General features: G+C 40.2%; 19 protein-coding genes across 19 annotated transcripts; 6 read left to right on the forward strand and 13 right to left on the reverse strand.

Annotated features, from left to right (window-relative positions):
- Positions 1-12,867: 12,867 nt before the first annotated feature.
- Triagg1_8374 (transcriptional regulator family: Fungal Specific TF) lies at positions 12,868-14,743 on the reverse strand (the record flags this gene model as incomplete). The annotated part of the gene is made up of 3 exons (XM_062903213.1): positions 12,868-12,872; positions 12,931-14,428; positions 14,486-14,743. 3 exons carry the CDS (start codon positions 14,741-14,743, stop codon positions 12,868-12,870), a joined length of 1,761 nt encoding a protein of 586 aa, XP_062752567.1.
- A 505-nt stretch (positions 14,744-15,248) lies between these two features.
- Positions 15,249-16,528, forward strand: Triagg1_8375 (uncharacterized protein; the record flags this gene model as incomplete). Its single annotated transcript, XM_062903214.1, has 6 exons — positions 15,249-15,282; positions 15,356-15,426; positions 15,492-15,703; positions 15,770-15,851; positions 15,914-16,205; positions 16,266-16,528. The coding sequence occupies 6 exons, from the start codon at positions 15,249-15,251 to the stop codon at positions 16,526-16,528; spliced, it is 954 nt and encodes a 317-aa protein (XP_062752568.1).
- Positions 16,529-20,200: 3,672 nt separating this feature from the next.
- Positions 20,201-21,423, forward strand: Triagg1_8376 (uncharacterized protein; the record flags this gene model as incomplete). The annotated part of the gene is made up of 2 exons (XM_062903215.1): positions 20,201-20,480; positions 20,543-21,423. 2 exons carry the CDS (start codon positions 20,201-20,203, stop codon positions 21,421-21,423), a joined length of 1,161 nt encoding a protein of 386 aa, XP_062752569.1.
- A 719-nt stretch (positions 21,424-22,142) lies between these two features.
- Triagg1_8377 (uncharacterized protein) lies at positions 22,143-24,989 on the reverse strand (the record flags this gene model as incomplete). Its single annotated transcript, XM_062903216.1, has 5 exons — positions 22,143-22,541; positions 22,616-23,837; positions 23,890-23,954; positions 24,259-24,690; positions 24,747-24,989. The coding sequence occupies 5 exons, from the start codon at positions 24,987-24,989 to the stop codon at positions 22,143-22,145; spliced, it is 2,361 nt and encodes a 786-aa protein (XP_062752570.1).
- A 1,907-nt stretch (positions 24,990-26,896) lies between these two features.
- Triagg1_8378 (uncharacterized protein) lies at positions 26,897-28,565 on the reverse strand (the record flags this gene model as incomplete). Its single annotated transcript, XM_062903218.1, has 4 exons — positions 26,897-27,390; positions 27,463-27,574; positions 27,629-28,112; positions 28,183-28,565. 4 exons carry the CDS (start codon positions 28,563-28,565, stop codon positions 26,897-26,899), a joined length of 1,473 nt encoding a protein of 490 aa, XP_062752571.1.
- A 719-nt stretch (positions 28,566-29,284) lies between these two features.
- On the forward strand, positions 29,285-29,956 carry Triagg1_8379 (uncharacterized protein; the record flags this gene model as incomplete). Its single annotated transcript, XM_062903219.1, has 1 exon — positions 29,285-29,956. The coding sequence occupies one exon, from the start codon at positions 29,285-29,287 to the stop codon at positions 29,954-29,956; it is 672 nt and encodes a 223-aa protein (XP_062752572.1).
- Positions 29,957-30,321: 365 nt separating this feature from the next.
- Triagg1_8380 (uncharacterized protein) lies at positions 30,322-31,889 on the reverse strand (the record flags this gene model as incomplete). Its single annotated transcript, XM_062903220.1, has 2 exons — positions 30,322-30,542; positions 30,611-31,889. 2 exons carry the CDS (start codon positions 31,887-31,889, stop codon positions 30,322-30,324), a joined length of 1,500 nt encoding a protein of 499 aa, XP_062752573.1.
- Positions 31,890-35,587: 3,698 nt separating this feature from the next.
- Triagg1_8381 (uncharacterized protein) lies at positions 35,588-37,227 on the reverse strand (the record flags this gene model as incomplete). The annotated part of the gene is made up of 3 exons (XM_062903221.1): positions 35,588-36,963; positions 37,036-37,123; positions 37,192-37,227. 3 exons carry the CDS (start codon positions 37,225-37,227, stop codon positions 35,588-35,590), a joined length of 1,500 nt encoding a protein of 499 aa, XP_062752574.1.
- Positions 37,228-37,705: 478 nt separating this feature from the next.
- On the forward strand, positions 37,706-39,202 carry Triagg1_8382 (uncharacterized protein; the record flags this gene model as incomplete). Its single annotated transcript, XM_062903222.1, has 6 exons — positions 37,706-37,833; positions 38,129-38,225; positions 38,302-38,485; positions 38,554-38,834; positions 38,891-39,012; positions 39,070-39,202. 6 exons carry the CDS (start codon positions 37,706-37,708, stop codon positions 39,200-39,202), a joined length of 945 nt encoding a protein of 314 aa, XP_062752575.1.
- A 396-nt stretch (positions 39,203-39,598) lies between these two features.
- Triagg1_8383 (transcriptional regulator family: Fungal Specific TF) lies at positions 39,599-41,452 on the reverse strand (the record flags this gene model as incomplete). Its single annotated transcript, XM_062903223.1, has 2 exons — positions 39,599-40,690; positions 40,760-41,452. The coding sequence occupies 2 exons, from the start codon at positions 41,450-41,452 to the stop codon at positions 39,599-39,601; spliced, it is 1,785 nt and encodes a 594-aa protein (XP_062752576.1).
- An 894-nt stretch (positions 41,453-42,346) lies between these two features.
- On the reverse strand, positions 42,347-42,952 carry Triagg1_8384 (uncharacterized protein; the record flags this gene model as incomplete). Its single annotated transcript, XM_062903224.1, has 1 exon — positions 42,347-42,952. One exon carries the CDS (start codon positions 42,950-42,952, stop codon positions 42,347-42,349), a length of 606 nt encoding a protein of 201 aa, XP_062752577.1.
- Positions 42,953-44,589: 1,637 nt separating this feature from the next.
- Triagg1_8385 (uncharacterized protein) lies at positions 44,590-45,657 on the forward strand (the record flags this gene model as incomplete). The annotated part of the gene is made up of 5 exons (XM_062903225.1): positions 44,590-44,835; positions 44,902-44,996; positions 45,051-45,172; positions 45,233-45,378; positions 45,433-45,657. 5 exons carry the CDS (start codon positions 44,590-44,592, stop codon positions 45,655-45,657), a joined length of 834 nt encoding a protein of 277 aa, XP_062752578.1.
- A 610-nt stretch (positions 45,658-46,267) lies between these two features.
- Positions 46,268-48,357, reverse strand: Triagg1_8386 (uncharacterized protein; the record flags this gene model as incomplete). The annotated part of the gene is made up of 6 exons (XM_062903226.1): positions 46,268-46,424; positions 46,485-46,761; positions 46,812-46,893; positions 46,945-47,583; positions 47,644-47,749; positions 47,816-48,357. 6 exons carry the CDS (start codon positions 48,355-48,357, stop codon positions 46,268-46,270), a joined length of 1,803 nt encoding a protein of 600 aa, XP_062752579.1.
- A 1,065-nt stretch (positions 48,358-49,422) lies between these two features.
- Positions 49,423-53,122, reverse strand: Triagg1_8387 (uncharacterized protein; the record flags this gene model as incomplete). Its single annotated transcript, XM_062903227.1, has 11 exons — positions 49,423-49,733; positions 49,788-50,028; positions 50,079-50,169; positions 50,223-50,483; positions 50,559-50,671; positions 50,797-50,863; positions 50,926-51,112; positions 51,181-51,357; positions 51,961-52,162; positions 52,226-52,963; positions 53,072-53,122. 11 exons carry the CDS (start codon positions 53,120-53,122, stop codon positions 49,423-49,425), a joined length of 2,439 nt encoding a protein of 812 aa, XP_062752580.1.
- A 394-nt stretch (positions 53,123-53,516) lies between these two features.
- On the forward strand, positions 53,517-54,824 carry Triagg1_8388 (uncharacterized protein; the record flags this gene model as incomplete). The annotated part of the gene is made up of 1 exon (XM_062903229.1): positions 53,517-54,824. One exon carries the CDS (start codon positions 53,517-53,519, stop codon positions 54,822-54,824), a length of 1,308 nt encoding a protein of 435 aa, XP_062752581.1.
- Positions 54,825-54,973: 149 nt separating this feature from the next.
- On the reverse strand, positions 54,974-55,874 carry Triagg1_8389 (uncharacterized protein; the record flags this gene model as incomplete). The annotated part of the gene is made up of 4 exons (XM_062903230.1): positions 54,974-55,438; positions 55,492-55,551; positions 55,609-55,796; positions 55,841-55,874. 4 exons carry the CDS (start codon positions 55,872-55,874, stop codon positions 54,974-54,976), a joined length of 747 nt encoding a protein of 248 aa, XP_062752582.1.
- A 3,297-nt stretch (positions 55,875-59,171) lies between these two features.
- On the reverse strand, positions 59,172-60,689 carry Triagg1_8390 (uncharacterized protein; the record flags this gene model as incomplete). Its single annotated transcript, XM_062903231.1, has 1 exon — positions 59,172-60,689. One exon carries the CDS (start codon positions 60,687-60,689, stop codon positions 59,172-59,174), a length of 1,518 nt encoding a protein of 505 aa, XP_062752583.1.
- Positions 60,690-63,240: 2,551 nt separating this feature from the next.
- On the reverse strand, positions 63,241-64,785 carry Triagg1_8391 (uncharacterized protein; the record flags this gene model as incomplete). The annotated part of the gene is made up of 1 exon (XM_062903232.1): positions 63,241-64,785. The coding sequence occupies one exon, from the start codon at positions 64,783-64,785 to the stop codon at positions 63,241-63,243; it is 1,545 nt and encodes a 514-aa protein (XP_062752584.1).
- A 783-nt stretch (positions 64,786-65,568) lies between these two features.
- Triagg1_8392 (uncharacterized protein) lies at positions 65,569-66,174 on the reverse strand (the record flags this gene model as incomplete). The annotated part of the gene is made up of 1 exon (XM_062903233.1): positions 65,569-66,174. The coding sequence occupies one exon, from the start codon at positions 66,172-66,174 to the stop codon at positions 65,569-65,571; it is 606 nt and encodes a 201-aa protein (XP_062752585.1).
- Positions 66,175-69,328: the final 3,154 nt, after the last annotated feature.

Here is a 69,328-nt window from a genome sequence, read left to right on the forward strand (position 1 = left end):
TAATTATTTTATTATTATTTTTAAAAAATAAAATAAAAATAAAAAAAAAATAAAAAAATTAATTATATTTATATATATTATTTATAAAAAATTAAGGAAAAAATTTTAAGCTAATTATTTAAAAAGTAAAATTTAAGTAAAATTAAAAATTAATAATTAGCTTTTATAAAATAATTAATAAGTTATTTTCCTTAGGGAAAAAAGTTAAGCTAGCTTTTTTAAAATAGTTAATAAGCTACTTTCCCTAAAGAAAAAAGTTAAGCTAGCTTTTTTAAAATAATTAATAAGCTATTTTCCCTAAGGGAAAAAATTAAGCTAGCTTTTTTAAAATAACTAAGTAATTACTTTTCTTAAAAAAAAAGCTTTATTAACTTTTTAAAAATAATTAATAAACTACTTCCCTTAAGGAAAAAGCTTTATTAATTTTTTAAAAATAATTAATTAATTACTTTCTCTAGGGGAAAAGCTTTATTAACTTTTTAAAAATAATTAATTAATTACTTTCCTTAAGGAAAAAAATTAAGCTAGCTTTTTTAAAATAATTAAGTAATTACTTTCCTTAAAGAAAAAAGTTAAATTAACTTTTTTAAAATAACTAAGTAATTACTTCCCTTAGGAAAAAAACTTTATTAACTTTTTAAAAATAATTAAATAACCTTTTCCCTTAGGGAAAAAGTTTTATTAGTTTTTTAAAAATAATTAATTAATTACTTTCCCTAAGGAAAAAGTTTTATTAACTTTTTAAAAATAATTAATTAATTACTTTCCCTAAGGAAAAAAGTTAAGTTAGTTTTTAAAAATAGCTAATAAGTTATTTTCCCTAAGAGAAAAGCTTTATTAATTTTTTAAAAATAGCTAATAAATTACTTTTTTTAGGGAAAAAGCTTTATTAGCTTTTTAAAAATAATTAATAAATTACTTTCTCTAGGGGAAAAAGTTAAGCTAGCTTTTTTAAAATAATTAAGTAATTATTTTCCTTAGGGGAAAAGCTTTATTAACTTTTTAAAAATAATTAATAAACTATTTTCCTTAAGGAAAAAACTTTATTAATTTTTTAAAAATAACTAATTAATTACTTTTCTTAAGGGAAAAGCTTTATTAACTTTTTAAAAATAATTAATTAATTACTTTCTTTAAGGGAAAAAGTTAAGCTAGCTTTTAAAAATAATTAATAAGCTATTTCCCCTAGGGAAAAAGCTTTATTAACTTTTTAAAAATAATTAATAAGTTATTTTCCTTAGGGAAAAAGCTTTATTAATTTTTTAAAAATAGCTAATAAACTATTTTCCTTAAGAAAAAAAGTTAAGTTAATTTTTTTAAAATAATTAAGTAACTACTTTCCCTAAGGGAAAAGCTTTATTAACTTTTTAAAAATAATTAATAAGTTATTTTCCTTAGGAAAAAAACTTTATTAACTTTTTAAAAATAACTAATTAATTACTTTCCCTAAGGGAAAAGCTTTATTAACTTTTTAAAAATAATTAATTAACTACTTTCCCTAGGGGAAAAAGTTAAGTTAGCTTTTAAAAATAGCTAATAGGCTACTTTCCCTAGGGGAAAAGGTTTAGTAACTAATTTCCCCTAGGGGAAAAGTTTTAATTAATAATTTAGTTAGTTTTTTTTTTTTATATAACCTAAACCTTAATATTAAAGATAAGTTTATAGCCTATAATTACTAGCTTATATTATTTTTAATTAATTAGTTTTTTATATTTATTAAGCCTTAATTTTAATATTATATTTACTATAGTAAAAAAGCAGGAGTATATATTTTTCTCCCTTATATTTATTTTATTTTAAAAATAAATAATTATAATACTTATTATATACTTATTTATTTTTATAATTATTTACTTTAATACCTTAATATTAAGGTAAGTGCCTTTAATAACTAAGGCTTTTATAAAATTAATCTTACCTAGTATCTATAGCTTAATTAAGTTTTTTTTTAAAGTTAGCCTTTTTTTAATAAACTAAGTTTATATTACTTTAAGTAATTTACTAATTAAATAATTTACTAATTAAATAGCTACTTTTAGTATTACTTTTAAAATTATTTTAATATTAAAATTAATTTTATTTTTAATTATTATCTTTAGGATTAATTTTCTAACCACTAGGTATTTTATATTTTTATTCCTTTTAAAATAAAGTATATTAATAATTTTATATTAGGCCTTACTTTTTTTTAAAGTATTTATATTAATAACTAGCTTATTTATTAACTTTATTTATAATATAGTAATAGTAAATTTATTATTTTTACTTAGTTTATTAATTCTTTATTACTTATAGCTACTAATCTTAATAGTATTAACTATAGGTATTTAATTAAAGTCTTAGCTAGTAATTAATTCTTCTTCCTACTTATTAATAACTAAGTTTTTAACTTTTTTATAAGTATTATTAACTTTTTATAAGTAATTAAGGAGTTTAGTATTAAGAATAAGGTTATAATTTAATTTATTATATTAAACTATTAATTAATTTTTAGGGTAGAAATATATTATATTAGTAATAATATTTTTTATAAAAGAATAATATATAACTAAGAGTAGTAGAGGGAGATTAATTAATTTTAGTAATATATACTTTTTTATTTATATACCTTTTTTTACCCTTATAATTATATTAAATTCCTTTATAATAGCTACTTAACTAAACCTTTCTAAAGCTTTTACTTTTGCTTTTTTAATAACTATTTATATATTACTATTAAGTTTAAAGCTTTTAGCTTATAAAATAGCTATTTTCCTTATATTAGTATTTTTCTTAATAAGGTTTTTAAATAATCTTAAAGGGATAATTACTTACCTTAGACTAATTTTTATAAATCTAGCTTCTTAATTATAATATAGGAATTTAATCCCTTTATTATATTTCTTAAATAAGTAATTTTTTAAGTAGTAATCCTTAATATTATAATAAAAGTAAATAAGCTTTTCTTTTTTTATTATATTTACTCTAAAGTACTTATACTCTAAATTATAATTAAATAATTTTTCTTTATCTTTAAGAAAGTATAATATTATATTTATATTAAAATAAGCTTTTATAAATTTATAAAGTAATTTATCCTCTTAATAACTATTTAAATAAGTTTTTAGTAAAGTATTTTCTTCCTTAACTTAATAAACTTTAATCTTTAGCTTATTTATTTAATTAATTAATTACTTAATAGCAGAATTATCTTAGTAAAAGTTATTTATTTATTTTATAATTTTTAAAATATACTTATTTTTTAGTATTTTATATATAGTTTTCCTAAAGTAATTATTATTTTTATTTACTTAAAATTATTTAGTTATATTTAAAAATTTATTACTTTACTTTAAATTAATTAATTATATTACTTTTACTTTATATATTTTTTAAATATTTAAGTATTAATAATTTTTAAAATTACTAAACTTATAAAGGTTTTTTTTTTTTATAATTTCCTTAGTTTAAGTATATAATATTACTTTAGTTATATCTTAAATATATACTATAGATTTTTTTTAATAAGTTAAATTAATTTTTTAATAAGTACTCCTATAGTTTAAAAACTAATTAAGAATTTTTTTATTTAATAAGGGTTTTTAAAATATAAAATATACCCTTTAATTATATAGTAAAATATTTTTATTACTATTATAGCTTTTAAAATATAACTTTAATTCTATTTTAATTTCTACTTATAAAGTACTTTTAATTAATTATTTAACTTTTAGCTAGACTTTATTATTTATATAATAACTAAGGTAATTAATCTTCTTTTCTTTTATATTATTATATTTAGTTATAAATAAATTATATTTTTTTAAAAAGCCTAATATATTATTACTAATAAAATATTTTATTTTTTATTATTTATTTATTTAGTAAAAAAAAAGGGTCCCTTATTTTATAATAAAATTAAGTATACTTTAAAAGCTAATATTAATTATAACTAAAGTAGTTATTAAATTACATAGGCGTTAATTAATTAAATTAACTATTATTAAGCTTATTAGTTATTAAAGTTTAGTTTTATAATTTATTTATAATAAACTTATAGTACTATTACTTAAAATTAATTAATTTAAAAGTTTATTAAAACTATAGATTTTAATTTATTATAATATAAGTTAATTAAAATTATTAAGCTTCTCTTAATTAAATAATATTTTTTATTAATAAAAAAGTAAAAGGTTATTATATTTTTTTAATTATTTTCTTAAGAGACTAAGTAGGTATTATTAATATTTTATTATTTTAAAACTTAATATACCTAAGTTAAGTTAATTAAATTACTATTAAGGAGATTTAATAAAAAACCTTCCTTAGTTTTTAATATTTAATAATTAATTAATTAATAGCCTTAGTATTAAATATTATTAAATATTAGTAAAAGTAATACTATTTAACCTAATATTTAAGAATATTTATAATCTATTAGTAAAATAGTACTTAAGTAAACTTTAAGTTTCTTTTAGTAATTAATCTCTTATTATTTTATTAATTAAATAATATTATTAACTTTTTAATTAATTATAATCTTTTTATACTTTTACTTATTTTATTTAATACTAAGTTTAATTTTTAAGTTTAATTATTATATTTAATAAGGGTAATATAAATACTTATTATAATAATAAAAATATACTCTACCTATATTAAGGAATTAATTAATCTTTTATAGTAATTTTTTAAAATTATAAAGTATTAAGGTAGTAAAAAAGGTTATCTCTACTTTAGGCTTTTCTTAAAAAAAAAGTTTCCTTAGTATTAATAAAATTCTTTTAGTAATATTATTCTTTTTTTTTATTATATTATTATATTATTAATATATTTTCTTTATAAAGGAAATTTAAAAAAATAATTATTTTTTTATTAATATTAAGTAACTTTTTTATACTTTTTAAGTATTTTATTATCCTTTTTACTATTTTACTTAGTTTAATTTCTAAAGTTTTTAAATATTCTAAGTCTTTTAGGTACCTTAATTAAATAATTAAAATAAAAATTTAAACTATTTCCTTTTATTATCTCTTTTTTTTTTTTTTAAAAAAAAAGGTAAAAATTTAGTTTATAATTTAAATAATAACTTAATAAAAGGTATAGGTTTTAATAGTAGCTAAGGAATACTTTTTATTACGTACTTACTTAATCTTCTTACTTTTAAATAATTAATTAATACCTCTGCTTTATTTTAGTGTTAACTTCCTATATTTACTTCTATAGTGTTTAACTATAAGCTCCTTTATCTTAGTTTTTATAAACACTAGTATTTATATAAAATAGTCTTAGGTTTTTATTTATAATTAAAGTAATAAAGCTTTTATAATATATATAGTAAAGCCTAAGTTTTAATAATTAGCTTTTTTTATAAATTAAATAATAAAGTAATAAAAAAATCCCCTTATTTTAGTTATTATTTTATTAATAGCTAAGGAATATATTTTTAAATTAAGCTATTAATACCTAAATACTTTTATAAGCTATTTAACTTATTTAGCTACTATAAAAACTATAGTATAAAAATAAAATTATAGTATTATTTAATTTAGCTACTGCGGCCTTATTTTAATTAAAATAAAGCCGCTGTCTTAGCTAAGGTTATTTTTATTATAATAATATATTTTAATTTTTTTATTTAGCTAAAGAAAATATTCCTTATTTTATATTACTAAGCTAGCTAAAGCCCAGCTTAGTTATTTATCCTAGTTAGCACTAACTACTAGTTATAAACCTAATTAAAAATCCTTATTAAAATATATATATATACTTTATATTTTTTTTTATAATTTACTACCTTTTAATACTTTAAATTATTTAATTTTATAATTAACTTTTATTTTACTTTTATAATTTTCTTTAAAAAGCTTTAATACTAAAATTACTTTATAATACTTAATTATAATAAATTTTTTTAAGTTTTAAAAAAGTTATAATATAATTTATTACTTTATATAACTTATACCCCCCTTAAACTAAATTTACTTTAAAAATTCTATAATAATATTAAACAAAAGTTTATTAATAAAAACTTAGTAAAATTATATAAAAAGTAACTTCCTTAGTTTTACTTTTATTAAGTTTAGCTACTTATTTAAATAAGTAATTACTTTTTAAATAATTTAAATAATTATTAAATATATACTTACTATATATATATTTTATATTTTTTTAATATTTTATAAAATAACTAAGGCTTTTATATTAAATATATATATTAGTTTTTAATTAATTATAAAAAAAAAAAGTAAATTATAAATAATAATTTTTAAGTAATATTATAAATTATTATTAAAAAAATTAATTATATAATTATTATAAAGTATTATAATATAATTACTTTAGTAAAGTATATAAAGTAATTTAGTAAAATATTTAATAATAAACTTTATTATAAAATATACTTAAGTCCTTAAGTTTTTAAAAAAGTAACTAAAAATAAATATTTTTTTATAAATTTTATTTTTTTTAAAATATATTAAGTTATAATTATTTAAGATTAATAATTTAGCTAATTATATTACTTTAATTTAGTAGTAAAATAATAATTTAATTAAGCTTAGTAAATAATTTAATTTTAAAAAAATTTACTTTTAAAAACTAATTATAAAGAATTATTTAATTTTTTAGTTATATTTTATATAATATAACTTAGAAATAATAAATATAGTTATTTTACTTTATTTTAGTTAATAATAACTTTATAAGGTTTAATAAGTTAATAAATTAGGGCTTATATAAATAATTAATTATATAAAATAGGAATTTTATAAATATATTTAAAATAATAATAGTTAATATAAAAAATATTTAATCTTAGGATTAAAAACTAATACTTATATTAACTTAATTATACTTTAGTAAAAGCTAAAGTATTATTTATATTTTTTATATTTAAAACTATAGCTTTAAATAAACTTAATATTATAAAATATAAAAAGTTTTAGTAATTTTAAAAATATTAATACTTATAAAACTTAAATAACCTTTATAAATTACTTAAGGATTTATAATAAAATAATAAAGTAAAAGAATATAAAGTTTATATTTAGCTAAGTAATTAAATTTTTATAAAAAACTTTTTAAAATAAGTAAGCTTATATCTTTTTAAAGTATATACTTTTTTATTTTAACTAAGTAAAAATTAATTAATTTATTAATTATTAAACTTTTACCTAGGGCCTTTTATTTAAAATAAAATTATTATTAAAGTTTTTAATTAATAAAATACTTTTTTTTACTTTTAGTAATTATTTTTAACTACTTTATTTTAATTATTATTTATAATTATAATTACTTTAGGAATATAAATAGTTTTAAGCTACTTACTTAACTAAATTATATTACCTTTAGGTAATATAGCTTAAAAATATAAAAATAAAGTTTTAATACTTATAAACTTACTTTTAAGAAGTTTATTATTAATAAGCTTATTTATAAAAAGTTTTTTTTTATTTAAATTATTTATAAAATAAGAATTTAAATTTATACTAGCCTTATTTAATTAAAAGCTTAGTTATTTTTTTATAATACTTATAGTTAATAATAATTAATAAGTTTATTAAGTAGGAAATTAAAAATATAATTAATATTTTTATATATTAAATACTTATATTAAATATAAAAAAGTTTTTATAATATAACTAACTAATAGTAATACTAAAGAAATACTTTAAATACTAAGAATTAATTAATTAAAATATATAATTAAATCTTTAAAGTTTCTTAAACTATAAAATAAAGAAAATAATAATATTAATAAAGCTTATAAATAATTAGTAAATTAAAATAATAATTATTTAGTAAAATAGCTTAATATAATTAATAATAAAAAAAGTATTTATAAAACTTAAGTAATTATAAATAAATATATTAAATTAAAAAATTACTTTTAGTTAAAATATTTTAAAAAGGCTAAATATAAAATAACTATTAGCTTTATAAAAAAAGTAAAAATATTATATTTTTACTAAGTTTTTTAAACTTTTATATTAAATAACTTTTACTTTTTTATTTTTATAAAGCTAATAAATAAAAATACTTAAGATTATATTTATAAAGCTATTATAAGTTTATAAAAACCCTTAGTAACCTAAAATACTTATAGTAAATAAGTAATTACTTAAGAAGTATTAAAGTAGTAGGAAAAAAATAAATAATTTTACTAAGAATAAAAAAAATTAAAAATTAACTAAAAGTATTAAAAATATAAAAAATTATAATTAAAATATAAAAATAATAATAAACTAAGGCTAAAAAATTTCCTTTATAATTAATTAACTAAGCCTAAGTAAAATATAATATTTTCTTTATAGTTTTTTTTTAAAATTAATTTTTTTTTAAAAGCTAAAAAAAATATAAGAAAATTAAATAATCCTTAAGATAATAGGTTATTATTTTAAAATTTCTAAGCAAATACTTTAGGAGTTTATTCCTAAATCTTAAGGGAAGGCTTTTAATAAGGATTTTTAATTAGGTTTATAATTAGTAATTAATATTAGCTAAAATAAATAACTAAGCTAGGCTTTAATTAGCTTAGTAATATAAAATAAGGAATATTTTCTTTAGCTAAATAAAAAAATTAAAATATATTATTATAATAAAAATAACTTTAGCTAAAATAGCAGCTTTATTTTAGTTAAAATAAAGCCGCAGTAGTTAAATTAAATAATACTATAATTTTATTTTTGCACTATAGTTTTTATAGTAGCTAAATAAACTAAGTAGCTTATAAAAATATTTAGGTATTAATAGCTTAGTTTAAAGGTATATTCCCTAGTTATTAATAAAGTATTAGTAAGTTTTTATAATATAACTAAATATTTATAAAAATTATATTATATTTAAAAAGCAGTTTTTTATTTATCTTTTACCTTAATATAAATAAATTTATAAACTTTAGTAAAGTTAAGTATTATAAAATAATTTATTTTAGTAAAGTATTTTTTAATTTTATTAATTAATAATAATAGGGTTTTATTTTTAATAATAATATTATTAAGTTAATAATAGTTAATAATTAATTAAAGTTTTTTATTTTTTTTTAATATAAAAATAATAAAGTATTTAATAAGTAAATTAAAAATATAAATATATTTTTTCTAAAGTTATTTTTTAATTTATTCCTTAAGTATTTTAAGTTTAAATTTACTAAGGTTATAAATTTTATAAAACTTTAAGGTAATTTTTTTTTTAATATAATTTTATAATTTTATTTTATATAAAGCAATAGTTTTATTTTTAAGGTTTTTTAATATAATTTTTTATATTTATAATATTATTATAAAACTTTAGTTATTTACTATTTCTTAGGATTAAAGTTAACTTTCTTTTTAGCTTTTAAAAAAACTTAATTAAAATTTTAAAATTTTATTTATATTAAAGTAATTATTTTATAAATTTTTTATTATTTTATTTTATTTTATTTATTTTAGTATTATTATAATATTTTTTAAAAAGCCTTAAATTTAATTTTTTTTATTTTAGATTTTTTATTTTTTAATTTAAAAAGCTTTAAATTTTTTAATAATATATTACTTTTTTATTACTTTTTCTAAAATAATTATAATTTAAGTTTTAGTATTTTTAATAAACTAAAGTTATTTACTTAATTTATTTAGCTTATTTCTTAATTAACCTAAGGGTTACTTTTTTTTAATTATATATATTTTAATAAAGTTTTAAATCTTAGAATATTTAATATATTAAAATTAATTTTTTTTATTTTACCTTAAATTTTAATATTTAAGAAAAATATTTTAGTATTAATAATTTTTTTATTATATTTAAATTTTTAATTATTTATAATAAATATATTATAATTTTTATTATTTTTATTTTTATATAATAATTATAACTTAAATATAAGTATAAGTAAAATATAATTACTTTAAACTTTATTATTAAAAAATATTATAAATTTATATTTTTTAATAATTACTTTTATTAAAAATTTTAATAATTATATTAATTATATAATAATATTAATAAATTCCTTAGGGAGGTTATTTTTTTTCTTAAAATTATTATTTTTTAAGGTTTTTTTATTTTTTTTAAATTAAATTTTATAATAAATATTTTTAAAATTAATAATTATAAATTATTTTAGCTATTTTTTTTTAAAATTAATATTATTAATATATAATAATATTTATAATACTTAAGGATTTTTATTATATATTTTATATTAGTAATAATTATAAATAAATATATTTATAAAGTTATATTTATAATAAGCCTTAATATTATTTATATTTTTTTATTTTTTATAAATTTAAAAATTATAATTATAATTATATAACTTTTTTTTAATTTATATATTATAATAGTAATTTTAGTAATAATATTAATATTATTTTATTAAATTATATTTTTTAAAATTTAGGGATTTATATTATTAAGTATATTATTCTTAAACTTTAAAAATTATATAAGTTTTATAATAAAACTTAATATATAATTTTAGGTTTTTATAATTATATTCCTTAGTAAAGTAAATATTATATTATACTTTTTCTTAATTTATAAATTACTATTATATTTTAAAATTATTTTTCCTAAAAATTTTAATTATAAGTTTAAATACCTTAAGAGTATTAATTTAATTAAAATTTATAAATAATATTATATAAATTTATATATATTATTATACTTTAAGTATATTTTATAATAAAAATATAATATTAATTATAATAATATTAGTAATTTTTAATAAAAATATAATATTATATATAAGTATTATATTTTTAAAGTTATTAATTTTTTTTAAAGTAAGTTTTTTTATTAAGGTTTATATTAATTTATTAAGTTTAAGTTTCTTTATAACTTAAGCTATATTTAAGTTAAAGATTTTATTATTATTATATTTTTAATTTAATAATTACTTAAACTTATAAATAATATTAATAATTTATTTAAATTATTTTTATAATTTATTAATTTTTTTAAATTAATAATTTTAAGTTATATAGCTTTTTTTACTATAGTTATAATAAAAGAATTTTTTTTTTTTAGTAATAGTATTAAAGTTTATTTATTTTAAGTTTATTTTATAAGTATAAGTAATTTTTTTATATTATTTTTTACTTTAGTTAGCTTTATAATAATATAATAAAAAAAATTATAATTTTTTTTTATACTTTTTCTAATACTTATATTATTTATTATTAATTTTAATAACTTTATTTATATATTTTTAAAAAGTATTAAAATAATTAAGTTTATATAATTTATTTTTTACTTTTTTTTTTAATTTTTTATAAAAGTATTTTATTAAGGGTTTATATTTTTATTTAAGCTTTAAGGAGATTTATATAAACTAAGAAATATACTTAAATATAGCCTTTTTTTAATAAAAATCCCTAAGTTTTTATTTAATAATTTATTTTTTATTAATTATTTTAAAAACTAACTAAAGTATAATTTTAAAGTTTATATAATTTAAGAAAATATAAGTAATTTTACTATTATAAAATATATTTATAATTTTAATATAGTTTTTTATAATAAGTTTAAATTAGTAAAGTATAACTTTTTTTATATAGTTAAAAATATAAAAAATTTTATTTTTAATAATTAAAAACTATTTACTATTAATAATATAATAAACCTTAAGTTAATTAAAAAAGGTTTATAAAATATTAGTTTTTTTAATAAAAAATTTTAATTACTTAAGTTTAATTATTTTAGTAATTTTAATATTTTAAGCTAGCTTTAAGTTATTTTTTAATTAATTATTTTATACTTAAAATTTTTTTAAAGCTATAGTAAAATTTTTAAAAGTAATAGTAAGTTTAAGAGTTAATTAAGGAGCTATAATACTTTTTATTACTTAAAGGTATATAATACTATTTTAAATAAAAGTTATTAATATATAATAAATTAGTTTATATTAAATAATATAAGGTAATTCTTAAGGTAATAAATTAATTATAGTTTATATTAATAAAGGTAGTAGGATATAATAAATAATCTTATTATATAATTAATAAATTAAATACTAAAATTAATTTTATTATTATATTAATAACTAATTATTTAAGCTATTTAATAAATATAAATATTTTATTTTTATATAGTAAGTTATTTTATAAGAAATAATATAATATATTATTCTTATATATATATAAAATACTTACTAAGTATTATTTTTATATTAGAATAATATAGCTTAGTTATTTCTTTTATATTAAAATAATATAGCTTAATTATTTTATTAATAATTAGCTAAGGCGGCCTAATAGTTAATCCAGTGCTTGTCTCAGAGTACTATAAGAGGTTGGGTTGTGATAAGGAGGCAATAGGCCCTTAACTACTTATAAGTCCCTTGTAGCTTTAACTATAGCCATTATAATACTACCTACTAATTCTAGCACCACATCCATAGGAGGCTATACTAACACCCCTACAAATCCCCCTGCAGTTGTAACTGTAGCTGCAGCTATTAGGACTATTACTAATAGAGGCTTAATGGGATTTATTACTATGGCTGCTGCTGGCGCTATTAGTATAGGGCTTTGAGTATTAGTTTAGCCTATGCCTTTATGTTTATATAATCTTTCAAACATATTGGATTAATTCCATACATATTATTAAAGGTATATTATTATATAAACGGTACAATTTAAGTATTGCGAGTTATTTAAAGTGTCTCTAAGAAACCTAAATCTATGCTACCAAATGCCCAATCTCCAAACTCTTCCCCAAAACTCGGCATTAATCTACTATCCTCCTTTGTATTTTGGCTATTAGATACAGAAAGCTCACCGATGGGCTCTATAATAATAGCCCTTTCCGTTGGTGATTGAAATATTTCCAAGGGTATCTGTGGTACAGTGTTTACCAAAAAATAGTTGTCGTCAAGAAACTTATACAAAGAGTTTTCGCGCTCTATTCTGATAGTACCATAGTAGGGGATATAGATATGCAGAACACCATTATTCAGATGCATACTAACACCACCTTCAAGTCCGTTACCGCCGATTTGACAAGAAATCTTCGCAACAACAGAACTCTGATTGGCAATAGAAGCTTCAATGCCAACAAGTTGTTTCAGGGTGTTAATAATTGTTTGGTTTATGGGGTTGTTGTCTGTTGTTATCTTATGCTCCATACTATCCAGTACACGCTCAATAAAGCCAATATCTTGAGGGCGTTGGTGTGTGAGAAATTGAAAGATGCTGGTATTCACATTAGTAAGGGTGTTATTTTGGCGATGACAATGTCCTTTTATATGAGCAAGACATAGCGTCATACTAGCGATAAAGGTTATATAGTTGACACCGAGGCAGTAGGGAGAATAGTTAGAAGCATTGCCAAAGTAAAGCACAAAACGTGATAGTATCTCACGGCTCGCGTTAATGGCTGTCATTTTGCCATAGTCGTATTTCCGGTCATTGTAAGTCAGAAGTATATAGGGGAGATGTAATTGTGTAAGTAAATGATAATGGGTAAGCTGATACATAAGTCGAAGAGTCTCCTTGAAGGCGTCCATGGTGTTGCCAGCGATAGACAAAGGCTCGGGAGGGAGCCACCACTGGGCAGGCGTTGAAGCTGCTGCCTCTTGAAAAAGTTTATCCACCTTGAGTGTCGCTTCAAGGTCGTGGATGTTGGTACTATTTCGTTGCAGAATGAGACCCGCGGCAACTATTTCACGCCGCTCAAGGCGATCTATTATTGCATCCTCTTTGGGCTCCTTTGACTCTGAGAAGACGACATGAGGGTCTTGTTGAGACCCCTGGGGCAACCCCAGTATTAGGGATAGATATCTATCTGTAGAGACGAGTCGGAACCACATCGAGTCGGGCTCGATACGATTTGGTGTCTCAGCATCAATAGTTTTCGGCAGAGGTCTAGCACCCCAGTCTTTATTGCTACTAGCAGGAACAGCGGTTCTGTATCGATGAAGACCCATTAGTTGCGCCATCGTCATAGCTCGGCGATTTGAGACCCAAGCACCGCGGAGATTGCCCGTATTGTTACGAAACATAGCTTCCATCATAATGCACTCAATGCCTTCGAGCGAGATAACCATATCATCATTGCTAGTAACAAGTCTGTTTGCTATCTCAACAACCTGGCACATGATACTCTGCAGTTCAGATGATAAAGGTGACCCGCTTTGTAAGAAGACACCCAGCATTAGAAGCCTGCGGGCAATCAGTACTGGGTGGGATCCTGGTAGAGGCGATTGCAGCACGTCCTGAAGTGATGGTAGGTCGTTATTCATAAAGGTCGAGTATGGCATACATGTGACGCCATGAAATAAATTGAAAGTATTGTTGATTTTCATACTTGATATGGTCTCAAGCTCACGTGAGCTCGGCCACGCTGCCAGGAGTTGCTGGGAGATTCTATCATAATCGATTGATGAATTGATAAATGCTTCTCTTCCCATATAGTTGTATGTGGAAGGTGGTCTAGTGCCAAATGAACTGTCAACTTGGCAGCGCTTTTCGATGTTAGTCTAAGAGATAGTTATTGAAGGATTAGAAAAGAAGAAACATACTGTCTTGTCGAGACCCTTTCCTCGTTTATCTGGCGTTGATGTCAATGGTGCATCGTCATGATATTCTTGGCTAATGCACTTGACACGCCGACTTCTGCACCCGTCACATATAGTCTCAGTTGGAGCGGCGAAAGTACATCGGATCTTTCTTCGCTTGCATTCCCAGCAACTTTGCGTGCCCTTCCGGATCTTTCTGCGCTTAGGTGTGGAAGATTGGCCATTGCCTCCGTCGCCATTGGCGGATATCACCGTGGTCATCGTTATGTCAAATGTGGGCAGAGGTGAAAATCAGTGATGATGAGTCAAGGTGAACACGCAATACGTGTGGCGTATTAATTCTAAACCGCCGCGGCGGAGAGACAAGTCGCTGTAACACGTGTTCAAACTGGTTCGACCGCGGTGGAATGGACGCTCCTCCCTGATTGGATTAGGCACCTAGCGAAATAAACCGCAATGGCGTATTACAACAGCGCTTCGACCGCGGCGGAAGGATTGCCCCTCTCTGATTAGCTCTTGAACCCAGTCAACGCCAAGAGACATTAGCAATCTATCAATATCGCTCAGTGTATAAGCCATGGGGACGTTGGTCGCCTACGGTGGTTATTGCTATATAGCCACGAATCTTGTATTGCATATTGTGGCCAAATTTCTTTCAAAATTAAAAAGTATAAAATCTCGCTATATTCCTCTCTCAAAAGCTTACAACAAAAGCGCACACTGCATATACTTTGAATCAGCAACACTATTTCTCCAATTACTTACAATGGTCAATGTTACTATTGCAGGTGGCTCTGGTCGTATGTTATTCTAATATTTATACAACCTCAACCAAGATAAGCCAAACTAACTAGAGTTTTCTCTTTTCAAAAGCGGTTGCCAGGGAGATAATAGATGCCCTTCTTGTTACGGGGAAACACAGCGTTACCATTTTGAGTCGAAGAGTCAGTAGCCTCGTAGAAGTGCGCCAAGTGTCATTTTGATTTCAAAGAGTCTAATATTTGTACAGGAAGCTTCGGACGAAGATGTGATTCCCGGAACTACCTGGCGTGCAGTGGATTATAGCAACCATGGTGCCTTGGTGGAAGCTCTCAAGGGTACACACACTCTGTTATCTTTTGTTCAGATCATGCAGCAATCTGGGCAGGATACACAGAAACAGTTGATTGATGCATCTGTTGCTGCTGGAGTCAAGCGTTTTGCACCCAGCGAATATGGAAGGTAAGACAAGTCATGAGATTTTATATCTTAGTTTTGGCCGCAAATACTTAAACCTTTTTTATAAAGCTCGGGAACTGCTCATATGTCTTGGTATTCTGGGAAAGAGGTGGCAAGGGAGTACTTGAGAAAACTCAATGCGAGTGGGAAAGTACGTTTTGGCTTTTCTCCCACGTTCAAACGAACGTTCCATGGTTATCTAACATGTTTTAGGTCCTTGAATATACCTTGTTTCAACCCGGCCTTTTCTTAGACTACCTCGCATCCCCATACAAAACATCAAAGCACATAGAGCCTATAGACTTTATTTTCGATTTTGAAAAGTGCCGGGCTGTCATCATTGAAGGGCATGGGGACACTACGATTACATTGACCTCGGCGGCTGATACTGCCGCAATGATTGCCAAAGCTGTCGACTACGATAAAGAGTGGCCAGAGGTCAGTGGAATTCAAGGCAACCGAGCCACCTTTTCCCAAATTATCAAGATTGGAGAAAAGCTTAGAGGTAATTTATATCTGCGGTCTAGTCCAAATATTCATGCATCTCTGTTCTAATATTCTATAGACCGCCCCTTTACTGTTGAAAAAGTTCAACTAGAAGATGTCAAGGCTGGGAATCTTACTCTGCCATGGCGCTTCGAGAGGCATCATTCAGCTATTAGTGATGAAGAAGCAGAGGTTATGTCGAAAATAGTAGTTACTGGTGTTTTTCTTAGTAGTCTTGAGGGAGGCTGGGATGTGTCTAACGAACTGAACCAAATATTCCCTGACTATGAGTTTGCGAAGATAGAAGATTTTCTCTCAAAGGTCTGGAATAGGAAGGTCTAAGATATATCCAGTGGAGATCCTATTTAGTAGCAGTTTATATTCTTAAGCTACAAAGCTAAACGTATTTTTCCTGAAACAAGTGGCTATACTTCCATTATTAAACTATTAGAATATAGTAACAAGTAAGTAAATACCCCTATAAATCTCTCAATCTGAAGCAGCAGTTCGGATTGATGTGCCACTTGCTGTCCTTGAAGCAAATAAATTGGAACCATGAGTGCGAAACGCTATGGATAGGCCTCTCGTTGCTGTGTTTATAACGCACTTTATCCGAGTTACTACCAAAGCGAAGGTGCATTCCTTAACTATTTTTCCACGGCAAAGTATTACGCCAACAGCAGGGCCATTGAATATATCAAGAGTGAGGCTCCTGCGCAGGTATGATGGCACGGTTTCCCTCTTCTCCTCTCATTCCAACTTCAATAGATTGCAAGATAGCAAAAGGCGTTTGGTGCTGACAACATTGTGTCTAATACCTCCATCCCAACCCCCTATGACTATACCTTTTTTACCCTACCTGGCGACGAAAGCGCACCTATTGAGCTCGTGCGTCTTGTGAGCGGAGACACAGTTGATGAAACGCTCTTTTGGATCCCTTCCACCCGAACCTTGATTGCGGGCGACACCATCTACAGCCACGAGCTGCACATTTGGCTTGCAGATTTGCAAACGACTGCTCGTATTTCATCCTGAATCGCGAGGTTAGAGCTGATTGAGTCCATGGAGCCCGAAAGCATTGTCGCTGGACATACACTTTCCGTCTGGGGTTCTAGAGCACAGCAGAATCTTGCCCACGGCCAGTCGTATCTTACGTTTTGGCAAAAGGACATTGAAGCTAAGGGTCTTGATTTCTACACCCTGGAGCAAGTTGTTGTAGACAAATTCAACAACACGTTCCCTGGACTGACGGGTAGTATTGTATCAGAGGCGTTACTTAATATTACCGCCGGACAGTTTGGAAGGGGCGGTACATGTTAATACAGTGGTATAGATTTACCTACATATAATAACGCAATGTATTTATAGGCGTGAAAGATATGGGGTATAGTTTACCGGAATACTGTCTTCGTGACTATGAAGTATATTACGTGTAAAATAGGGTAACCAGTGTGAAAGATATTATGAATCTTAATACCTAGTCAATTACGGCCCATAACAAGTCGTAGAGTATTATAAAAGACATGGAGTATACTGTTATTAGAGAGTTTGAGATAATATAGAGATATTAGGAGAAGCAATTGCGAGTATATTACGTTTGTTGGGAATTATATATCTGGAAACTCCAATATAGCGCAGTAATATATAATACCAGTGGCAATTCCCACGACGGAAACAAATCTAGTAAGAACAGCTAAGCTCCGCCTTGCTAATTTTAGTAATAATAGCTGTATTATTGCTCATACGTTATAGATATATAAACCTATGCTGGCTATATTATTAGTTCTGCATTAAACTCTAAATCAGGAGATAAGATTCATGGCCCAATAACTAATAAACAAGGAATAAAACGCAAGAGCTAAAAGTGTAGTATAATATGCCTATGGGATTTCTATTATCTGCTATGGCTTTAATAAAATTAATATTTTATATTAATTACCTTCATGCACTCAAGTATCTTAATCCCGAAACGTAGGTCAAGCTTAGGTCCGACCAGGTAAGACTAATCCAAGCTTGCCTAAGATTGTCGGTAAGGTGCAACCAAAATACCAACAACTACATTGTTATTTCCTATCACAATCTTTACATATGCAATCACAGTGACTTTATTCAAGGATGTAAGAGATACACCATGGAAAATATCTGCATAAACAGATTTTGAAGGTGTTAAAAGGCAGATTATCTAGAAGCCTACTGACTGGGCAAAAAATGGGACATCTTCTGAACCATAATATTACCTCTGTTAAGTCCCAAGCCTAACCACTTTATGAACCGAATGTTATAGGAAGGTAAAAATGAAGTAATGCTATAAAGCAAACGAAGCCATGCATTATCTGTTGCGAGGTGGGCGGGAGGGTTGGGGTATTGTGGTAGCTGTTAAACTAACAATAGAATGTGGGGCTTATCCCAACTCCATTAGGCAGAGATATTCGTGTTATATCAACCCCAACCAGAACATCCAACAGCGGTGCTACTAAGGAACTTATTATTTATTCCTCTCCCTCCAAAAATTGATAGCAGGTAGCAGAATAATTTTTTCCCAGCTCATATAGGAAATTCTCTACTTTATTTCCACTTTTTAAATTCTGTTGCCTTTATACTGTATACTGCAATCTTATTGCCTTCCCTAGTGGGTTAATCACAGTTCAAATCCCTATGACGTCGTAGCATAATAATAAAGGTTAACAGCAATGGAAGTGCCTGAATTCACATAATTATTGGTAATGCTGTTGCACATTATTCGGGGCATTCTGTCCGCCACTGTTATCTATCTGTCCATTCTTTTGAGTTGCGAAGATCCAATGGACATAGAGAGCAAGAGAATGTTCACTTGCGTTACTGTTTCCCCCTTTATTACGGCTGAAAAATTTAAACATTGTTGTATTTAGTTGAGCACAAATGCCATGTTAGCGCTTGAGAGTATATTGATGGCGCCATGGTCAGCGGCGTCTTATTACGGTCTGGCCCTTTGCCACAGACCAATCCCTTGTAAATAGCTAGCTCCACCATATTCCTAATTCTTTGTTTAAACTTTAACCGTGTTAGCGCTATGTATAACGGGTCGTATCATGTTAATGATCGCGGGACCGACTCTGCCTCGTTAATAACGTTGTGCCAGCGTCAGATCACAACATTTCAGACTATGCCTTAGCAGGGAGTAGCAAAGCGGTTACGATAATGATAGCTAATAATACAGCGTGCCATTTCCGCAATAAACGCATGGTACGGGCCTTTTGTTGTTGCCCCGCCTGGTTTCTTTGTAAGCTAGGCATACGGGCCGGCACTTTTGGATATCGGCAGCGGGAGGGTCGTTTTCGGAGGATATCGAGTCTGGGCATTACTATTTCGGCTAAGCAAGGAAAATAAATCTCTTGGCCGGAGCAGAATCTAGATTAGGTAGTCTACCAATCAATTAAGAGGATTATAGTTGTATTGCGCCTACTCGTGCATCTTGATTCCGCCTCCGCTTCGAATAATTATTGCACCTGCTACATAGGGAAGCTCTTATCTCTTCCACAAATAAACCTTGACTGCAAACCATTGTTAGCGGCACTTGCGCGAGATGCGCCACAGTATATGACTTGCCTTATATAGCAGGTATTAGTAACAGCTAGGAACAGAAACGGGATCGACACGTGAATATCGTCACCTCGCGTATAGCTTAGCTCCCTAAGCCTCTCGAGAAGCGACGAGAATCTTTAATCATGGCTCCGTCTAAGAAGTTTCTGGCAGTTACAACAACTGCATATGGGCCGCTTTACCCGTGTACACAGGATTTGAATGCACATTGTTCGGTTAGGACGGAAGAGCATCAAGTTGCATAATCAAAAGTTCGATTGACGTGATCAGTCATGCTGTAAACCTCATCAAGATGCAGAGAGAGCATCTTGCAGTAAAGCAGAATTTGGTCTATAAAAGCATGGTATCACGCCCTAATTATCGAGAATTTGACTCAACAGCATTCACACTACAAATCTCTTTGTCCTGAGTTAAACATCTCCGTCTACTGACACCATGCTCTTCTCCTCTATTGCCATTGTTGCGGCAGCAACTGCTGCCTTGGCATCACCGGTAAAGCCCAGTGCCAAGATTGCAGCTTTACCAGTGAAGCGTGTCTCCAACGTCAAGTCGTTGAAGAACATTGTCCAAAAGGGCCAAGCACGCATCAACAAGATCAACGGCGTCAAGGACATCGAGGCCAGGGCTAGCGGCCCAGTCACCAACGAAGACGTTAGCTATGTTGCCTCGGTCACTATTGGCGGTCAATCCTGGGACCTCATCGTCGACACTGGATGTACGTCTTCACTACATTGACGCTGATGAGCAACGCATGTGCTAACCTGATATCCTGGCTAGCTTCAAATACGTGGTGTGGTGCCCAACGCTCATGCGAGCCATCTTCCACTGGCAAGTCCACGGGCGGTTCCGTCCAGGTTAGCTATGGTTCCGGCTCTTTCTCCGGCACCGAGTACAAGGACACAGTTACCTTCGGTGGTTTGACCGTCACATCACAGTCGATTGGATCTGCCCGCTCATCCTCCGGCTTTCAAGGTGTCGATGGAATTATTGGCTTTGGTCCCGTAGATCTCACTGAAGACACCGTCTCCAATGCCAACACAGTCCCAACCTTCCTGGATAACCTCTATAGCCAAGGATCCATCTCGACTGAGGTGCTGGGTGTTTCCTTCAAGCCAGAGTCTGGCAGTGACAGTGATGACACCAATGGCGAGTTGAGTCTCGGCGGTACTGACAGCTCCAAGTACACGGGCTCCCTCACCTACTTCTCAACTCTCAAGAGTGGCTCTGCTGCTCCCTACTGGGGCATCTCTATTGCTAGCTTCACCTACGGCTCGACGACCCTCGCATCGTCTGCGACCGGCATTGTCGATACTGGTACTACGCTCATCTACATCCCCACCAAGGCTTATAATGCGTTCCTGTCTGCTGCTGGTGGCAAGACTGATAGCTCAACTGGCCTCGCTGTCTTCTCAAAAGCGCCAACATCTAACTTTGCCATCAAGTTTGGCTCGACGACTTACACTCTTACACCGTCGCAGTACTTGGTTCCCACCTCTCAGTACAGCTTATTCGGACTCAGCTCTGGAAAGTACTACGCATGGATTAACGACGGTGGCAGCTCGGGCGTCAACACCATTATTGGCCAGAAGTTCCTGGAAAACTACTACTCAGTCTATGATACTACCAACGGCCGCATCGGCTTCGCTACCGCCGCTTAAATGAATGCATGTTCATTTTTCTCCTTCTCATGAACACAATCATAGCATACTCTTGGCGGACAATTTATCACCATTGCCCTGCATAATGAATATGTTGATTCATTGGAGGGCTGCGAGGCAACTGGGGACAAACATCTGTTTCAGTACTCACAAGTAGTGCTAGTTTCAGTTAGCTTCTAGCTCAAAGTGTAGTTGGAATAAATGCGTTTAACTATATATTCTTAAATTGAGAGTGATGTATAAGTAGTATAACAGATAGAGGCTAATTTAGTTTCCACTGGTGATGTTTATTGACTTCACACAACGTACAAACGCATGCTATGAGTGATCTAGACCAAACCAGCAACCTCACTGAGTGGTCTCCGTAGGCATCTTCTGGGTTGTCTCCGACGCAGCGATGGCACCACAAATGGTTACCCGGGTCGTGCGCTTTCTTGATGGCCAGTAGTTGTTGGTACAATGCCTGGCCCCAATAGCAGAACGTCAAGTTATGCATGACGTAGGAGCTCTCAGAGAAATAGCTGTTCGGGCCAATGCGATACAAAGTGTCCATTGACTGTTGGGTGGTCAGCGTACGCGCATTCAACAGCATTACAGCTGAGCGAAAGCCAGGTGAGATGGCCGTATCACATGGCTGTGAGCTCCCCAGATTGCCAGTCAACGAAGTGTAGAGGTAGTGAAAGCCACAGCGGTGCCCCGTTGCATCTGGCGAGGTTGAGTCAGGATGCATCAAGGATGTCACACAAATATCCAGCACCTCCATCATTGTGGGGGCGAACTTTGTTTCCATGCCTTGTCGGTCGTGAGACAAAAACCGAGTTTTGGGAGCCAGTAGCATTGTCAGAAGGCGGGTGCGGAGTAGGGAGGGGGTTACCGACGGAGAGTAGGAATTTGTCGGCCGGCATGCTGAGCACGTAGTCAAAGGCTGACTTGAAGTTACGCTCCTCTATGGCCGTCACCTCCAGCACTGACTTGAGTCGGTCGCGGAAAAGACGGTAATTCGGCTCTTTCTCTCCTCCTGCGTAGAAATATTCAACATTGAATTTCCATGTGACTGCGCATAGACCGCCGGTCGTATAATTGGAAGTGTCGATGAAGAATGCTGCCTGCGTGCTGACCTTGGGGTTCAACATCAGCGCCCAAGCCGAGAATCGACTCCACGTGGCCCTCAGCCGCTCATAGCCAAACGGACTTGAATGAGGATTCCACCGGTCGGGCAGGAGTTGCGACTGTTGTACTCGTGGCCCGAACCGGAAGTGGAGATGCATATCCGGTGGCGGACGGCGAAGCTCAAGGCTCTGGCAACATGTCGCTCGTTGAGAGGGAACACCACAATGAATGGATTCCAATCTCGGTACTCATTCTGGTGGAGAGCCGCCTTGCACATGTCTGACACGTTGTTCCATTCTGTGGAGTTGCTGGATGGCTTGAAGCATGAGCGTCTCATCTCATCCACATCCACATAATAATACAAGGCCTTGAACCCCATAGCCGTATTCCCCAGACCATAACAGGATTGGTTGTTGAAGGAGCCGGTCGGCACCGGTGCGGGCTGCGGCTGCGGGTAGCCAGTCCACTGGAGACCGAGCCTTGGTTCATTGGGGTCTAACTCTTGCTCCAGCTCTTGGATGGTTGTCTTGGTGGGCCAGCAGCTGGAGTCATCAGGCGTGCACCAATCGTGGCGTACCTTGAGCAGATCTGTAACCTCGCGTGGCCGTGGGGGGTGGGTGGATGGCACCGTCTTGGCAGGGTCGCATGAACCCGCTCCGCAGTAGTCGTTCTCAGGGCCACAGGAGTAGGAACAGTGTAAGCTGCATGGGTTGCAACGACCTATAGCCCATTGCGTGTGCGGCGGGAGGAAGCTTTCTGCCAAATCATCTGGCGCCAGTCGATTCAGCGCTCCGCAACGAATGGTAGCGTAGGAATATACAGGATGATATTGGAACTGGAAGTGGCAGGTGGAGATGCTGCCACTGGTACTGGCGAGGAATATTGTATTGCGACCATCGTCTGAATGGGTGACTACGTAGCGCTGCACTCCGCGACTTGGGTAATTCGGCCATTCCAACGATGCCTGGCCATTGGCAGTGAAGTTCCATCGAGCCAGTCTCTCTTGGTAGTGGTTGGATACTTGGAGTGAGCGCCATATGCCCAGCAGCGCCAAAGGTACTCCGGCAATGCCCGGCTGATATGGGCTCAGAGAGCTGAGCTTAGACGCCTTGCTGACCGCTGAGTGCTGCAGTGGAGCGGCGGCAGGGTTGATGTTGGGAGAGAAGACACAACACGGGGCCGAAGATGACTTACAGCGAAACATGAGGAAGTTACCACAGTTAGGAGTGTCCATTGCGGCGTAAAAGTCGACGGGTGCCGGGGCGCCGGTGTGATTACACGCGAAGAAAGCCACCTCGAGGCCACTGATGTTTGGCAGTCGCTTAATCAGACAGTCTTCCAAGTGATGATTCGTACCACAGTTTTTCAATACAATTTGTCAGTCGGATCGAGGCTCGTAAGCGCATGTTTAGGGATAAGGGCTGTCAGTGGTGATAGTCAGAGTGTCCTCCGTAAAAGTCTGAGCGAATTCGAACTTGCCAGACCCGTGCTGCTCAGTTCCAAACGAACGCCATGTGCCCTGCCAGGGGGAGATTGTATCGCTTGACAACTCTGGCATCCCAAACCCAACAGTAGGAATACTATAATTCTGGATTGGCATGGGTGGTTGGCGGGATCAAGCAAGACAGTGCTGTCGAGATTGGCGGGAGGGCAGTTGGCCCAGGAGTCACCGCATGCAAAGCATTGATCAATACATTCGCGGGACATCCTGGGAACGCTATTCACCGTGCTTTCCGTCCATCCGATTGTGGCGAGATACGCACATTGCACGCAGCTGGCACTGATGATCGGTTCTATATCCTGCAGCCGTCTTCGCAGAGCCGGGTTGGCGTTGTACTCATTGGTCAGCACAAAAGCCGTGCGGTAGTATGCTTCTTGTGGCAGGCGAAAAGCGCTCCCGTCAGCACCAGGTATGACGGCACACATGCCGTGCTTCATCCACTCGGACAGGATGAAACACTGCATGGTGTTGTTGTACTTGGAGTCGGTCGGCCAATAGTAACGCAACAGGGCTCCAAAGATTTCGAGGTACGATTCGTCGAATTCTGAACCATGCTTACAGCTATAGGGCTGATTCTTATCTCCGCTCCCACCTATAGAGCTTGGCCATAGTCCGTGCAGCGTGACTTTAGGTGAGCCTGGAGCGAAGTTATTCTGCTGCAACGCCAGCGTGTAGCCGTCGGTAGGTAGCAGCCCTTCAGGTCTGTGCTTACCATACCAGAGAGAGAAGGGCGGTGGTTTCTGCTCCATGCTTTTTTACCCAAGACGGCGCATCCTCGCGTCCACTTAAGGTTGCACGTATCAACGTGATAGTTGACGGCAGTAAACCGATTGTGCGGAATCGGGTTGGAGGCACAACTGTCCGAATATCCAGTGCATGAGGCGGCAGCACCAGCGACTAGACACGCCAATGCCACCAAGACCAAGGTCAGGCGTGTGTGATACGGCCATAGCATTGGCACTGCGCTTGGATGTGGCTGACCCATCTCTGCTCGATGCACACCACTGTTTGTGGCGTGCGTTGTCGATGATGTGTGAAGGCAGTGGGTCTTCCACCACGCCAACTATACATTATTTATAACTCTGTTTGCCTGTTCAGATAAATAGAGGAGAGAACCCTTCAGGAAAGAGTTGGTGATAAGAGAGTGCCCAGATCACAACGTATATAATAAGCAGCCTATATATACACTTTATATGTTCAGTTCGGTGACTTGGATGGTGATTAGCAGCCAGTGCCACCATTTGCTGCCTTGGCCCAATCGCAGGCTTTTGAGACTACCCAACCGCAGTGATGTGTCCAAACTGAGCGATCCTCTCTTTCCTAGAGGTGAAACAAGAGAGCTGATGAACCGATAGTGTAACTTCAGCTGCTGCAGCCATCACTGCAAACTATTAAATGCGGGAGAACCGGGCGACGTGATGTTGCTGGTAGGAGAGAAGACAGAGTGGTGGTATGGCTCAGCGTGGGAGCTGAGACAAGGGTCAGACAGGAAGCGATTGGAAGTGAGCTCAGCTAGGTGGAGGCACTAGTGGCGGCTGGCGCTTCGCTCAGATGCATAGGCCTAAAGGGAAGAATTCTAGGCTTTGGCCCAGTATGATTGTTCCTGGCAGGTTTCCGAAGCTTTATGCGGAGCCCTCTTGGCACAGTTGCTGTTGAGATGAACATTAACCGATTTCCAAGCGCCTCTCTAGGTCAGTTGTAGGCTCCGCCTCCACAAGGAACCCAGAAGGGGTTGTGAACTATCGGTAACACTATCAGGGGTTTCATTCACTTAGCAACTGTTTTTGTGTATGAATTAGTATACTAAACTCTACGACCACTATCCCAAGAAGAAAGATAATTCTGTGTTTCAGCGTCTAGAATGATTAGGCATCAAAGCTATTAAGAACGGGAAGATCCTGTCCAGCTGGCAAGACGCCATCAGCAAAGGCCACACCTGCATCGACGTGAACCTGGAAAGCTTCAGACTGACTAACATGCTTTTTTTCCTTTCGAAATTAGGAGTCGGCGTTGGGGTTAGGTTGGTCTTAAAGATTTAAATGATGGATTAGGCATTTTGGAATGATTTAATTAATTAATTAATAGATTTGACAAATATATTTGATTTGGCAGCAGCGCTAGTAGGGCTCTCTCTTTCAAGATTTAGGATTTCGATGCAAGTCTTTCGCTAACACCATCTCCGATCAAAGGTACACTCTGTTCAATCTGGGCAAGGTGTAAATCTAGCCATTGAAGATGCAGGTGCCTTGGAAAAGCTTTTTGGGAACATCAAATCAAAAGACGAAATTCTAGACCGAATTGCAAAATTTCAAAACCTTAGTTGTAAAAGGGCAGGAGCTGTTCAAGTTCTGTCGCGGATCAAACGTGGAACAGAATATCAAGAGAAAAATGTCTTGGATAAATGGCTACCAAGCCACGTACAAGTGCTCGATGGCACGTCTCGACATTTGTTTATTTATGGGTCAGTCGATTTCTGCTAATCCTAAATTATTTGCTGCAAAAGTTTGTGGTTTCTAATATTATGTAGGCATGATGTTATTTCTGAGTGTATGTCAGCCCTGGCTGGAGGGAATGGAAATACAGAAGATAATACTTCGTTAGACTAAGTAGCATAGGGAAGTAACCAGTTTCTAAAAGTACGATTGACTTAAAAAGAATAATGTGTAAATTGCGAATTGAAGCTAGCAAAGGCTACAAAGGAAAGCTGTTGCATTGGTTTTGACTACAATAATTGAAACAACTAATAAAGCAGCCAATTCAAGGCAATAGAACGATTCTTTCAATACTGGTTCTTCTAAGTAGTTCGTCTTTGTTACACAGGAGCAATATTAATATTAATACATAATGTATTATTAATACCCATTAAGTATTTGAGAACTCAATATGTTCTCCATGCTGTTTATCCAATTCAGTGTTATTCCCTGCACCGTTGAATTCTTGCAAGTTCCCTTGAATAGCCTCTGTGATGTTTGCATTATGTTGCAGAGAAAGATCAATGCCCAATTTCTCTGGCCCGATAAATACGATAATAAAGAGAAATGCATATGCACATGCAGCAAATGTGCAAATCACTTTACCATAATTATACTGATGTCTCATATTGCTGTTGAACCTCGTAGGCTCACCCAGAGGAAACCTTTGTCCAATAGTCGCCTCAATAGTTGATGAAGCAGACGAAGCAAGATTGCCCAACTGATACGAGGTACTCACAACAAAGGTTCGGAGAGCTGCGGGAGAGAGCTCCATTAAGTGAATTGGTACGACGCCACAGGCGCCTTGAATGGCGAATTGCTGGAAAAATGCTGCTGCAATGATAGCCTTCGTGTGGATAAATGTGTAAGGATATAGCAACGCAGCTCCCAACACAAACATACAGAGCATACTGAGTCTTCGTCCAAATATTTAGGAGCAGTAACCAATGATCGTACCTCCGATAATGGCTCCGACGTTGGAAATGACTTGCACAATAGTTACCGTGGTAGTTGAGAAATTGTATTGATTCTTCAACAATGTCGGATATAGATCTTGTGTCCCATGTGCCTGGTTATAATAAGTTAGTCAAGCTACTATTCTGTTATCTGCAATCCCACTTACTAAAAAGTTGAGCCCTGCCATAAGCAATACAAGGTAGATCAAGAGTATCCAGTGTTGCTTCACAGCTATTTCTCCTTCCTTGATGAACGTTTGTGCAGCAGAAGGCTGTTGCTCTCGAATTCTTTTACGTTCCACAAAGGTCTCCGTCTCAGGGAGACATAACCTCAGAATAATGATGAGGACAGGAGGGCCCGCCCCAAACCAGTATAGCGACCTCCAGCCATGAGGAGTCGTATCGACTAAAGCTCTCGAAAAGGCAGTCGCGAGGAGATATCCAAACGCATAACCTTGCTGGAGTATAACGGAAAAGAGACCGCGTGCGGCCGGAGGACAGTCTTCCAGAGCAGTGGCAGCGGCATTTCCATATAGGCCGCCCATTACAACGCCGTATAGTGCTCTGACCACTAGGAATTGAACATACGTCTGACAGAATCCGGTAGCCATTTCGAACACGACAAAAAGGACGTTATTGATAATGAAGGGCCTATAAGAGTCGAGAATTAGTGGTCAGAGACATCTTCATACGGTGGTTAAGATCTAGTCAAGTTTCTTACCATTTTCTTTCGTATCTGTCTGCTGCAACTCCGAAGATGGCCGCTCCAATAGACCTGAACATGAGAACAAGAGTGATACCCCAAGTAATGTCTGCATTAGTCTTGTTGTAAGATTGAGCAATCTCTGTGACTGTCAAAGGGACCGTGAAGAAGTCAAAGGCATCCCAAGTCCAGCCGGCGAACCCAACGAGAAAGAATAGCCATTGTTGTTTGTTTAACAGGAATAGTAACTTGAGAGGATTAGGAGTCTTGTTCATAGGAGGCTTCAGCGTTGTCAGCCTGGTCGTAATGTATTGACCAGCTGTAGGCCGATTTCGTTTAACATTAGTCGCATCTTGGACTTGGGATTCCATATCACCAGGAGAGTTGAATTCTACTGTCATAGTTGGTAACAAGAGGCAACGAGAATGTGGTTGAAACAACCACTTCGAAGAATAAGTTGTCGTATGTATGTGGAATAGAGATCCCTCTGATGAAGAAGAAGATGGATCTACCAGGCCTTCTTGCCCAGTCCGTTGGGCGTTTTATACAATAGAGATGAAGACGCTAGGTGGAATCGAAATTGCAATCCTCCTGGTTATCCTCGGCATATGTGTGACCATAGAAATACCCGATTAATCGTATCTAATTTATGTGAAGGAATTCATGAGGACGATGTTTGCGAACCTTGTCAGTGAAGTCGTCTAGTCAATTGCAGAACGTAGATTTCAGCCGGCTACAAAATTGAAAGGTCATTGCCCAACATGAAGCCTTATCCATTCCAATTCAACAGCACGTCCCCTTCAAAACATGAGCTAAAGAGAGAGGCGGAGTCTAATCCTCATTCAAGGGGGCGAATATCTTCTTTCCAAGCATCGCAGCTTCGGGCTATGATTTGCGAAGCATACTCAGACCCAAGCAAGATTCTCGCTACCCGTTGTTCTGACGATGGACTAGGGTCGCGCCTCGTTGAAGAAGCTGGGTTCCCGTACATATTTTTAGGTGGATTTATGGTCGCGTCTAGCTTTGGGTTACGGGATACTATGAGTTCACAATTCTCATGTGTGATGAAAGTGAGGCTGCTATGCTAACAAGATAAAAGGGATACATTGCCTTCCAAGAAATGGTCAGCCGTATTCAAGTAGTCAAGCGGCAAACTACGGTTCCTATCATTGCAGATGAAGATACTGGATATGGTTCTCCCGTAAATGTTAGGCGCACAGTCCAAGGGTTTGCTATGGCGGGCGCAGCGGGTATTATGATCGAGGACCAGACTTGGCCGAAGCGATGTGGCCATACTAAAGGGACACGTGTGGTGTCCAGGGACGAGGCGTTCGTACAGATCCAAGCGGCTGTGGACGCCCGCAATGAAGGAGTCGACATCGTTATCATCGCTCGCACAGATTCTTATATCCTCGGATGGGATGAGGCAGTTTATCGAGCAAAGAAGTTCGTTGAGATTAGAGCAGGCATGGTTTTCGTAGAGGCTCTTCCAGATAGAGAGACTATGGAGAAGACGGTCGAGGCCCTTAACTTCCCCATCATGGCTAACATCATTGAAGGCGGCTTGACAGATAATGTCTCAGCTGAAGAGCTTGGAAAACTTGGCTTCTCGATAGTGGTATATCCCTTTACAATGGTAGCAGCTAGAGTCGAGGCTGTAAGGGAGGCATTGGAGTCTTTGAAAGTGAGTTTCATAGCTGGGGCACCTCCACGTATCATACCTATCGAAGAAGTATGTGAAGCTGTTGACTTCAACAAGCGTTGGGAGCTTGAAGAGAAGTATGAATATTAGTGATATTAAATTTAGTCGTCTAAATGATAAAAGGGTTATAATTCGCGAAGAATTGAAGAAATGCTATTGAGAATTTCGTGTAGATACGAATGATGTATAGTATGATATGGTGGTGTCGCTAAATTCCGTCTCTGGTCTATAATGAAGCTGGCTCAAGATTACGAGCTGCTCGCTCAGAGCAGAAGATCTCGGATGAAGTATACTAGCCTGTTTCAATCAGCCCTCTTTGTGATATAAAAAAGGCGACAAGCTTTCTTTTTGTTATCGATCTTTTGTTTCTCAGAGATCTATGAACCATTTATAAAGTCATCTAAACTAATGGCACTTCTTTACAGTCTCGATGTCCATTGGATAATATTTACCACCTAGGCCCTATTCTGATCTTTTGCCCTTCTCGCCGCAGCTTTACCAGCCAGTCGGCCAAACACTGCGCCCTTGACTAGACCAGCAGCGCCAGGATAGTTGAATGCGAAGAAACCTCCGCTGATCTCACCGACGGCCCAGAGACCAGGCATCTTTTCTCCTTCATTGTTAAGAACGTGAGCGCAGGGATCGGTCTTTAGGCCGCCGTATGTAAACGTAATGCCTGATTCAGATTGGTAAGAAAAAGTAACATGCATTATTTAGAGACTCACAAATGGACCATAAACTTACCACATGTAACAGCAAATGCAACGAAAGGGCCTTGGTCAATCGCCTGGGCCCAATTAGTCTTGGGGATAGCCAGCTTTGATCCTGTGGACAGACCATCCAAGTGGAAGGGGTCGAACTGGCCCGTCTTTGGCACTGCGGCGTTGAATTCTCGGACCGTATCAACAAACTGCTTTACATTCAGGCCAAGCTTTTGAGCAAGCCCCTCCAAAGTATCATCAACCACAGGTGTGGCGGTCGAGTAACGCGGCTCCAAAGTCTTGAGGACTTTCTGGTCGAAGATCTGGAATGCGACAGCCTCTTTCTGCTTTGCAATCTGCTCTCCGATGGCAGCATAAGTGAGTTCAAACGTGTTCTCGCCCTCGTTCACAAATCTCTGTCCATCTTTATTGACCATTACGGCAAACGGATAAGAGTATCGGCTCGTTTTGTCAGTCAGCCTGAGATCGCCAACCGCGGGGGCATTGTGGTCAACGGGAACAGCGTGACAACCGCCCCAGTGACCTGTAGCTTGTGCTCCGTGGGAGATGGCGTTCTCAATCATGGTGCCCGTATTATAGCGGCATCCACGGACTTTAGCAAGATCCCACCCCTGCCCAAGATACTGACGACGAAGGCGGGGCGATGCCTCGAAACCACCACATGCGAGAATGACCTGGCCCTTGAAATCGACAAAGCCGTCCTTTTGGCGCGCGCGAACTCCGAGAATGTTGTCGCCATTGGTAATGAGATCATAAGCAGGAGAAGAGTAGTGAGAATCAATAGAACTCTTCTCTACAGCCGCCCAGAGATTGTCGGTCAGACCAATGCCTTCGTTATCGGCAATTAAACAAAGCCCGGGGTTGATGTCCACAACGTCTTGTGTGATTTGATCTTCGCTGAAAAACTTGCTGAGTGCAAGCTTCCATCGCACTCCCTGATCGCGCATCCACTTTACAGTGTCATACGAATGATCAAACATGACATGCATTGCCTCTTTATCGCAGTGACCGCGAGAATTCTCTAACATCTCATTTGCATATCGCTCTTTGGTGAAGGGCACGAGCCTTGCACGCTTGGCCAGATATTTCCAATCCGGGTGAATCAGCGGCTCAATATCCTGCATGCCATTATGGACGATCCTGAATGCAGCAGACGCAAAACGACTATTTCCGCCACGGTAAGCTTTGGGAGCTGCTTCGAGGATGGCGGTTCTGGCGCCAGCTTCGTGAGCAGAGAGAGCAGCAACAAGGGCTGCGTTGCCGCCGCCGACCACAATTACATCGTATGAAAGACTTGTCATGTTGATAATACAGACGTAAAATAAATTGAAACTGAAAGCCGATTCTTTGCACTGGGTATGCTTATCAAGTCGTTAAAGGATGACACGAGACCCAACTTTCGTCATTGACGATGGCACTTTGTAATATATATTCGTTTACTTCTTGCCCATACTTCAATATCCACCCTCAAACTTTGCATCTTCTTCCACGAATATCCACACCACTTGACGTTTATTTTGCCGTCGCCTAAATTGTGTCTCGAAGTATCCGGAGCGAGTAGGATGGTATCCGGAGCGAAGCGGCGCTAAATGGCCATCACGTTGTCCTCGAGGGCCGCTCCGCTCCGAGTTACAAAATCAAGCAGCCGTCATTCGCTTCGTTCAATTTTGACCCGAAACATAGTTGAAGGGAGCAACCTCCTAACCATTGTTCACCTTCACGGTTAATTACACCTTATCGCTGCTTACATTTGGACTACGCATTACGATGAGTGTCCGCCTTAACTCACTGCTTTATGCTCCAGATATTGCTCATTATAACACAATAACGACTGTTAATATGGGTTGTATCCATACCCTTTGGTTGAATCTAGAATCTGTTGGGAATGCAACGTTTACAGTACAATGGGGATCACACGTTAAACATGACATTTGATCAGGCCTGATTCTTCCTACATGGCGGAGATCCCAAACTAACAATCCTTAGAACTTCTTCCAAATTCCATGAATCACATCAAATATCGAAATTAAATCCATCTGCAGTCAGATCCATTCCTGACGCCCATGCGAAACTCGCCCAGTCCATGTCGATTTGATCTTGCAGCTCAGGTGCATTTGAGCTCAGAACATGTTCTGCAGTTGCAGAAGCTGCCTCCGACACCGCGTCTGATCCTATTGGGACTTTGCAGCACGATGATTAGTGGGATTCCACGAAGCAAGATCCAGCGATCAGCAAACAGTAACCAATGGTTACCGGGGGCATACGAACTCGTCGCGGATGAGTTTAAACCAATACTCCGTTGTCCTCCAACATTGTCTCTCCAGTAGAAGAGACAGTCATATGCTAAGCTGGCCCCAAACCGGCTTCGATGAGCCAAGGATGGAGGCTGCCAACAACCAGGCGTGCTGACGGTATCTGTGCTCAACCAAAGCTGGCGCATAATCTCGGCATGCCGTCCTGCAACGTCGTTATTTTCCACCGAACATTTTCTCATGGCCCTTATAGCCTGGTTTATAGTGGCACTTCCCAACTCCGTGTCAACATCCAAGCTGTAAGACGAGCCAAGGACTTTAAACACGGCACCCGCGGCGGTAAATAGCATTCGGAATACGTGAACTGGAATATACGCAAAAAGGCTTATTCTAATGTCCGCTTCAATAACAAAGGTGATAAAAGTAGTCGCAAAATTATATGCTTCTAGTATGGCGAGTCTTCTCTCGGGAGAATTGGGATCGAAAAAGTGCTGGACCAGCAAAAACAGCTTCACCGACATATAGTGAAGACGAGTAAAGTCTGTTCATTTGTGAGTCCAACTGAGGAACTAATGAGGATCAATTGTCTTACCAGAAGTTCCATCCATCCCCTGGAAGACGTTTTCAAGATCAGCCTCCAGAACTCTGACAAAGGGACCAACATTCGTCGGCTCTGATCCCTCAATCTCTGCTGGGTTGTCGAACATTGTTCTTGTAGCTTTACCAAAGAACCCCTGTAGTTCGCTTTGATATATCAGTGGCTGTGGAATGCGTGGAAAATACTCGTCTCTAGTTAGTCCTGTAAGAGCCAAATTGGATAGTGTTGTAGGAAGCGATCCATATCCCGCTGCGTTGCTGGTCAAAGTTAGCTGTAGTTCAAGACAAAACTCACGTTGTGTCACTGACTTATGAGCTACTATAGTACAGGCGAGCCAGGTTCGGATCTTCTCAGTTTGAAGAGGTACTGTAGAACTGCAGTTTAACCGAGAGAAATAGCCAGGTTGATCCGGTTGGTATAGACCCAACTGAGTGGCCATGGTCAATGCAATGTCACCCCATACTGGCGTATTTTCAAGCAATAGTGAACACGTTGGGAAAGGCCAAGTGCATAAAAGCAGCAGTGATTGTATGGTAGTGAGTTGGTTCCCTCGTGTGGCAATCGCTTCCCAAGCAAGCTTTGTGACACAGCTGGATAACTTCCTCAATAGACTGACGTCGCGCTCATAACGACGCGCAGCAACGCTCACTATAGTCCAAAACAACAACGATGACTTGGATAAATAGTCATCGGGTGTCTGCTCAGGGTCAAGAAAGGGGAGGAAGGGGTGATACGAGGTAAAGAATCTGCTCGTGGTTAGCCGCGCAAGACCGCGGAAGTGTTCGGCCATCAAATAAAACATACATGTTGAATAGCTCATTGATGTGGGTATTTTTGAGCCGAACAGCTCCTATGCAACGAGATATTGCATCGACGGAAATGGGGGATGATACTGAAGGCAATGCACGACGATCATTCAGCGGCAAGAAATCGCTTGCCGAGGATTGCGAAGGCTGTAGAGACGGGTCAATAGCTTCACGCACCACCTGTGGCATGCCTCTTTGACAATCTGATATAAGCGGTGAATTTTCCACTTGTGGTCTATCTTGGGGTGTTGGTGCCGTCAAGCCTCCTTGCTGTGAATGCTCAAGAGCATTCATGAATACTTCAAGGCGCTTTTCCAATTCGTCAAATCGTCTGGATACCCCAATTATAAACTGATCGTGAATGACAATTATCGAGCTACTCGCCTATTCTTGTTATTTCTGTGAAAATGGGGATCCTCTTTGCACAACAAGCCGTGTTTCTCGCATCGCCTACAGCGGTCATCCCCTTTCTCGCAGCGAGACTAGGATCGTGTTATGACTGTCTATGCATGAAGCTTATGAGTTGAGAAAGGTGTATTACCTTGCTCTGCCTGCAGGCAGTGCAGGCCATCCTTCGATTGGCAATCATTAAGGGGACTGAATGTAGGAGCTGGCTAAACTGAGGCCAATGGGGGGAAGTAGATTTGGTTGGGTGGACGAAGCCAGTGTAGTCTCTCAGCTGTACACTTCATTCAAACTTCCCACGCACCCGAGAGTTCTTAGCAGCCTTAGTCATCTTCCAAGGCAGGAGCGTACCCCGCAAATCAAAATACCCTATAATATTCATGCACTTTAATTATTTAATATTGTAGCACGGAGAAAAGCCAGTTGACTTTATATAACCCACTATCTGAATTATACTTATAATGATCCAAATGAATATATAACTGTTACTGCTACCAATTTATTCCAAATACCTTAGTCACAAGAACCAGCGCGTTTTCTGTAGAACGCAAGGTTTTTCGAGTTAGTGATTCAAAAAATAAGCTAAGCTATTGCTAGTTACCTGTTTTCACTATACCTTTTTCTGGAAAGGAAGGTTCCATGTTCTCGTAATGCATTACCTAACTCGCCACTCCGGCCCGGGGCTTGTCTCCAAGCCAAATTGAACTGGCAAAAAAAAAAATCAGCAGTTTTTTAACAGCTATGGAGAACGCACTAGAGGATGCACCTTTAAACTAGGTAGGCAAACACTAAACATAACAAAAGACAGCCAGTTTATTACACAGCTATTACTATAAGAATTATAATATAAAATGACTTATATCTGAATACCTAGCTAAATCTCAGTGTAATTTAGTTGCGTTTATTACAACATAATGTATACCGCTACCTTTTAGTATTCATAACCCACCGAGAGTAATACTCTTCATATTAGTGTATTCTTTCAACGCATGGCTAGAACCTTCAATGCCTAATCCGCTCTCCTTGACACCACTGAATGGCTGCTCACAAGCACTCACCAGACCAACGCGACATCCTACCATGCCAACCTGAAGTGCTTCCGCAACTTCCCACAATGTGTTGATGTTTTCTGTGAACAAATACCCTGCTAGACCAACATCGGTATCATTTGCCATACGAATGACTTCTTCCTGGGTGGAGAAAGGTATCAGACATGCCACTGGGCCAAATGTCTCTTCCTGACAGAACAACATGTCCGACTTTGATCCAGTGATGATAGTTGGAGGATAGAAGTTTGGTCCGTAGCTGCGGTCGGCTCTGCCTCCGAGAATTACTTTCGCTCCTCGACTCACTGCATCGTCCACATGCCGTTGCACCTTCTCCACCCCTTTACTGGCATACAGCGGTCCGAAATTCGACTTTGAATCCCAAACGGAGGCTGAAGGGTGAATTGTCTCGGCAACTCGAGTTTTGAGCCGGTTGGCGAACTCGTCATATATTAGCTCGTGGATAAATATGCGATTTGCACAAACGCATGTCTGTCCAGACGACCGGAACTTGGACAAAATCATGCCATCCACTGCGCTGTCTATATTGGCATCTTCAAACACGATAAACGGTGCGTTGCCACCCAATTCCAGGCTCGTCTTCTTGATATGGCGTGCGCATTGTGTGTTGAGAATCTTGCCCACTGCTGTCGAGCCGGTGAAACTGAGGTGCTTGACTAGCTTGTTGTTGCAGAGTTCCTCTCCGATGGTTGGCGTCGACTCTGGGCTACAAGTGATTACGCTGAGAACGCCGGCGGGAAACCCGGCGCGCTCGAATAACTTGGCCATGGCAATGGCACAAAGCGGAGTCTCTGGGGCAGGTTTTAGAACCACGACGTTGCCAGCAGCAATTGCGGCTCCAGCTTTTCGAGTGATCATTGCCACCGGTGAGTTCCAGGGGGTAATGGCGGCAACAACGCCTTGAGGTTCTCTAACGGTCATGATGCGCGTGCCCCTGCGGTAGGCTGGAATCGTCTCGCCGTAGACGCGTTCGCATTCAGACTCGAACCAATCAAGGTAATCTATCGCATATGCCACGGTACCAAGCGATTCGCTAAACGGCTTGCCAAGCTCAATTGTGCATAGTGCTGCTAGATCATTCTGTGCCTCCTTGATGAGATCTCCCCAACGACGCAGCATGAAGCGACGGTCACGGTGCGGAACCTTGCGAAAGATTTGGAAGGCATCTTCAGCAGCCTTAATGGCGTCCCGGACTTCTGCAACGGATAGATCAGGTACGAGGCATACCACTGCATCATCGACGGGATCTTGGTCAACGTTAGCATGGAGAAGGGCAATAACATTGCAGAAGCTGCTGATGGATTACGATCTGTGCTCACCATGTACAGGAAAGCTGTTTTTACTAGCAGCGGAAATCCATTGCCCATTGACGAAACAGCGATTGTCAACTAAAGACGGATCCTCAAACTGGTGGTTTTATTTCATACGTCAGTCAAGTTTTTAAAACATCCAGAGTACTCTCAACATCTACTTACAGTGTATTCAAAATGTTTGAGAAAAATAGACTCCATTGTGGACGACTGTTTCTGTAAAGCAGAGGTATATGGAGTTCTAGTATAGACGAATAATTGATGACGATAAATAGACTACTCAACCTTTCCTTACTCGAGAAGCACACATTTCAAGCTCAAAGCATACCCAATGGCTCCGTTAACGACGAGAGCAATATGATGCTAACTCCGATTAATTCGATCAAATGACGTCGGCGATAACTCTCGACGGTACTTTCGTTGTCGAGCTAGTGGGCGCCACAAAACTCAAAATCACCGAGTGATCCCCCGCTCGGCGATTGCAGGGTTGGAGGCGATGCCTGTACAAACAAGTCCAAATAGCGTTGGATTATTCTGTAGACGGAATAGATGAGTCCTATTGTGTTTACTAAAGGTCATTCGTCGCATCAATGGATAACGATCTTGTGTAAACCCCTCCGATATCACTCTCTTCTCCAAGTGCAGAACAAAAATTATACGTTGTCAAAGTTGATACGACATGGCGACAATGCGTGCAGTTGTGTTCAACGGGAAATACGACGTCAGTGTGGAGGATCGGCCCTTGCCTCAAATTGAGGATTCCAGAGACATTATTGTCAAAGTGCAATATGCTGGGCTTTGTGGAACGTACGTGTTCCTTGTAACCCATGAGGTAGCTTTACAGCTACATCTTTTTTTGCAAAGCTGATCGCGTCGAGCAGCGAATTGCACATGTATCGTGGCCATCACGAGGTCCCGAGTGGTTTCATTTTGGGACATGAGTTTAGCGGCATTGTTACACAAGTCGGGGTTGATATAAGGTTGTTCAATGCTGGGGATAAGATTACATGCCCTTTCTCGATACAGTGGTCTGTCACACCCATAACATTTAGCCATTTTGGACCAACTACATGAGAGAAGTTCTAATATTGAGTGAACTTAGCGGGGAATGCTTCTACTGCACTCGTGGCTTAACCTCCCGTTGCGTCAAGGTTGCATTGATTGGTACCACAGTCTTAGATGGAGCCCAGGCTGAATATGTAAGTCCTTGTCTCTGGCTTTCTGCCATGTCATCTCTATGTTATGATCTTCAGTTATGCCTGACGTATCAGTTAGGTGCGGATCCCCTTGGCAGATAGTACTGCCGTCCTAGCTCCGCCAGAAATCGATGAGAAGCTTCTCGTTTTGATGGCTGATATATTACCTACTGGATACTTTGCCGCCAGTAATGGCTATGCTTTGCTGAAAGACACGGAGAGAAAGGACGCAGTCGTGGCTGTGGTCGGCTGTGGTCCGGTTGGTAAGACTCATCGCAGCTTAGAATCACTCAAACGACTGTTTATTGACCACGCAACTGCCACTCTGTAGGCCTGTGCGCCATAGTATCAGCTCTCCAATTCAAACCGAGACATCTATTTGCCATTGACTCTATCCCTGACCGCCTCGAGAGAGCAAAACAACTGGGCGCTGAGCCGCTGAACTTTGCTACTGATCTTGAAGGCCTGAAGAAGCGCGTGTTTGAAGTCACTGAAGGAAGAGGAATCGATGTTGCGCTTGAAATTGTGGGCCAGAGTCAGGCGTTGAGGCTAGCGTTTGATATACTGCGACCTTGGGGTGTTATCAGTAGTATTGGTGTACATTATGGAGAGGTATGTCAATCACCCTCGTCTGCCGGGGTTATTCTATTCTGATCATTAGGCACTAGGTTCCGTGGACTGGAAATGAGGCGTATCACAAGAACTTACGATTGCAAATGGGCCGTTGTCCGGTTCGTGCCGTTTTCCCTCCAGCGCTTGAGGTGTTGAAAAAGACGCAACATCTATTGGGGTAAGTCGCATGGATTACTTCTTATATTGAGCAGACTCGATACTTAAAGCGAAGCAGTTTCATGTGTGACAATATCATTTCCGTAGAAGATGCCCAGGAGGCATATAGGCAATTCGAGAAAGGCAAAATTCAGAAGGTCATATTTGCTTTCGGCGATGATGTGCCAAAGAAAAGGTTGAATATCCCTTGACTCCAAATGGCAAATATATGACCTGCCCGGATCTGGTGTTTCTGGTATCTCATGAGAAGAATCTCATTGGGTATGGTGGCACTCAGATACGAATTTAGAGGCAAAAAAGGGGCTTGAAGTAAATCTAATGCATACCATCTTATTTAATATCATTATCGGGTACTATGTGCTACGATAGCACTTTCTATTTAGCCCTAATGTAAATACAAGGCAGATGAGTAAATCAGGGAATATTACTTTAAGTACATCTATAAAGAGTTACAAGTTGGTAAGGAAATTCAGTAACTGTATTCGATGTGTTATATATTTATAGTTTTCTCTGTCGTTCATTTCATCAAAATGCCGTTATTGTACGAAGCAAGTTCCCCGGTAAGGTACCACTGTTCTTGTGCATGTTTAGCTGTTGAAAGCATTTAGCGAGGCCACATCCACCATCCCTCCTACCCATGTGCCTAGCATCCAATTTCCTAATGATGCCATATTTCCAAAACCGTCCATGCCTTCCATAAAATATTCATGTGTATCTAATACCTCTTGCTGAGGGTCTATTGCCAATGAGGGCGGCATATTATCTGTTTCAAGCACCGGGTTTGGATCAAATTCCGTCGCCAGTCGCCCCACATCTTCAAACCCATCTTCAGGTATTCCTCTCTGAGCCCCTGTTGCTATGAGACGTGGGCGTTTGATCGCTGTTCTCTGCCTAGCAGTGGTCTCCCCTGCGTCCTGACACATACGGTGAATCGCATCCCACTTGGGACACAGCTCCGGTCCTAATTGCTCTAGGTATTGCCGCTGGTTGTCATCTATTGTATAAATCAATAGCCCAGTCTGTTTGTCTTGCTTGGTAGCAGCCTGACAAACAGCGCGGATAACCCTTCGCGCGCCGGTGGCTGACGGGTATCTCTTCCCCATTTCTGCCAAACATTGATGGATAATATCCAACTCATGGCGCGTCTCAACCTCGAGGTTCAGGCATCTTAGACCGGTTGATTGGACCAAACCTGCAGTCATCATATAGAAAACGAATACAGGTGCCAGCATTGGCAACTCGCCCCGGTTCAGAAACTCCTCGAAAATAGCCACCATGAAGGATGTGGCCAATAACGCCATAGAGGAAGGCGCATGAGCTGTTGTTGGGAACAAAAGCACCAAAGCAGTAAAGTACGCAACCCACAACTGGCGAACCTTAAAATTGTATGAGGCCAATTTTCCAGCTTGGTGGTATATCCGCAGATCCTCGTGCAAATGGCGACTCCAGTTCAACAACCTTGCTTCAATCGCCACTCGATTTGCTCGACCAAATATGTCTCTAACGATCGCTTCAGTCAGATCGCCCAATATTCCACATATGTCAACGTAAGACAGGAATAAGTGGACATCGAGATTAGGTTCAGGGAAGTCGTTCAACGTTAGCGGCCTCACATCAAAACCTTCGGGATGTATAGCCCGCGGCCGTCCGTGGCACATGGAGATCAAACAGTCTCGAGACTTTTGAGTTGGCAGAGTTAGTATATCTGGTTTGCTGTTTGCTCGCAAAACCAATAACGAATTACTTACGAATATCGTCCACCACAGTCTCCTTCGCAAACTTGCATGAGGTTGCTCCCGGTCTGGCTCCCGGTGGAGTCCAATCTGATGCGCCAGACCAACTGTCATGTGCAGCCAGAAGCTACTGGAGTCGATCGATACATGCTCTGGCCCTGAAGGATTCCACCATTGCAGCATGCACATGGCGCGGACGATTACGAGTGGATTCTTCTCATGCCCAGAATAATACAACGCTTTGGCTCTGTGATAAAATGCCTGGCCAACCTCCTGGGCTGTTGGGGCCATTGAAACCCTGCAGCCAGCAGTGCAGAGAGATTGGAAGAGTAGTAACGAAGGTTCGAAGTCGTCTGTCTTTTGGAACTCTGATCGATTCACGATAGGCATCCACGGATAGCATCGCTCCATGAACTGCGAAACTAGACTGTCCCCAAGAACGCGGGTGGGCAATTCTAATGCTCCGAGTTCTTGAAGATACCTTTGATCTACTTCAGAGAAGGCGTTGTTTGGTTCATCAGCATAGTCCTTCGCGTCTTCCTCGTCTATCGGAGCTACCCCTTGGACATATTCCGCGCGGCCGAGGTAGCTTCCGGGACTCGCATTGCTTGGCCGTGGAGGATCTCCTGACTCTGCTCCGTTTGGCTCTGCCGAAGTTAGTAGCGATGGCGCTGATATGCTTCGCCGTTGTTGCTCTTGCGCTGGCATTGGGGTCGTGATACGGGTCTGGTTATTGGTGCTCCGCTTAGAAGGCGGTAAGTATATGGTTTGCGGAAGCTCGCCTTTCCGCTTTCTCTGATGGGGCCTATCATCGTCAACATGAGCATTGGAAATTGCACTCCATCATAACTAAACCTTACACGCAATCATCCCCAAATATCCGGCAATTGGTACATGGTGGCTCAGCTTGAACGTCGCACTTCACCTGCAACCAGATTTAGCCTTCGTTGTCGATTATCGTCATATGTATGAATGCATAGGGGTGCCCACGTACCTTTCTCCAATGACAGGCACTACAAGCTTTGGCCCCTCGACCCATCTTAACCTCTTGATGTTGGTTTGTCATTTATTTCTATGGAAGACAAGGCAGAAAATAGAAGTAATGTTAATGTGTTGGGCGAGTTACGGGTTTTGCGGAGTGCGGGGTGCCTATTAAGTAATAGCCCCGAGTGCTCCAGGGATGAGTTGAGCATGCACATTGGCTTTGCACGGGGCAAAACTAGCACGAGCTAGCGGACGCTATAAAACGCCCTTCCATTCCCATAGTCCGGGGTACATGACTTGTAGTCTATAACCTTGAAAGTTATAGTAACTTTTCCCAGTTACATGGCTCTATTACCTTTGACTGGTATAATGAGATCAATCGGCCACCGTAGTGTATTCTCAAAGTGCTGATATATAATTAACTATCGGAGTTCATAAATAATAAATAATTGACAACTTCCATCTTCAAAGTCTCAGACACCTCACACTCGCACACATACATATATGTATATTAATTATGCTGGGTACTAAGCAAAAATCTTCAACAGCGACTTTCCGAACAGGAAAGGAAGGCAAAATCTATCATTCCATTACAAATTTATATAATCTCCCAAGAGATTATGTCGGGTCTGTTATCTCCTCTAGCCCTTGTGTATCAACCAGCATATCGAGATCTTCGTTTCCTATATAGACAGATGGACTACCAGCTGACCGTGAAGATACCCAATCTTCGCCACTCTGAAGAAGTTGGGAAATAAATGTATTGTCGGACAAATCATTGCAATCCAAGTCTTGGACCGTGACTCTCTGAGAGCCGTCTAGTTTGTTATTCGGTAAACTGCTAGCGGGGGGTATTGTTTCCTGCGAGTTCTTCATGATTTGGGCTGGAATAGCCATGGCCTCGTGTAACAAGTCGACGGCCTTCCGAATTCCATCTAACACATCGTTGAATCTTTGATAGCACGGTGTCGAACAATTCAAACACTGCAAGTTGTGAAAAGGTATCTCGAACTTGGTGATGTCACCGAGAGGCAAGGAACTCAACCGCCTCTGCCACTCTGGCTCTTCAGGTCCATTGAAGTCATCGGAAGTGCACGGACTTGTTTCTACAAGGCCGTTGATGTCGAGCTCGCTCGTTTGATTCAAGTATGTCTGTTGCGCTGAAAAGTTCGGCGTCTCATCGCTCGAAGGTGTTGTTATCGATTGAACCGGGGTAGGTGGCATATGACTTGGATCTTTTGATAGTGAACCAATTTGACGATAGCAGGGCTTGAAACGCTTGCGTCTAGTTGTTTGGACTTTGCATTCTGTTTGATCCAGCTCACAATTGCAACAAGGAAGACCGTGTTCGGCCGCGTCGCATCTTACTTTCCTCCTTCGGCAAGCAACGCATGCTATTGAAGCCCTCTTTCTTCGAAATTCGCGCACTTTGTGTTTTGTGGGATGCGGCACACTCTCAAGGATATGCGGCGTAAAAGATGATACATCCATGACGTGAGTGATTGATTTGGGGCAACGATTATCATTAGAAAGAGGAAAAATAAAAAGAACAGGACACCTAATTGGAACGATATGTCTTTCTGAAGGAAGTGAATACTGATATGCGAGTATAACTTTGCGTCCATCTACCTAGGTACTCATAGAAACCGTGAACGCAGACTACGACTTGTACGAATACAGTACTTACTTGGCGTAAGGTGGTCCAAAATTCTGGGATTGAATCTAGTCCGAAGCACTTGATTAAAACACCGAAACGCCGAGCATACCGTAAAAATCGCCGGATCGCCTCCTCGGCCACAAGCCAACCAAGAATGCAAGTGGATGGATCTTTTTTTCCCTTATTTCGCTCATTCTAAAATTCAATAGATATTATGGCAATGCGTTAGTAGTGAAGAAATTGTTGCGTCTGACCCGTAAACATCCCTCTTTATTGAGCTATGAATTTGTGTCAAAGCATTGGCGGGCAGTCGTTGCCAAAGCACGTTGGAGACAATGTCCTTCCTAATTTCCCCATTTTTAATCGTCTCTTATTCTTCGCAAGCAATCGAGATAAGCTTGTTATCAACGATACTACCAATGGTTTGCAGGCGACGCATCAACAGCTCCTTTCCGACGTCTTGTACCTGCGCAATGCCCTCTGGACACGGCTGGACTCAAGGGTGCGAAACCGACTTTTGGCAGGCGAGGAAATTTGTGTCAATTTACTAGCAGCCGGAGGGTATGAATTCGCTATAGCCTTTTTAGCATTACTTGCGTTGGGGGCAGTAATAGTTCCCATCTGTAGGCCGCGTTGATTTCATCTCTCATAGTCGTGGTCAAGTGCTAACCCTGGTGTAGCGGCTTCAATTCCTGTACACGAGGCCATGTATTTTGCGAAAACCTCACGATCTGTTGGCATATTATATTCTTCAAAGTGTTCAATAATTGGGGAAGGATTGGCTAGTGCGATGCATGAATCAGGCGTGCCTGACTTCGTCTCTATGGAGATCCTCCAACACATTTGCAAGCCACCTGTTTCTGCTAGCACTATAATCATTTCGTCAGATCACCATCTCAACTATCATGGCGCAGGGTTGGTCATATTCACGTCCGGCACAAGCGGTCCTCCTAAGGGCGCAGTTAAGCAGCGATCTTTTCTTGACACAAACGCGCAAGCCGTTGCTCAATGGTACAATCTACAAGAAACCGACGTAGTCTTGCATACTCTCCCTGTACACCATGCTACGGGGATTAGCATCAGCTTCCTCCCATATTTGATTGCTGGTTCTACTATAGAGTTTCAGTCATCTGGGTTTCACCCAGATCAAATATGGGAGCGTTGGCGGCAAGGCGGTCTCACTGTTTTCTCCGGAGTGCCGACCATGTATATGAGGCTGATGAAGTATTTTGAGGAGAATATCTCGAAGATGTCCCCGACTGATACTCAGGGCTATGTGAGCGCTGCAAAATCGTTTCGTCTGATGATGTCAGGAAGTGCGGCGCTTCCATTCTCACTTCAAAGCAAATGGATCAAGCTGTTAGACGGTAAGCGAATACTAGAGAGATATGGCGCAACAGAGTTTGGCAGTGTCTTCAGCGTAAAACCTGGCGACTCGAATAATCCAGACGTAAGATTTCTCCTGCCCCATCTGTCGTGCGGTATAATTTCAGCAAAACTAAAAAGCAATTGGCAGGGCTCTGTCGGGAAACCGTTCTTCGGGCTTGAGGTCAAACTCTCGAATGGGAGCGAGGGAGAGATCTTAGTGAAAAGCCCACATATGTTCCGAGAGTGCGTTTACTCCCCAAAGCCGTTTTCCTGATGAGAAAAACTGATGTACTCAAGATATCTACACGATCCGGTAGCTACTACTGCCGCCTTTACGCCGGATGGCTATTACAAGACTGGAGATATTGCCAGACGCGAGGGCGACTACTATTTCATTCTTGGCCGAGCTTCGATTGACAGTGAGTATAACGAATACCACACAATGCTGATTCAACAAACACCTGGCTAATTGACGGTAGTCATAAAATCTGGAGGATATAAGATTTCAGCTCTCGATATTGAGCGCGAGCTCCTTAATTTGTCTTATGTCACCGAAGCCATGGTCATCGGGGTTGCTGATGAGGAATATGGACAAAGAGTGGCCGCCGCTATTATACTAAGAGACGTAAGTTCTTCAAACATATGTGCATAAATACTGCAAGACTAATGTGAATACCAGGATTGTCAGGCGTCATCCCTCCGATTAGAAAAGCTACGTGCTGATCTGCGATCACGACTGGCAGGATACAAGCTACCGACAATTTTGCGAGTGGTCAAAGAGTTTCCCAAAAGTGCATCGGGGAAGGTTGTGAAACGAGTCTTAGGTAAACAACTCTTCTCTGAGCTCAACGACCCGCATATTCAGGTCTGGCGGTCTCACAAGGGCGGCCAGACCAAGCTCTAAAATCTTCTTCAGTCAACTATTAGTCTGAATATGGAAAGTGATAAGAATTCGCAGAATAAGATGATTCGGTATACCTCTAGAGCAGTGTACATGTTTGCTACATGCTTGCAAGGCGTACACATCAAGAATCGAGTAGTATATAAGCACGAGACCTGGAGGAGTTTTCTTCGTAAATTGGTCACCGAAATGGCCTAGCAGAACAGATTATCGTTGAGGTATTAGCAACAACTACGCTATAACACGTCGTCAATGTAATTTGAAAGACCAGAAGCGTTTCAAAATTATGCCCCCACGTAGAGACTTGACAAGATAGGTAATGAATAGGCCATTTTACAGATACTCCAAAGTGCTGTAAGATGGTAGCTGGACTCTCAAGGAAGTCTAAACAAGGTGCCGTACTATATTACCGCAAGCTTGTCAAAGAAATAGGAAAAGAATGCATTAAAACCTTTGGAACAGCTTTTATACGAGTTATTGTCTGCCGTCAGGTGGTACTTATGGGGACGCTTTTTCAAGCCGTCCCCGCGTAATGAATTTCTAAAAATTCTCTAAGTGCCGGTTTAGATGTTTCCATTTCGCATCATTGTTGATGACAACACGCGAAGTGTGTCTACAATTTAGCAAGGATAGCATCACCATCCCCGGAACCTAGCACAAGTTCTGGATTCTTGTAGTCGGGGTTGACGGTAATGCGGTTTAAGGGATTGAGATCATGAGCGCGATGAAACATGTCCTCGTATACACGACCGTCATAACGACCCAGTGAGCTAAGCGAACACATTGCGTTAGTTCGTTTACGTAGCAAATGGCACTGAAGAAGAACCTACCTATCGAGGAGATAATCCGGTAGAGCCCACACATCAACTAAGCGAACGGCATGGGGCCGTATGCGCTTCATCAGTTCGAAAATTCGATCCGGCACCTCATTGAGTTGATTGAGTGATACAGTCCCAGTTTGAATGAACTCAAGAGCATTGTTCTGCATCGTGAAGAGAGCAAATAGCGTGTACAAGTCCCACATCACATCGATTGTTTCCTGTCCGAAATTCTGCAGGTTGGTTATCTGGTCATGGAAGTTTCGAATCAAAATACAATAGGAATAAGCTACCGAATGGTTAACATAGCCGAGTTACGTAAACGAAGCGAAAACTCACCATGGGACAACTGGTGCATCTTTATAAGCATCTCGTTCTCCGATCGGCCTTGTTTGACTTTCTCTTCATAGACCCGGAACGTCTGTAGATGATAGTAAGCTCAGTGGCGCCGCACAATGCTGGTTAGACTTACCATCCGAGCGGCTCGATGTTCAAAAGCGTCCGCCAGCGCAGAGTGGTCGTTCAGGATGCTAAAGCTGTCTCCACTCTGTGACACCTGGTACTTTTTGAGCAATCTCTCAGCTCTTGTGTCTTGTTTAGTCTCTTGCATCTCCGTGGTTTTCTTGGCGACTTTCATGAGGTATCGGGCTACCTGCTGGGTGATCATCCAGTTATCCCCCTCAACAGTAGGCTTCGACAAATAATCAGCATTGAGTTGTACTAGCCCGCTGTAGCCTCCGTACCCATGTCCTCCCATTGCTCGCCTGCATGTCTCAATACCGTTAGCTGCTAGGTCAGTGCACAGGCTCTTGAGGCCAGATGACAAGCTGTGCAACTCTGCCATTCCACTAAAGTCATTTTGCGCAATTCTCTCCCGGTTAGAAAAGAAAGTTTCCTTCATGGCCTGACCTGTGAAATGCAAAGCGAACACGGTGGCAAGCAGCGGAAAGATACGAATTTGCACCGTTGAATAATTGATAACAGAGGTTTCAGGTGCCTCTGATTGCTCGTCTTTATCCTTGAACTGTCGCCTGATGGTAGTGTAGCGAACTGCGACCGTAACGGCGCGTGCTAGAACCAGCCTGGCGTGATGCACGATTCGTGACCGAGCCTTAGACAACATTGCATTAGCTACATCACTCCAATTTCATGTGAGTAGCCTCAAACCGACCTCAGTGAGTGAACCATACACGACGTTGGGAGCGTCTGGTTTTGTGTAAATACTAGATTGAGGATCTAATTTGGCATATCGGCTCAACATGGTAGCATGTGGAATTCTGGGAATTTATCGACTATTAGCTTATAAGCTTAAAAAGCTAGCTACTGAGGTATATGTGGCTTACCTGTGATGCTTGAAGAGCATGAACGCATTGTCCATGGGTGCGTAGCCATACTTTGGCCCTATGTCTCCGACGACAATTCCATCCAAAGGCTGATGTGTTACCTTGTCTCGAACTTGTACGACAAAATGGTGAGGGCCCAATCTTTCATATTCCACTGAATGCTTGGCAGCAGTTTTCTTGGGGACCAGCAACTGAGCTACTACAATTGCATGGGTAGCCGTGCGACCCAGTGACCCGTTCCACCATTTACTTGCTGTCAAGGTCGGGCTGTGGAGGATGAATGTCTTAGTCACCGGGTCCCATCGAGCTTCAGTTTCGATACCTCGCACATTGCTCCCGTGGCCCATTTCTGTCTGTGCATAAGCCCCTATCACCTCCCATCGACCATGCTTAGGAAGCCAGTACTGCTGCTGCTCATCACTAGCCTGTTCTCGGAGTGTCTGCCGGAACATGGTCGTATGGAGAGTATAGGGCGACACGTCGTCAACGAGGTATTTGGCCATCTCGTACTCCTCGTCTGACCAGTGATACTGATCGGCCATTCGTCGGAGAAGCTTTGCCCGAGCCAGACCAAGTAGATATCGGTCAGGCCGAGAGAGATTCATTTGAGTTTGCTTAGAGAGAAGCTTTTGGCCCGTTAACAAAGGCAAGAGCCTCCGCTGCATCTGAAGCCAATCCTTGCCCAAGATGAATTGAGAGAGAGAATCTACTGGAATTGATGAGCGAGCTCTCTCTGATTCTATTAGGACGCTCCCCCCCGGAGTGGCGGGCTTGAGTTCACTGGTGAAGTCTCTCTGCATCGTGTACGAGGTGTTGCTTTCTCCTTGGCTGCTAAGTTAGGCGATGATCAAAATACCTATCCTAAAGCTGCCTAAATAGTCTATAATATGTACTGTAGACGCCACTATGTAAAACTATCGCATGACAATGTTCTTGAAGAATTAGGTGCTTGGGTCGAACGATCACAGGTGATTTTTCCTGGGAGGAATCGCCGATGATGCGGTCTACCGGCGAATCAGCTAGGATGCGGCGCCGAAGGTACCAAGGCGCGTCATAGTGCCGGCAATAGCGCCGGTGATTTTTTGACAGGAAGCCCAATGTTGCGGGGGACATGGCGTTTTTAGGAGCACCTCAGGTCAAGTGACTGACCGAACTACTCTTCGTCTTTCTAAGATTTCAAAATGAATTAGTAAGTTTATGGGAATTTATTGACAAAACGTACAGTTTGGTTTGGTTTGGTATATTTAACGTCATGACAAAATGTACGGAGTACTGCCTTTGGCAACGCTGAGGCGTCTCCATATTAACTGGGGTCCTCGAATTTTCGTGAGAGTAAGGGTACGGTAAATCCATGGTTAATATTGGGCCAAAAAAGAGCAACACGTGTCCAGAGTTTGATGTGAAACTAATAATTAATATACGAAGCGTGAGTATTTAGACAATTAATTTCCATAGATGGCTATATTAGCTTAAAGCAGAGCAGTTCTAATGGAGTACTGGATCTAAGACATTGTGATTGCGGATACATGTATGTAAGCAGGGAATGACGAGATCCATAGCGAGACGCAATCCAGGGCCTCCAAGGCCAAATGAGTTTGATGGCATGTTCAAAGAGTATAGATGAAGAGAGGACTCTTGTCGCCCATTCGATCCAACTCTTCGGGCGTATATTTTTCAAGAATCTCCTCGCGACTCATACTCTCACGCTTCTTGTTGATACGTTGCAAAGCAACACGCATGACCATACCAGCCGAACTAGCGACCAAGAGGATACCAAGGGAAAAGCCAAATCCCAACCAATAGTTGGGTGCCTGCTGCTTGAGGTAAATATTTGTTCCCACTGCGCCGCCTAAGTTGCCGATACTGATCTGTAGGCCCAGTCCAATATTACGCTTCCACGTTCCCGCCAAGTTATTCGCTGTTCCCAGTCAACAAGCCGAAATATCGGGACGATAATAGGAAGGAAGCATACCGTTCCACGATACAACGCCCGTAATTGTTGTATATAACCCGATAGCTACGATAAACAATGCTCCATACACCGCGCCCGGATACCTTTCTTTTGGTATGGCCATCACAATGACCAAGCCGAGCGCGCCGAACAGCTGTGGAATGATGATAAAGGGAGATCGAGTCTTGAGGCGATCAGAAAAATACGCCGACGTCACGGTAGCTATGACGGCTGCAATGTACACAGGAATGGTGAGGAGTTGCTGAGCTGCCTGTTAGTAAAGGTTTATCAACGGCGGCAATCTCGACTTACCGCGTTGGTGGCCGAGTAGCCTAGCTCGTCAATGACGACTGGTAGGGTATAAATAAAGCTGTGAGAGGCAAAGCCAAACATTGTGAGCCATCTTGAAGATAGAGAACGCTAAATTTTTATTCAATGCAAATGCACAATGCTTACCCGTAAATTGGCATAGCATTCCCCCAATAAACCAGTATTGACATCCAGATTTTCCAATCTGTAAAGGCTTGCCAAAAGTATTCCCATTTAAATGGATCACTTTCACCGTCGTGTTGGGCTTGCTGGAATTCCCGAAGGCGATTCACAACATGTTTTTTCTCCGTATCATTGAGGAAGTTGCAACTCATGGGATCGTTGGGTAAAAGAAAGGGGGTGGCAACAGCAACGACTACCGTAAGCAGTCCTTCAATAATGAATATCCTATGATGAGCTTGGTAAGCGCAGATCTAGTAAAATATACCAATCGTTTTTTCTGAGAGAAGGGTTACTCCTTACCACCGCCATCCTGCAAGCCCACCAACCCCATCCATTTTCTCAATGGCAAAGGCAAGAAGACCAGAGAAAGCACCAGACAGGGCACCAGCCCCATAAAAGTAGCCCATTCGTAACTGAACCTCATGACGTGGATACCAACATGTCAGAAGATACGAGGCTGCGGGAAAGAAACCAGCCTTTCTCCTTTGTCAATAATATCGTTCATTATAGACAGCGGGTTCAACAGTGATGTAAATACCTCTGCAATACCAAGGAAAACTCTGGCTACCACAAGGCCAGCGTAGCTTTGAACAATCCCCATCAAACTACATTGGCGCTGTTTAAGTTATAGGTTCTTATATCTTGACTGACGGGATTTGCTACTCACGTCATAATCGTCCCCCAAGATAGCATTATAATAGGGATCCACACGCGTGGCTTCAAAATCTTGAGAAGTATATTGCTAGGAACTTCGAAGAGGCCATACGGAATGAAAAACATTGTCAAAGCGATGTTGTATTGCGTTCCGGTGAGATGTAAATCTTTGCTCAAGCCAGCAACATTGGCGTTTCCCACTATAAACGACGATCAGTATATTTCCCTAATAGAATAGCGGAGGCACGGCTAGAGGAAGGGAAATCACCATTGCCTCGGTCGAGGAAAGAAAGGAGGTAGAGAACTGAGAGAAGTGGAATCAGTCGAAGATCGATACGACGCAGTATTTTCTTGAATTCGGCCTCGTCTAGCTGTGGGATGGATTCGCCGTTTAGATCGGCGTCCTCAACCATGCTGATTTCCTTCTTGTTATCCATGGTACCGGCTGTAATCATGACGAGCCCACTGGGGAACGTTTTGGGACATTAATGTCAGAGTCATGTCAGATGAGTAGCTTATATAGAAGTCACATATTCAGCTAAGAGTCTCTCCACTTCAGTAAAAGCCAAGAGTAATACTTTTCCGTTCTTTGTCAGATTACATGAATCGCCGTTAGTTAAATCATGTTGCCCATTTCATGTGCACTAAAAGCTGTATGTATAACGCCTATTGGCATTAGCGTGCGTCCCCGCCTTGAGGATGTATGGATTGGTGAAGCCAGAAGCACATGGCAGTCTCCTTGTGGATGGTCTCGGTGTATTCTTCGTGGGCCGTGGCACAGCGTTGGGCGCGGGGAAAGTCTGGGGTAGATATGGGGTACTTTGTGCTAGCTCGTGGGGGATAAAACGCCGAACACTTATCCCACACATCTGCCTTGAAGGCGATACGATCCAAAGAAATGCTTGCTAAATATATGTAAACCTTTCAACAGTCTTACATAATCCACGCGTCGTCGGTAAGAGATTGGGATTGGCACAGGTGCCTAACAAAGCAGCTTTAAGATCGAGTATCTACACTTGCGTGCTATCGATTACCACCACGCTCTTACCCTTCATTAACCCTGAATGCGCGTCTTTGACCATGGTTGGTATCTCTCGCAAGCCGTGATAGACATTGGTTTTAACCTCTAATCCATACTGTACTGCGAATTCCAGCATCTCTTGTGTTTGCTTCGGAGACGCCGTCAACGAGCCAACCACACAGATATCCCGAAAGATGAGTTCGCGATGTGGAATATTTACCTCAATGGGCTTTAAATAGATTGACTTAGTAAGCGATGAATACATAAGATGTTTTGGAATGGATTCACATACCTGAGCAACCTGTACCATTCGACCGTGCTTCCTAGTCACAGCACATGCGAGGGCGGCTGCCGAGGCGGCATCGCTCAGGTTAATGGTGGCAGATACGCCTTTGTTTTGAGTAGCTTTCCAAACTTGCTTTACGGCAGAGTCGGGCCCACTTCGCACATCAACAACAACTTCTGCTCCAGATTCTCTCGATAGACTGATCCCTTCATCACGAGCATCTAGCCCGACTACTCGCAGCCCCTTGGCCTTTGCAAACTGAACGGCTAAGTGACCCAGACCTCCTCCAGATCCAACGATGCCTAACCAATCTCCAGCCTTCAGTTCAGTTCGTAGCAGTGCGCGCCACACGGTGATACCAGCACAAGCCAAGGGCGCTGCGTCTGTAAAGTGTAAGGCATCTGGGACAAGCGACGCGCTCCGTGAGTCAATCAGGATGTACTCAGCAAAAGCACCATCGACCTGAAGCCCAATGCCACCAGTACGATACGAGCAGTATTGGGGGTGTTCGCTATTGCAGTCTTCACACTGCCAACACTGATGGAAAGGGATTCCAGCAAGAACGCGATCGCGTAATGCAAACTTGGTCACGGCCTCACCCTTTGCAACAACCGTGCCTACACCTTCGTGAGAGGCCGTAATAGGCAGGGTTGTTCCTGCCATCGTGCCTTCTTGGACCATAGAATCCGTGTGACATAATGAGGCGACTGCAGTCTTCAGTAGAAGATCGTGTGGTCCGATGCTCTGAGGTACAGGTAACTCGTGAATTACATAGGGTTTATTAAACTGTCAATGATATGCTTCTCAGTTATCTTTTTCTCTCTAATTAAAACACTATATATGAGGCCATACCTGTAAAACCTGGCAGGCGAGCATTTTCTTCGGGATCTCCTGATCTGCCATGATGTAAATGAGGTATAATAGAACAGTATATTGTCGCGGCGCTAATAGCTCGAGTTGTTGATGAACAGTAATCACTGTACCTTTCAGATGAATCCGATATTTAAAGATGGGCCATTCAGGATACTGGGCTAAAAGTCACTAGGAAAAACGCCGAGAGCGTTAAGGCTTCGCCGTCGGATTTTTCGAAGCATCCGGAGAAAGTGGGATACGCGTGTTCCCCCCGCATCTTGGTGTGTGCTGAATGGCTTTAATCCTACAATACCGTGAGGAAAGTTACATCCTCTTCATGTATACAGCCACTGTTATATAAATGAATACAACTAAGAGCCACTCCGACTCAAGCTTTCATTAACAGAGTACAGACGCACTGGATATTGCTGCAATCGTTACAACAATGGCATTTTGGAACTTCGAGGCAGAATTGCGACCCACTCTGTCCAGACTGGAATCCTACTTCAATGCCAATGAGGAGTTCCGGGTTTCTTCCATTGGACATGACGTGTCGTTTGGCATTACATGTAGCGACACTCAGTGTACCCTACTTGTGACTATCAGGGCTGGCCAAGCACTTTTAGGATGGAACAATCAACAACAGACTGAATTCGCCCTGGCCGCTCGATCTGAAGACTGGAAAGAGTTCTTTTCTCCTATTCCCAAGCCTCCGTATCAATCTTACTGGGGTATCTTGCGCATACTCGGTTATGAACCTGGAGTGGGTATCTTAGGAGATATTCAAGCCTTTGGAAGAAGCGCGAGGCTGTGGAGGCTCTTCCTTGACGCAGCACGTCGGCATATAGTGAACACAAAGGCGCCAGTCACAAATGGTACCGGATACCATGAGGATCAGGAGGACGATTCTATTGTGGGACGTTATGCATGGCTCGATTTGCCTGTATTTGGTCGCACTAAGATCTTCTATGAGATCGCAGGGGAGGGACCAAGGCAGATCCTGTGGCTTCACACCGCCGGTGCCGACTCCCGTGAATATCATGATCTCATGAACAACAGGAGTCTCCAAGAGCGATATACTATGTACGCATTTGACTTACCTGGTCATGGGAGATCATATCCAGGCCAACAACAACCACCACAAGGATATACCAATGACGAAGACACATATGTTGAGATTATACACCAAGTCATCAAAAAACTGAGGCTCCACCAGCCTATTGTATCTGGTGCCAGTATGGCAGGCCATGTTTGTCTTGCGGTCGCAATTAAAGCTAAAGAGCTCGGAATTGGAGGAGTCATTCCAGTGGAAGCAGCCGCTCATCTGCCTTTAGTACAACCCCCCTACGAGCTTGGTGGTCATCTCAATGAATCGGTCATAAACCCAGAGCGAGTATGTGGGATGATTGCTCCTACGACACCCGAATTCCAAAAACGATTAATCTGGTGGATCTATTCGTCTCAATCTGCTGGGATATTCCAAGGTGACCTAAAGTTCTACTTCCGTGGTTGGGATGGAAGAGGGCGTATTGAGAAGATTGATACGAAATTGTGTCCGGTTTACATGTTAACTGGTGAGTATGACTATAGCTGCACCCCTGAGATGAGTGGCGAAGCCGCAGCCCAAATTCCTGGCGCTCGGTTCGAGAAGATGGAACGGATGGGCCACTTTCCGATGACGGAAAACCCTCGAGAGTTTATGGTCTATTTAAACAGAGCGCTTGAATTCATAGAAGAGTCTCGTAGCCAGTAAAACGAGGGGAGATATTCATACGCTAGCAAATATTTAGCATATACTGAAATTTAAACCAGGGTGCTGAGCTCCTTAAATGCATGGTAAGCGTAAGAGTACGCTATATAGCACGAACCGAAGCTGCAAGTTTCCTGTGTCACAAAGTGAGATTAAATCTTAGCCTTTGGCTGTCTTGATACTTCACGGCTGTGGATATGGCTAATCTTTTGAAACTCTCGCAGAGCCTCCCCGTACAACTCTAACCTCAACAACGCAAAGACGCCCATCTTTGCTTTTCCTTTGACTTTTTCTGCCAAAGCAACTGCCTTGTTTAACATCTCTTCGGGCGGGGCAATTTCATCCACAATGCCCGCTTCGAATGCTTCCTTGCCAGTGAACTTGTGCGCTTCCAACAACACTGTCCTTGACACCTGTGGACGTAGCTTCGCACGAAGTAACGACCCCATGCCGTCAAAATGGAGACCCAGGTTCACGGGTGGCATTGACCAAAACCCGCGTTGGGAGTTCATGATGCGATAATCATGGGCAAGAGTGAGGAGACATGCGCCGCCAAAGGTATGACCGGTAATGAGGCATATCGTAGGGAATGGAAAATCGAGAAGGGTGCGAAGTAACTAGTTTCCTGCTGTGAGACAAAAAGTCCAAGATTGGGGTCAGATAGACGTACTGGATAGAAACCATCGGTACTGGAGAAAGGGTTGACGCCTCTTTCATCCAAGTCTAAGCCCTATTGCTCATTGTTAGACAGGTAATCGATTGAATGTTAGAATAGTAGGCGGCCTACCGTAGTAAAGAATTTCGCATCACTTCCTCTTAAGATTACAGCACCCTCAGGTTCAAGTGTCTCAGCTGACAGCTCTTGCTCAATGCCTCTATATGTGGAGATGAGGTCTTGGCACAGCTTCATAGTAAGCCGGTTCTCTGGCGGCCGCTGTAGCGTGATAATAAAAATTACCCCACGCCGCTCAACATCTAGGTAATTCATAGTTTCCATAGAGCCACGAAATAAGACGCACCGAAATACTTGTTTCTTTGGTCGTATGTATACATTGGGTTACTGAAATTGATAATGTTTTAGCTACAAGATGGGGCTAGAACATTTATACTGGATGAGTCTGACGTGACATACATATGTGGAAAATCGCCGACAGAATCGCCGAAGCTGCGTTTTGCGACACTTAGTCTAGAAACCCTACTACGAAATAACAAGTACTCTGTATAATAATTTGAAGGTACAATAGCAAAGCCTAGTTTATTACTCACTACCTAACGTTCTAGCGTAACGTCCCTCATAGTTTATGCTGACAGTTTTCTTCAGTAGAAACGGTTTTCAAGCCATGCTTATGCAAAGGTAGAGTTGGTGTTTTAATAGCTGTAACATGCATCTCATATCAGAGCCACCCAAGCTTTAATAGTAGTACGGCTGAACATCAGGCAGGTATAATAGTTTTTGGGGTATCTTGAGGAGGTAATCGGCTAAGTTGCACAATCACAGTCTGCGCTTGGAGGGTGGTCCGATATGTCTGGCTATTTCGAGCAGTAGGATTCCGTGTCCGTGGAATGACCCGTGATCCTTCATCACCATCAGCAAAACAACTTGCTGCAGATGGCATCGAAGTTATCAAGGCCAATTTGAATGATATGGAGAGCCTGAAACTTGTATTTTCCAGACTACCGCCAAAGCGCAAATGAGCTAAGCATTTCGCCTCGTCAGCATGCAGGTAATGGCGAGTATCAACATGGAAAAAATGTTACCGACGCGGCTACTACATCCCTTCGAGTGCGATAAAGTGCCACCTAAGTACCGTATCCACTTTTCTTCTATATTGAGGGGAGAATACTCAACTTCTGACTCTTTGATTGGCTGCAGTTTTGAAGCGTACTTAGGTGGCACCTTATCGCACTCGAAGCGATACAACATGCGAAATCCTAGACCAAAAACGGCCTTCTGGCATCTACCCTAGGACATGCTACGCAACACAACCAAGAGCGTCTCACACAGTTGTCTCATTTTAATGTCAAGGCCAGAATTTTCCTCCTTTACGTCAAGGGCATATACTTTAGATTTGCAGCGAAGATGTCGTGCATCTAGACGGGTTTCGCTGGCTTTTACTTCCCGATGGTTTGTAATTGAAGATCAGTGTGTCAAGAAATCCCACTGTCCGGTGCCAAGCTTCCCGTTGGACGCTTTGAGATGAGATCTACAGTCCCGGTCCAAAAGTGACGATGTAACCCCACATTCCCATATAAATAGCTATGTTATAATAAATAAGGCTATATAATAATAAAATTTTACTATTTATTTATTCTAATACTTATTTCTTTATTTTTTTAATTCTTATTTTATAGGTAAAATATGGGTTTTAAAATTTGTATTTTAGTGGGTTTAGTATAGGATTTTTAATCTGCATCGTCACTTTTGGACCACCACTGTAGCACCTATCTATGCAGACATCCCAATATCTCTCTCCATAATTTCCATTTGCGCCATATATCACGCCCAATCACACTGACATGACCAGCTCGTTACAGATCTTTCCAGCGCAGCGCCTGTGATGGGTGCACCGCTCACCTCTACTGCGTGAGCGGTATGCCGGGGGTGGCTGGCCAACCGAGTTAGCGTGCGTGGGAAGGCGCAGCCTCAAATGGAGTGAGAACGAGCGAGAACGAGATGCGATGCGCAGATCCTATGAGCTGAACCTGGAACAACAATTGAAATGGGAAAAACTTGAGTATAAGAAGATAGAACTCGCCGTATTCATTCGTTTCTTACAGGCAACCTCTTGTTTACCGACCACAGCTTGACTTATCACAAACATTAATTCTACTTCGTTTAATCAGCATTGCAATTATTCCAGGGAACGTCTGGTGATGTCTTTCTTTACTTGCACCTGTTTCCATAGACAGAGCCATTTGTTCATCATGCTGAAGACACTACCCTTTGTGCTCGCGGTATCCGTTGCTGCTGGACCACCAGCAAACAATCGTATGGTCCAGCATCCTGGGATACTGAAATACCCCATAATTGCATCCCCTGGTGCACCTGTACGGGCTATCAATCGTCGACAAATGGACAACAGCTTGACGAATCAATTGACGGGCACCTTGTATTCGATAGATATCGAAATGGGCACCCCAGGTCAGCTGGTTAGAGTTTTGTTTGACACTGGTTCTTCTGATCTGTGGGTTAACCCTAACTGCAACAAGGCCAGCAATCCAAGTCTGTGTCAACAGCTGGGTCACTTGGACTGTGATAGAAGTAGTACGTTTAACGATACTGGTATTAAGCATGTCATCGGTTACGGAAGTGGATATGTGAACATGACTTATGCCTATGAGGCTGTGAAAATTAGGGCTGCTGAGCTCAAAAATCAGCTCTTTGGGGTTGCTTTCGACAGTGAACCTGAAACTTATGGTATCATTGGGACTGGGCCGGACCTTAGGGGCTGGGATGACCAGTATCCAACTGTCATTGATACGCTTGCTCAGCAGGGTTTCACAAACAGTCGCCAATACTGTAGATTGTGGCTCTCACCTAGTGGCAGTCGGTAAGGGACCTGATGCTGTTCCGCGTCTCACTGGTCATTGTCAAGAGACCTCACCCACTTATACTATCGCTACGTCAACGTCCAGCGTCGGTTACACAAACAGCACTCGACCGTCCAGTAGTTCTAAGACTGCGACTCTTGTGCTGTCAAATGTTACGGCGACTGTAACTTCAAACACTTTGTACACTATTACTAGCTGCTCCTCAAATGTAGCCGGCTGTGTCGTCGGTCTCATCAGTAGCGAAACCATCACATCGTTGATAACTTACTGTCCAGTCACAGTAACATCCAACGCACCTCTTACCACGCCAAACTTTAACTCGGATAACACGTCAGCCACAATTAGCATCAATCACGAGACTAGTTCATCAGAAACACAAATTCCCTTCACAACCATCGCTAATGGCAGCCAGAGTATGAAAACGTGGCCGATAGGATCTTCTTTAGGAAGTCCAAGTAATACAGCTAGCTCTTACAAAGTATCTGGGCCCAGAAAAGATGCCAACTCGCTGCGACCCACCAGGACCAGTATTCCGTCCCTCAAAGCTTCCCGCCGTTCACATCAAGAGCCGCCAATTGGCACATGGGTTCCGCCATGCAAATCATGGTTTTTATACTCACAGCTGCTGTAGTTGCACTTTGGTAGTTTGTCAGTCAGGAAGTTCCCACAATTTATACATGTTATGTAATACCAATCGACATTATCTTCTACGAAACTTATAAAATCCAAATACTTGGGAATGAGGCTCATCATAATAGCTGATTAAATATCCTTCTTTAGTATATTATTATGAATTATTTAATTAGGAATTGTGCTATTGTTACGGATGAGAGCTGTTGCTGCTGTCATCATCTTGGGATCAGTAAGCAACAATAGAGCGGTATGCGCTTGGGCTCTTCCCATAATCTCTGTCTTGTTAAAAGCAAAGTCTGTTCCAGTATACTGCGCAAAAAGTGGCTCATGATTTGTCCCGCAAGTTGCGGGGTTCTCACAAATGTTGAACAATGGCTGCAGCACCACTTTAGCTACACTCAGAGGCTTTTTTGTATTCGGGTCAATTTCTGGCTGCTGAACTAACGATGCATCGGTAGCTGCCAGTGCACTGTCCGTTGTAACAAATTTAGATGAGCCGTATGCGTCAGTAGCAAGGAGTTCTGTCATGAAAGTTGCTAGATATGGATCTACCTCAAACTCTGGGTAGATAATATCGCTTGTGATCGAGTCTGCATCGTCAATGGCATCATTAACCACTTTGGCGATGGCATTGATGTCCGTATTGTAGCGTGTCCGAATGTCGCTTACAAAGCCTAGCTCTTTCTTTGTGGTGTTTTGGGGAAGATAGAACGACAAAGACGAGTCGCCAGACAACCTTCGAAACACCTCAATGGAGAGTACAAGAGGCCCATTGGAGTTGCCCGAGGCATGCCCCCCGGGCCCATGCATTACAAGATCAACCCCGTCTGCGCCATTCTCCACCGTATACGTCACGTTGGGATATGTTGCGTCCAGGATTGATGAAACGGTCTTATTAACGACATCGATCGTTGTTCCTGAAATCCCAAGACCAATCTGCTGCTGTATAACATTAACAGCCCAATCGCTGACTTCCTCTATCAGAGCTACAGATGAAGCTGTGCCAGGTAGATTGGCCAAGTTGTGAACTGACAGCATTCCCTGGTACGTTGCCCTGACGGCGTCGTAATGTGTGTCCCTCTTAAAGCTTGAGAATAGGTTGAGGCGCACGTTCCCAGGTGCAAAGGCGTTGGCCGGCGCGGGATGTGCCATCAGCCAGACATTGGCGTCATTGAATCCCCCATGCTGTTCCACAGTATTTTTGCCGGCGCCGTTCTCTTCGTCTGGTGTTATTCGTAGTAAAATCTTGCCTGGGATATTTAACTCGACGAGGGCCTCAGCGGCAAGACGAGAAGCTAGCACAGCATTTAACCATAGTAGATTGTGTCCGCAGGCATGACCAACGCCTGGAAGCGCATCGAATTCGCCAATAAAGCCAATGGTGGGAATATCGCCATTGAAACCGTCTGGTCGATTTTGAAACTCTGCAGCAACCGCAGTGGCCATACCAAAAGCATTAGGCGTCACATCCCACACATCGAGCGCTTCAAAATATTCAACTGTGACATCGTGGGCGTGAAACTCAAGGAGGCCAAGCTCTGGATTTTCCCATAAATCACGGGATATATCTCTCAGCTGAGAAAACACAGTACGAGATATGTTTTGGAGTAGTCCTGGGAGATTTGATGTACTATCAGCGAGGGACAAAGCCAAGCTTGAGAGCAAGACGGGGGCAACTTTCATAGTGCCAATCATGGAAAAAAGAGAAAGCTAATGCTTGATGGGAATTCACAATACTGCTAATTGTTGTCAGTACAGATTTTATATTGCTTCACTCTTCCACATGGTTTGTTTTGGCCTATATTTTTAGGGCTTAGCGCTGACTATCGGAAATATATACTGTAGGCATATAAATCCGATTTTGGTGGAAGTAAACCATGCTTTGTGTGTAAGGCCCGAATGCATGACGAATAGGGGTAGGGGTTTGTTGATCTTGGAGGCTTTTTACCTGGCTGCCGGGGACTTTTTGCTCGTATTGCACCCGGACTTGCGAGTTCCCGGTTATAACGTCATTTCCGCTGCCGCCATTGTCCTTATTTGCTAGGTCTACAATACCATTGGGGAATAGAAGGTATGTTCAATGTTACAAAAGCTATGTATGGCTGGAATTTACCTATATAGTTTCCAGTTTTAATTTTGACATGGTTTGTGGGTCTTGAGACTTAATACATAAGCGAATGCATAAGCTTATTACGAAGGATGAAATAGTCCGGTTCTAAATCCCAGTTTCGCCACAGTCCCACAGTTAAGTATTTCTTTACCAACTGAAGCAAACCCAATGAAACATTACATATTATGACACCTGGTGAGACATCATTTTCGCTGAGTGACTTCCCACTCTTCACCTTGGGTCGCCAAAGCAGTTGTGGTACTCACAATGAGCACCGGCTGATACGATACGCCATCTGCGTGAGTAGGTTCTGCCAAGAATGAGCACTTCAGTCGTTACATTACCTCATAAGGAGGAGCGATGTAGTTCCAATGTATGCGAGAAATAGTACAGCCTCTAGTACGTTCTTATACCATTGACCATGTTCAAACGGCAATACACCCCCCCTACATACCATTCAGCAGGATGATCGAAGCCATTTCAATACTACTTCAATTGGCCCTTCCCGCGTTGATTCGCTGCAATCTTGAAATTCTGGGATAGAGAAACGCCAGCAATACTCATCACGGGTCAAGGCTGCTTCGTGCTCAGACGTAGTCAAAACAAAAGTTTCCTGAAGATCATCGGGTCGTTACTCACAGTACGTGGAACAGCAGCGATGGCGCGCCCGACGATGGGGAATTTGAATTTAGCAAATATTCTTCAAATAGCCCACATGGAGGGTGGAAGAATACACGCCATCACCATAAAAAGGCTCAGACTTCTTGTGGGACTTTACAGGTTACTCGCGACTGTAACATGTCATGTAGTATCGGCACGAAACAACTACGTCCATGGCAGACAACAAATGTATTACCACGAATACTGGAGGCTGTGGTAGATTTGGAATTTTGGGACCAGTAAATTGGATCTCGGCTGCCTCTGTGGATGCTAGAAACTTGAGGCTCTGGTTTTTCCACTTTCGTATATTATGAAGAAGTTCTCTATCAATCTATCGTCTTACCAGTCTGTTGCTGATGCATGAGATTGATGAGTATCCCACTTGGATGATTGACAGTGACGATAAATCCGCCTCCGGCTGCGTTCTTCCTCTAAGCAACATAGCTTGCGTCATGGATATACGATGTCTCTTCTGAATCTTCAAGACTGTTAACAGTTCAACAGCACCTCTGAGAAATCTTTTAGGTCCCTTTTGCGCAAATATATCAGATTGGCTCCTGCTGGTGCCATGGAACCACGCTCGCATTTAATAGCTTTTAGCCGCTTGCATACCAAAAATACCGCAATTTCGTTCAGATACACATGCCAGTATCACGCAGGTGCCATCTTTCCCCAGCTGATCCGTTGGACAACCCGCGTCCTCCATGTTGTGAGTAGTTCCTTGTATCAAGCGTCTGCGCATCCGGTATTGGCGTGGGCTAGGGTTGAATATGTTTAGCTATAGAAATGGGGTTGAAGGCTCAGCCTCTACTGCTAGACTTTCCTCTAAATACGATGCGAGAAAAGAAGAAGGAAGGAAGAAGAAAATAGCTCTTATATCTGCACGACGAAAGCGAACAAGCAAGGCTAAGAATTTATAGCATTAAGACTGACAGACGGCTGCCCCTTGGTAATTCTTCTGCGGGACAGATTCGGCGGGGCGTTGAAACGGAGGTGGTGGCAAACTCTCCATTCTGCGGGACGTTCAAGGGATGCTCTGCGAAACTACCTCGTTGCTCGCTAAGACCCTAGTCATTGGTCGTTGGTTGGCGGTTGTATTGTAATGAAGTAGCTACGTTTCATGATAAACAAGTAATACAGCCTGACAAGTATGCCGCAAATTTCACCATCGGTCCATCAGGGGTTTTATGTGCCAAGACCATGAATTGAGAGAGAGTTTTATCCCAACTAGGTACTGGTGATAAATTACAAGGCGAAGTGCAGAGCCGCTAATCCACAACATGGGGAATATTTTTATTATCGCTAAAACGAGTACTTCTTCATTGATAGGTGTGGCTTTTGTTGGAACTAATGAACCGCTATAGGTAGGTAGTATACGACTACCTCTACGTCATCAGTTTAGACCCCAGATTTGAATACGAATGAATTCGCATCGCATGTCAAAGATATTGTACTACTAAGACACTATTTCTTTCTTGTCCTTTGCGAGGACCTAATCCTGGTCAGAATTTGGTCAAGATCTTCATCGGCCGCATCCCATTCTTCCCGTATTACAGCAGCCTTTTCATCGGATCGTAAAGTGAAGGAAGCACGGAAGGGCAATGGACGGGAATTGAATCCCTGCGTAAATGCCCACGGATCCACCTCGCATCTTTTTTTCCCCATTTCGCTTTCTTCATATGCATAATTGATATCAAAGGCCCATAGGATACGTGCGATGTTGATAAATAATGAGTTCCTGGCAATATGCTGGCCAGTGCATACGCGGCGCCCGAAACCGAATGGAGCTAGAGGAAGAGCTGGGTCTTCAATCCAACGATCTGGCCTGAAGCAGTGAGGATCTTTGTATTCGCTCTTGTCGAGATGAATGGACCAATGATTTCCGATCACAGTAGCCCCTTTGGGAATGTGAAAACCCATATATTCGTCATCTTGCGTGACAGCATGGGGTATACCACCAGCAGAGACCGGTCGCCAGCGAAGAGTTTCCTTGATGAGCGCATCTATGTATGGAAGATTGTCTTTATCTTCAAAGGAAGGGAACCCCTTCACGTATTCATCAATCTCTTTTTGTGCTTTCTTCATCACATCGGGGTTGAGGATCATGGCAAGAGTAAATACTTCAAGAGCCATCGTTGTTGTATCACTTCCAGCTTCGTAGATTATGCCGACATCGTACGCCAGCTCTTTTTCTGTCATGCCGTTGGACTCTTTCATTTCGGAAACTTGTTTTGACCAATTCCAGGATTTGGTCCTTTTCCCGCGGCGCATATTTCCCATGTACAGGCTCGATTCAAATTCGTGGACTTGCTCGCCGTGCATCTTCCAAGGCGCTAGGCAATTGGGCAGGTAATTTATGAACGGAAGAGAATCCACGATCCATGTACCAACACGCGCGGCATAGAGAAAATTCTGCATGACCTTGTCGATTGCCTTGATCTCCGGCTCGTTACCAGTCCTGAGACGTCGGCCGTAGGCAAGCGCAAAAATTAAACTGGAAGAGTATCGATGATATCGATCCGAGAAATCAACATCGGGCGTCAGCAACTCGCAAAGGAGCTGCTTGCTCTCTACATCTTGTAGTTCTCGGTAGGTCTGAGATACTCGGATATTGAGATAAGAGGCTTGAAGACGTTGATGAGTGCGCCACTGCTGGCCATGAGGCATCAAGAGAGTCCGCATTCCCTTGCTCACATTCTCGCCGCCCATTACAGATCGCGGCCTTGAACTGTATATGTTACTTCGCTTGTCTAGCAAATCATGGGCAGCTTCGTAGTTGCCCAGAATGATGACTGTATTTAGGCCATACTGGAGGCGGAAGATTGGACCATATATCGTTGACCATTGCTGATATGTTCTCCATGGATTGTTTTGGGGGGCCTGGTGCAAGTTCCCAATCAACGGCAGTTGGCGAGGCCCGGGAGGCAGTCTTTTGCCTTTTGTAGATCGAACCTTATGGAGGATCCAGAGACACAGAAGAAAGAGCGCAGCGGCTGGTAAGAGAGCCATCTTAATATTGTAAATAGTCTCAAATTTCGATTCAAAGATCTGTGCTGAACAGAGAGCTGCAGATTCACACACTGCCTTACTCTAAGATGCTGTTAAATAATAATTAAGCACTCGTGGCTACGCTATAAATGCTAGGGAACAACGACGGTGATTTCTGGACAATCCCTCTGTTTCTCCAAGAATGCGGGGCGTAGAGATGCGGGGGCGGGGCAAATTCCCGGGGCAATGTCTTCACTTCCGCCTCTCCGGGACTACAAACAAATAGCGAGTGCTCATCGACGTATCATCTGTCGAGATATTAATTACATACAAGCTATTTCACACAACATGAAGAAATTTTGTCTAATGCTGTTTGAATCAAAGGCTACTCGTAATGTACAGATATGCAAAGAAGGCGGGGTAGTCGACCCTATTTACCATGATATGGGGAATGCTCACGTGGGACTAATACATGTATTTACAATGACACTTGGGGCATAGAATTGCTACAGTGTATCCAAATGTAAGACCATAGTTTAAGTCAAGATACAAAGCCGAGTACGGAAAGACAGTAAAAGACGATGATACATTAGCCCCTTTCACCGGCTCGGAGTTTCATATAACTAGATCCGACGATCTCATTCCAAGGTGGTATTATATTGTGATAGCTATCTCCAACTTATGACACTGTTGTTCCTGGAATTGCCTTTATATGTGAGAGATTTCTGCTTCTTGTGGCTCAAACCTAGAGAATGATTGTTTCATAGTGGTATTTAGGGCACCGTAAGATGTGTTCTCGACCACCTATACCTTTACAAACGGAACCTGGATATAACTAGGATACTCTGCACCCATGTGCACAAAATGGCGACCTATGTTGCCTGTCTCAAATTTACTACGCAGTGGTTCGAACTCAGCCAGTCTCATGTCATGGCCAGACACTTTAAACGCCAGCTTCTCTCCTTTTTCAAACTTTATACCAGACGGCCAGATGCCAGTTTCGAGCTTTATAATGGTCCCTGGAGGGATCTTTTCATCCTCGTCATGGCTATGGAGGGCCCAATGTGGCTTCGACCTATCCACATCTATTTTGCGACGGCTGGCACGGAGGATACCCATTGGTCCAACGTACACGTTGGTATTGATCCGGGCCACTTCTTCGGCGCCTAAACCTAGCTGGTGAAGGGAAATGTTGATGTTTTGAAGAACCTTTCCAGTGGAGTCGGCCTTGCGTATTTGAACAAAAACATCTGGATCATCATGATCTGGGCATGCCATGTAGAGAACTGCTTTAGAATACCGGACGAGGTAGCTGTCGGCAGCTAGCGTACAGTCAAAGCTCAGTTCTTCAGAGTCAGAGTCCATCTGAAGAGCTGTAACATCTGATTGATACGACAGTGCTGTCGACATTTGGTCTGGGCCTCGTGCAAGTATGCCATCTTGCGATAAGTAATAGATACGATACTCGTGCTTGGAACGGGGAAATCGATGAATACGTGATTGCACTCGGGCTCCTAAAAGCTATGTGAGATGAATTATACAAGACCTATGAGCTTTCAGATTTGAGTTTTACCTTGTTATAACGTAGCATAGACAGTAGCACCTTCGGTGACTATTCCCACCCATTCTGTTTAAGTTTCAAGAAGCAATCAAAGAATAGCTGCACATCCTCTGTTCGGGAAGTAGAGTATAGGTCGTGCCATTCCTCAGTTGGGTGAACTCGCAACCAAGAACGTCTCGTCAGCTTTCTTCTCAATTATTGAGTTTTAAATCATCATCGTACCACTTGTTGTCTGTGGGAAAATTTTCAAATTCGCGAAAAGAGCCGATAGTATGTAGGCCAGTCGAATAGCTGGCGAGAACATAACACGGAATTTTAATTTGCTCTATCTTCGCCCTCTTGTCTTCCCAGTATGCGTTCATTTGGGGATAGTTTTCCAACATACCGATGACGTCTTCCTGATTGTTTCTTCCTGGATGAGATTTAGAAACGATTCTCGGAGGTTTGAACGAAGAATATGAAATTTACCGAAGAGAGTCTGTCCTCCAAGGAATCCCCAAAATGGTAGATATGGGACACCACCCCTGCATAACGATTCGCAGTAGAAGTCACTGCAGCCCTCCAGTGGAGCAAAATAGGTTAGATGAGGAGAGGAGGATATCATGTAGCAATATGCCACTGAACCATTGCGAGCCAAGAATTTCCGACCATGGCAGTCTTGCCACTGCACCACGGCAACTTTGCGAGATGTTCAATGGTATCATAGCCATCATGACCCTCCCCTGAGCCAAACCATCTAAAGGGCTATTAGCTCGGAGGTTTGTCAACATAGAACTGGTGATATTTTTAAGCCGACCTGACATCGCCTTATGAGTCGTAAGATCCTCGGCTGTTCACATTGACAATGCGTAGCCTCTAGCTGTCCACTCTGCTGGGTCCGGCCCTTCAAAACTCTCAAACCCTGAGAGACTGCTTTGCGCCACACCCACACGTCCCGGAATGATGTCAAGCCTAAAATATCCTTTCTATTATTGAGCTCCAAGGTTCTGTGCTCCATTGTATAAGACTCGACTGTAACATACCGGTACCTGATTTCCCGTAAGGGCTCCAAACCACCAACGCAGGAATTGGATCTTTTACGCCTGCTGGTCGAAAGAGGTCCGCCCGAATGACTACTCCGTCTCGGAGAGGAATCTCCATATCCTGTTAGAAGATAGTAGCAGCGCGAAATGGACGATGAGAAGATGTCTTTTGAAATCCTGCGGGCAGAATGCGAGTTGTAGGGTTGAGACCATTATATTGAGCATCGGGGGAACGGATTGATGAGAGGAGCCAGGAGCACCGGTATATCATCAACGAATTGCGCCATTCTTCAGCTGCAAATACTGATTGCGAGTCTTCTTTTGTTTATGTGAACTCGCCTTTCCTGGGTGTTGGATGATTGTTCTTTGAAATACCCTCTGCGGACACGTGGAGAGTTGGTTTATTCATTAGGAATACCGTGCCAAAGATCAAAGAAGGGACCTTTTACCTCTGTACGTTTTTTCTTTTCCCTCCAGCTCTTATTCCCCGCATTTCCCCTTTCGTAGTTGCGGTACCCTCAGCCCGTTGTGTGATTCATCCCTACTCGCGGGGAACAATTAGGACAAACTTTGCGGGGCATCTACAGAGGCATTCCTGTGAGAGGCCCCACGACAGAGTACACACAAACCTTGGACGCTCATGAACTAGGTCGATCTGCGTCCTTGAACTCTTTGGCTACAGACTATACAATATCGCGCGGCATCGCTAATACCTTACGATCGTGAACCGCATGCCAAATTCGAACAAGGCCAATAACCCTCCACTTGGTCGGGTTTCCATTCATCCGAGCTGATTTCCCCATCCATACTACATCCAGTAACTCGTAGGGAATAGCGGGATGCCATGTCAGCGGGGAGATGAGCGCCTTATATGCTTTGTGATAGAGTTGCCGCATTTTCTTTTCAATTTGCCTTGGCGAGTGCTTGCTGCTGACAGCATTCCTAAACAACGAAATGTTTTACTCCCCCTTATATCTTAAGTCAACCGGGCTACAATGATTCCAGTCGCTTGGGGAGTATCCATGGCAGCTACGGAGAAACCATCAAACAATATGACTGCCACGCAGCCGAACCTACATCTTCTACCGGGAAGACCAACTAAGTTACCTGACTACCAACCTGGGCTATTGATTCAGATCCTGATAGTCATACACAACACGCAAGTGCAGTTTAAATAGAATAAGGTGTGATATAGTTTGGCATTTACTAATGTATTAGTCAAAGAGAAGTTTTTTGGGTGTGTAGATAAGTATTGTTCTATTATATGTTCTGGTGTTTGAATGGTTATAATTCACATTGTCCCAAACATGTTTCCATCTGGTGTATTATATCTTCGGTAGCTTTACTTATTACATCAGATCCTTAGCGCATGTCTTGATAAAGTTGCCCAGTTAGAAGATGTGTATAGTGCTAGAATATATAAGATTGAAGCCCCTTGAAAGCAATATCTACACACATTTCTAAACAGCTTTCGACCTCTTGCTTGACATGCCACACATCGTTGTATGCAGCACTTAGACAAAGTTGGCCCCTATATGTTCCAAAAAAGAAACCAAGACCGTTCCGAAGCTCTTCCCCCGTTACCCATGGATCGAAAACCGAGATACTACCAGCCTTTGTAGGTACAATATTATCGATGAGTCCCATGCTAGATATTGATACGGACGGCTGAGTGCTTGGGGGTGGTATAGACAAAGGCTCCTTGGCCGCTGGTGGCAGCTGTCGTGTGCCAAGGCCCACTAGTATGGCACAAGTTGATAATGTTCTGCTTCATTGCGGACATCGTGGTAGAATTGCTTCATCTCTTGGAGAACTCTGAAGAATTCTTCAGATTCCGACTGTTGCTGGTCTACAGTATGGCTACTGCCGGCAGCTGGAATGGTCATATCCACCAGGAGGCTTGTTCATGATACTGAGTGGTATAATGCGGCCGGATGGTTTGCAGAATTGTACGGTTCAGTGCAGTTCACACGTTCGTTCC

Source organism: Trichoderma aggressivum (assembly GCF_033847375.1).
Source record: "Trichoderma aggressivum f. europaeum strain CBS 100526 chromosome Unknown scaffold_041, whole genome shotgun sequence".
Classification (NCBI taxonomy): domain Eukaryota; kingdom Fungi; phylum Ascomycota; class Sordariomycetes; order Hypocreales; family Hypocreaceae; genus Trichoderma; species Trichoderma aggressivum.